The sequence below is a fragment of the Sapajus apella genome, unplaced genomic scaffold (genome assembly GCF_009761245.1).
Source record: "Sapajus apella isolate SASKATOON/1434 unplaced genomic scaffold, GSC_monkey_1.0 scaffold73, whole genome shotgun sequence".
NCBI lineage: Eukaryota > Metazoa > Chordata > Mammalia > Primates > Cebidae > Sapajus > Sapajus apella.
Window position 1 is genome coordinate 8,945,610 of NW_022437013.1, and position 72,089 is coordinate 9,017,698.

Sequence of the window (72,089 nt, forward strand, 5' to 3'; positions counted from 1 at the left end):
AGTGGGAGTTGAACAATGAGAACACATGAACACAGGGAGGGGAACAACACTCGCTGGGGCCTGTCAGGGGAGGCCGGTGGGGGAAGGGCACTAGGGAAAAGAGCTAATGCATGTGGGGCTTAATACCTAGGTGATGGGTTGTTAGGTGCAGCAAACCACCATGGCACATATTTACCTATGTAATAAACAAGCACATTGTGCATATGTACCCTGGAAATTAAAAAACAAAAACAAAAACAACAAAATAATGTTGAAAAGAAGAAAAACAAAGAAACAGTTTGCAAGGTTATTTACCGGATCTCCTTGTACCAGTTAAAAGGAACATTCTCCTACAGGGAGTCACAGCTGAGAGAATTCTGTACAAACAGTCCTTGTTATGTATTTCTTATCTTCCTTTAGCCTTCCTAGATAATTTAGTTACTTTTCCAGAATTGTCTCCTTTGGCTCAACCTAATATTAAAACACTTAGATTTTTCCACTTCTTTGGGTCTTCATTTCCTTATGCGGGCTCCTATGTCACATAAAATGTATACATGTTTTTAATGCTTTTATCCTGTTTTATCTGTTTTATATCAATTTAATTATCAGACCAACCAGAAAAACTAAAAGAAATATAAACCAAAAATAAAATTCTAAGCCCCCCCACAACGGACTGATGGACACCCCCCCAACAGGCCCTCAGTCAAGAGTATTCCAAAGGAATCTGAAAAACTAATTCAGTCTGTAATCTGGGAGGGGGAGGTTGGACATGCATCGTTATACCCTCCTGCTTTTGGAATTCAGGCAAAACTGACCAGCATTAACAAAAAAACAGAAATTTTCTTTTGTTGTTGAAAATGGCAGAATTTTCTTCTTTAGTAAAGCTAAAATTACATATACATATATATATATATTTATCACAGTTTCTTCATATATTCATTTATATTTGCTAAGTAGTAACCCCACTGATTTGTCAAATTATCTTTTCTTTTTTAAATTTAATTTAATGATAAGTTGCAGGATACATGTGCAGGACATGCAGGTTGGTTACATGGGTATGCATGTGCCATGGTGGTTTGCTGCACCTACCAGTCCATCACCTAAGTATTAACCTCCACAAGCATTAGCTATTTATCCTAATGCTCTCCCTCCCCCCACTACAAAGACACTCCCACGTTTGTGTTGTTCCCCTCCCTGTGTTCACATATTCTCAACTTTAAGCTTCCAATTATAAGTGAGAACATGCGGTGTTCGATTTTCAAAATAGAGATCCTAAGACTGACAAAACAGATTCTTTGTAACAATAAGATACCAACATGTCAGATAGCAGTCCCTGAAAGAAATTGAAGTATTTTACCCCAAAATATATTTCTTTGATATATTTTGAAATGGCCCTGTAAAGTTATCCTTTGCAGAAAAAAATCGACATTCTGTAGAGAATCCCCTTCCCTTTCCATATCTATTCCTTGATCCAGGGGAGAATTACCAATGAGTCTGGCACTGTTTTGTTTTTTTTTTTTTTTTAACTCTGATAAGAAACATTTATAATCCATTTTCTCTGAAGACTGCTACCTGGAGGCTTCACATGCATGGTAAAAAAACTTGGTCTCCATGACCCCGTGTCTTAACCCAGGTCTTTGAATAACAACTTAACTCTTTTATCCAATCACCAATCAGAAAATCTTTTAATTCACCTGTAATCTGGAGGCCTCCCCTGCTTCAAGTTGTTCTGTCTTTCTGGACCAAACCAATGTACACTTTACATGTATTGATTGATGTGCTATGTCTCCCTAAAAGGCATAAAACCCAGCTCTAGCCTGACCATATTGGGCACATGTTCTTAGGACTTCCAGAAACTGTGTCTCAGACCATGATCACCCATATTTGACTCAGAATAGATCTCTTCAAATATTTTACAGAATTTGACTGTTTATCCAGAGAAGGCAGAAATAAAATTTTACCTCCTCTGCATGATACAAATATTTTGACTATTTTGGCACCTTAGTGACACTAAAATTTTAGAATTGACTGTGTAAGTAAAAGGAACTTTTGTTAATTATTTTGATATTTATTATACAAAACAATTTACAGAGAATTTAGGTCTTCACTAAAATTCCATTCCCCCCCCCCAATAAGCAATACCCATTTGTCAGGGCAATTTGTAATAAATAATGTTAAATGAAAATAGTATAATAATTTATAAAATCATAAAATTGATTTAGACCTCCTTAGATCTTCTAAATTTTGTTTTATGTCCACCAATGAAATCAAACTGCAATTAACAAAGGATAACTAGGCTCTTCCTGCACAGGTGTTAGGCTATTTTTGGACATAGAAACAAGGGAATTGAATGAGTAACTGGTGACTCAGTTACTTACAGCTCTCCTCTTTAGTAGCTGGCAGTTTCTCTCAAGTTACAGGAGGATCATACCCAGCTTCTCTAAGAAAATAACTCAAGGCCTCAACCACACACAAACAGAAACACACTAAAAAACACAGTCATAGTGATGCTCAACCACCAACAGGCATGTTATATATGCATATACGCCATTTGTTTTGCCTGTAAATATCCTTGCAAGCTGTTTCTATGTCTGGCCATTAGAGACCATATACCAGTAGTCATAGAAACCAGAATATCACCATAACATTCAAGTTTATATTAGTTTTCCAGAGAAACTGGGAAGTGTAATTCATCTTCTCAATCAATGCAATTAATGAATAAATTAATACAATATTAGAATACATTATACTATCAATTTCCCCAAAATTACCATTGGCATGAAATAAGAGGATTTTAAAGCAATGGTTAAAGTGAAAGAAAAAAATAGTTAATTTTTATGTGTTTTCTTTCAGATACAGCAAATCTGGTCTCAGTCTCTGTCCAGGACCACTTTAAAACTTTAAATAACAGATACTTGTAATGAAACTGTCTCAAAATCCATACAGTTTCAAACGTGGCCCAAACACTCAATAGTTACTGATGATGTGGTTCATAAGATTCACATGTGCTGTCTATTACACCTTAAATTTGACCTCGGAGTCAGAGCTTTGCATCACAGCTCAGTGGTTCACATATGACTCACAATACTAAAATTAAATGAATGAATAAGGTAGAATAAAAAAGGTTAGAAACTGGATATTGAGATGCCTCTAATGAGGAAGCAAAATCTAAGTAATATGTAAGAATGAGATTTTCTCTCCACCAAGGTCTTCATTGATGATAGAGATACCTGAAACCTGACTATAGTAGTCCCCAGGAATATAATGAGGCCATGTCCAAGGACTTTTGGCGATTTTGGATCAACATGGGAAGGAGAAAATTCAGTAAATATCAACCCTCCAGATATGACATTAGGGAAACCAGCCACTGAGGAGCTGAGGTAAGGACACTGGAAACATTTTTGGACAAACAAATATTTATGAAGATGGTAGTATGAAGGAAATAATTTCAGAAAAGATACACTGACATTCAGTCCCAGGACAAAATGGTATAGACTGACTTTACTTTTACCTTCCCTCTAACTACCATGTAAACAACTCAGTACAGAATCACAAAAGGACTCTGAAGGTGTAAGGAAGAAGTTACAGGCCAAGGAACTCAAGACTTGAGGAAAGACACCATGGAGTCCCTTGACTTTCTTTTTATCTCTCATATATTCCTGCCTGGGCCCAAGAGAGTCCTATAACCAGGAAGCCACAGGCATGGAAGAAAACAAAATGAACCAAAAAAAAGCCTACTTTTTTTTTCTGGCCAAAGGCATTGAAAAAAGGCAGCCCAACAAAGACATAGTAGGGAGATTCATACTGCCCAACACCTAAAGCTGTGGTGGTTCTGTGTATCACAGTAGTATTGTCAGGAGGGCTCAGTCAGGGATGTATCCCACACTCCATGCATGGAGCAGTGGTGAGTCAGTCCACAACAGCATTAGCAATCAAGGCCCAGAGTTTCATGAATTACAACCAAATGACGTTGGGTCCATAGGTAGCACTTGCAGAGATCAAGTTGGGGACTAGCACAGCCAGAATGAAGTCAATCAGAAAAGCATCAGCCCAGGCTCTGGATACCAAATTTCCATTTGAACTAAAGTTCACAAAAGTTGACCAGTATATATCAGCTAGACCTAAGTATGGTGACTGCCTATTGAAATGTAATATTTACATACAATCAAGAATCTCCCAACATAAGTCAAAATGTCCAGGTTTGGATCAAAAATCAGTCATCATACCAAGAACTATGGAAAACAACTTGAATGACATTACACTAAGTGAAATAAACCAGACACCAAGGAAAATACTGTATCATCTCACTTGTGTGTGAATCTATAAAAGTTAAACTCATAGAAGCAGAAAATAGAATAGTAGTTACCAGGAGCTGGGGGGAAGTAAGAGATGTAGGGAGATATTGGTCAAAGGGTATAACACTTTAAGTTACAGGATGAACAGTTTCTGGGGACCTAATGTACAGCATGAATGGTGATGGATGTGTTGATTAATTTGATTGTGATAATCATTATGTGAAGCATACATATATCAGATCATGTTGTATACCTTAAATATATACAATCTTTACTTGCTAATTAAATACTTTAAAATAATAAAGTACTCCATAGTGCTTTGGTATAAGGAAACATAGGAAAGAAGATAAATTATGAGACTGCCACTTTAGGGATTATGCTGTTCCTTAGACATGGTGAAATCTATAGACTAACATGGATAATACATTTATAGGTAGGTGTTTTACATAACACTATTTTAAGATTATTTTTTAAAATAATAAAATTCAGATACATTTGATAATGATCACACAAAATTATTAAAATAGGTAGGTACACACACAGTTTCTGTAATACACAGTTATTCAGGCTAGAGAGACTGAGCTACAGTAACACACAGCTCTGCTTTCTATCAACAAGCATAGAAGGCACTCCTCTGTGGTTGGTTGAGGGACTCAAAAGCAAGAGGAACCCATCTCAAACTCCCTGAGATCCACAGCATATGTTCAGACAAGTCCAGAAATATTCCTGTATATAAAATGAGTGAATGTTTTTAACATACTTTTAATGAGGAGAAAATGGAGAAACCTAGCCACACATTCCAATCTTTACAGAAGACAACTATTGATAGTATTAAGAAATTTAGTAAATAAAATTATAGGATTTCTAGTTAAATTTGAATTTCAAATATACAACAAAATTACATAGCACATGCTTGAACTAAAAAAAGTTATGTATCTGAAATTCAAATTTAACTGAGTGTTATATGTTTTACCTGGCAATCCTCATATGGGGGTCATTTGCAACTGTGCTTTCTAATCAGGGATATCGAGAAAAACATATATTGGCTTGAATCCCAGCTCTTCCAGTCACTGTTACTTTCACTATAACTTTTCTGTTCCCTAGTCTCATAACTGCAGGACTAGCCCAAACTGACTCTACTCTGATGATAACAGAATATTGAGTTACCTTGTAGATATAACAAAGCCAAAACAGCAAGTCATATATTCTGGGTATGTGCAATGAAAAATCTTTGACCTCTAACAACTCCCAGAATCAACATTTTCTGCCCCCAGAACCAAGACTGGGATGTGACTAGAACCTGAATGCTAGAACCCTTTCAGAAGTGAAGGGTCCATTAGAGAGAAAAATTCGGTACTGAAATCTACTCCATCATACCTTACCATAAATGGTCAAATGTGAAGCCCTCCAATTGGAGCCTGCCAAGCCAACATTTCTAATACATTCTCTTGCCCTCTAACCGCTTAAAATTTGCCCCAAACTCCAAATTGGGGATACAGATGTAAGCTGTGCCTCCTGTCTCCTTGCTGGTTGATTTCTCAATAAAGCCTCTTTTTTTCTTCAAGACCTGGTGCCATAGTATTAGCTTCTGTATGTGTCAGGAAGTGAACCCATTGCTCAGAAATAGTCTCTTCTTGATTTCATTTACAGGGAGTATTTTTTGACTCCACAGAGAAACCTCTCAGTTCAGCATTCCCTTTAACAGTTCTCTTCGTAAAACTCACAATCAGCCTGTGGTTCAACAGACCAATTTTCTTTTAATTATTCTTTTTCACTTCTTCCTTTCCCTGTAACCTGAAAGCATGGAGATCTCATAATGCACCTGTAACTGTAAATGACTCAGGCATGAGGCTCAAAGCTTAGAAACCAATGGTATTTCCTCTTCCTAGAGGGCCGTCCTTATAATGAGAAATTTCTAGGTATGTGAACTGAGTGTGTGGTTCTTTCATCATCTGTCGATATCTCTCTGTTGTGCTCAAAAATAGCATTGACCATTGTCACAAGATTATCCATTGAATTGCTTTTATAACAAAACAATGAAAACAACTCAAACCCAAGTGCCATTAGAGGGGATAGAATAAGTAATCTAAGGTCTAGGCCAAAATAGATTATGCTGTCAACCAAATAACAAGATGGATCTAAATATTTTAACATGAAAAATCAGATTAGCCAACAAGGAAGAAAATGATATCATTAATGTAAAAATCTCATATGGATGGAAAACAATATTCTATATTCTTCTCTTACAGCATGAAAAAAATACATATCCATAGAAAAAGGTTTGGTGTGTGTGTGTGTGTGTGTGTGTGTGTGTGTGTGTGTGTGTGTGTTTGTTTTTGAGATGGAGTCTCGCTCTGTCTCACCCAGGCTGGAGTGCAGTGGTGTGATCTTGGCTCACTGAAGCCTCCACCTCCCAGTTTCAAGCGATTCTCCTGTCTCAGCTTCCCAAGCAGCTGGGACTACAGGTGTGTGCCACCACGCCCAGTTAATCTTTTTGTATGTTTAATAGAGATGGGGTTTCACCATGTTGGCCAGGCTTGTCTCAAACTCCTAATTTCAGGTTATCCACCTGCCTTAGCCTCCCAAAGTGCTGGAATGACAGGCATGAGCCACCACATACAGCCTGAAAAAAGTCTTGAATGGTATATAATAAACTGATAAAGTGAATTTGATCTGAAAGAAGTGATGGAAGAGAAGAATAGGCAGGTGATGGAAGTCTATTATTACAATAATATTTTAAGATACAAGTAGAATAGTGCATTTCTATTTACTTATGCACTTAAATAATGCCTTCTGAAAATGTAAAAATATATTTTCAGAAGATATTTTAACAATAAAACAATGGGCCACTATTAATACAATATTTAAAAAATTGAAAGGCAATATCCTTGAAAAGTACAGAAATATAATTTATATTGATTAAAGAAGCAATTCACCCAAATTGTAGATAGCTAGGAACATAGGTTAAATTAAAACATTTTTTAAAAAGTAATAGAATTACATGGAGATAGTTGCATACCCAATAGTAAATAATATTTATTGAAATGTGAAATATAGAAATACAGAATTTAAAAATAACAGATAGGCAGAGTGAAAAGGAAAAAAAAGTAAATGGATGATAGATAAAAAGAACTGGTTGGTCATAGTGGCTCATGCCCGTAATCCCAACACTATGGGAGGCCCAGGCTTGTGGATCACTTGAGCCCAGGAGTTCAAAACAGGCCTAGGCAACATAGTGAAACCTTGTCCCTAAAAAAAAATAAAATAAAATACAAAAAATTAGTTAGGTGTGGTGGCACGTGCCTGCAGTCCCAGCTACTCAAGAGGCTGATGTGGGAGGGTCGCTTGAGGCCAGGAGGTGGAGGTTGCAGTGAGCTGAGATCATGCCACTGAACTCCAGCCTGAGCGACTGGGTGACAGAGCAAGATCCTGTCTCAATAAATAAATAAATAAATATTTTTACTGATGAAGGCCGAGAAGCAAACATTGTATGTTCTCACTTATAAGTGGGAGCTAAACTATGTGGATGCAAAGCTGTAAGAAAGATATAATGGACTCTGGGGAATAGGGGAAAGGATGGGAGGAGAGTGAGGAGTAAAAGACTTATACACTGGGTACAGTGTACACTGCTTGGGTGATGAGTTCACCAAAATCTCAGAAATCACCACTAAAGAACTTATCCATGTAACCAGACATCACCTGTTTCCCCAAAACTATCAAAGTAATAAATAAATAAATAAATAAGCCAAAAAAAGAAAATGCAAAGAATAATATAAATTTATAGGAAATACTGCAAAGGAGAGTTGAAAGGGATTGTAGAGGAAGTAATATTTGAAAACAAAATCGCTCAAAATTTCTACAAAAATAAATCATGAGAAAAGCCATGCAGCAGATTCAAGAAGTGACTCTGAAATCCACATGCCCAGAAGAAAACTGAAAACAGCATAGGGGAAAAGATAAGAGTATAATATTAGGCAAGGTCCTTTCAGAAACACATATATATCAATCAAGATGCTGTCAGGGAAACGGAGACAACACAGATGAATAAGACTGAGGATTTAATAGAGGGAATTGTTTAAACAGATTTGGCATGTCTAAATAGACATAAAGGAAGGCTAACGTTGTGCAAGATGGAACTTCCACCCCTAGAGCGGGGCAAACCAAGGGAAGATCTAGGTGTTCTGATAACCCATAATAGGGGAGGATGAACCCTCAGAGCTAGGACTCAGACCTCTGAGGAAAGCAAACTCCCCAACTAGTGGTGGTTTCTAAAGCGACTCAAGCAGGAAAACCACCAACTAGGGAATTCTATCTCTGAGGAGGGAGTGCTGCCTGGCTTGTGCTAAGCCTCAGAATCTCAGAGGAGGACCTTGCCCTGCATACCAGTTTGGACCCAGACTTCTGAGCAAAGAGACATCACAGCAGACTGCTGCTGTGGAACTTTATGAGCAGGCATAATTGATTGCCTTGATGTTTGAGGATAAACAGTAAAATTGATATTCCTGAAGGTACTCTATTGGGACAACACTAAGCAGCATGGAAAGCAGAGCAGGGTGTACTCTCCCTCCTCCCCTTACTCTCCCTTTTCTTCCTTTTTTCCCTTCCTTATTTCTTCTTCCTCTCTCTCCCCCTTCCACTCTCTTCCTCTCTGTCTTATTCCGTCTCATTCTCTGTTATATACATATACACAGAGTTATTAATCCTAATTGATTTTATACACTAGTAACAGTAATTTGATCATTAAAGTATGATAATGAATAAAAATCAACTAATGTTCATCTATTCCAAAATCCTCAGGGTTGTTGAGTTTTAACAAGCATAAAAATAGCTCTATTTAGCTTTAACCCAAATCCATGCAAACTAGCCAGAATGGTTACATACAGGCAAATATTAAAGCTGGAAAATCCATGCTCTATATTTTTCCAGTACGTTGTCAATTCTTTTCATCCAAAGACCACCAGGAACAGACATTTAGATAAACAAGTTGGGTTTATTACTTCTTGAGGGAAAAAGAACACTAATGGGAAATATGGTAGTCTCAGTAAAAGAGTATTAGAAAGGATATACACGATTTAGGGTTTGTTTCAGTATTTTGGAGGAGGGTATAGAGGAAGCAGGGATTTCACTTCAGATGTTAGAAAGTGGGCACAATTCTGAATGGGAATTTTTGTGGATACCACAGTTACCAAGGTTTTTTTCTGTGGTTAGACAAAAATATAAAGTAGTCTTATTTTGTCTTACTATATCATGATCTCAGAGTGACCTTCTCTGAGAACTGTACTCTGTGAAATTTTTTTTATCTGATAGAAGAACATGGACTACCTGGTAGTGCCAGGTCAGCTTTCTAATGTCAGATACTGCTTTCTCTCTCTTTCTATTTCTTGCTAGTCTATATCATCAAGAAATAAAGTGAGTGGCTTATCATTTCTTTTTTTAAACATGGTAAATGTTTTTAATAAACAACAATTAACAAATATTGTTAACAAACAATCAGAGAAAGAAGGTCTTAATTAAAATGAAAAGATCCTTAGCCATAGAACGCATCTTTCCTGAAGCAGAGGCCTGGAACTTTAAGATAGATTGGATTTTAAAAAATTGAAGGAAATCCAAAATCCAAATGATGGTGACAAAAGTTAAAAAACAGAGCTTGACATGGCTTGCTTTGGAGTAAACAGAAGATGGCTTGAGGAATAATAACCTTGATAACGACACCTTCAAGTTTCACAACATTTGCAAATGCCAGTTATAGTTCATTTTTTCTCCTGTAAAATACAATGAAATATAAATACTGAAAATATCTTTAGATAGCTCCTTATTTTAAAAATACAAAACCAGCATTTTAGCTAGAAATGATCACTTCTCTGACCTCTTTACTTTCTGAAAATATCACTATCAACAATTGCAGTTATTTATCTTGCCTAAGCCAGTCTACACAAAGTGAAAAAACAATTTATCAGGTCTTGGGAACTCCTATATAATTAATAAGAAACAGACTATATATGTATATATATATTTTAATAATTTATATTCTTCTGGGTATACACCCAGTAATGGGATTTCTTGGTCAAATGGTAGTTCTGTGTTTAGCTCTTTAAAGAATTGCCACACTGCTTTGCATAATCGTTGAACAAATTTACATTCTCACCAACAATGTATATGTGTTCCCTTTACTCCACAACCTCATCAGCATCCTTTAATTTTTGGCTTTTTTATTTTTCCATAGATTATTGGGGTACAAGTTGTGTTTGGTTACATGAATAAGTTCCTTAGTGGTGACTTGTGAGATTTTGGTGCACCTATCAACTGAGAAGTATAGAATCCACCCTATTTGTAGTCTTTTATCCCTAACCGCCCTCCCACCCTTCCCACCAAGCCCCTAAAGTCCACTGTATCATTCTTATGCCTTTGCAACCTCATAGCTTAGCTCTCACATATCAGGAAGAAGATACGATGTTTGATTTTTCATTCCTTACTTGCTTCTCTTAGAATAATAGTCTTCAACTTCATCCAGGTCACCACAAATGCCATTAATTCATTCCTTTCTATGGCTGAATAGTATTCCATCATAGATATATACCACGGTTCCTTTATCCACTTGTTCATCAGTGGATATTTGTGTTGGTTCCACAATTTTGCAATTGTGAATTGTGCTGCTATAAACATACACGTGCAAGTAATTTTTTTTTTTTTTTGTATAATGACTTCGTTTCCTCTGAGTAGATACCCAGTAGTGGGATTGCTGGATCAAATGGTAGTTCTACTTTTAGTTCTTTAAGCAATCTCCACAGTGTTTTCCATGGTAGTTGTACTAGTTTACATTCCCATCAGCAGTGCAGGAGTGTTCCCTGATCACTGCATCCATGACAACATCTATTGTTTTTTGATTTATTGGTTATGGCCATTCTTGCAGGAGTAAGGTGGTATCACATTGTGGTTTTGACTTGCATTTCCCTGATCATTAGGAATATTGAGCATTTTTTCCTAAGTTTGTTGGCCATTGGTATATCTTCTTTGCAGAATTGCCTACCTATGTCCTTAGTACACTTTTTGATAAGATTGTTTGTTTTGTTTTGCTGATTTGTTTGAGTTCATTGTAGATTCTGAATTTTAGTCCTGTCATACGTATAGATTGGGAAGATTTTGTCCCATTCTGTGGGTTGTCTGCTGACTGTTCCTTTTGCCATGCAAAAGCCCTTTAGTTTAATTAAGTCACAGCTATTTATCTTTGTTTTTATTGCATTTGCTTTTGAGTTATTGGTCATTAAATACTTGCCTAAGCCAATGTCTAGAAGGGTTTTTCCAATGTTGTTGAGTTTTTAGATATTATTTTACACTAAATTTTTAATCTCCCTATTGAGTTCTGAGGTTTTTAAAATGTATTCTGGATACATGTCCTTTATCTGGTATATGATTTGAAAGTATTTTCTCCCTGTACCTTATCTTTACATATTCCTAACAATGTCTCTTGAGGAGGATAGCTTCAATTTTTATAATGTCCAGTTTATTTATTTGTTCTATTATGAATCTTGCTTTTGGTGTTACATCTAAGAAAACTTTGGCCTATCTTTTCTTCTAGATGTTGTACAGTCTTAGGTTTTACATTTAATTTGATGATGCATTTTGACAAAATGTTTCATATATGATGTGAGGTAAATATCAAAGAAGGAAAGAAAAAGGGAGATTATCTGTGCTTTCTCAGAATGTTAGTCATTTGCGATTCCTTGAGCCAGAACTAGATGGTTTTCTCTGGAGTTCTCATTTTCTGTACCACAATACTCACTTCTGGGTTTTAGAGTGCATTACATTTGAGTTGGAGGATGCCAAAACAAGAAAATATTAAACTTTCTGCCAGCTCAGGATACTTTGAATGTAGGTGTTGTTTCTCAAATTGCCTTCTCCTATTTACATTTCAGTGTCCTTACATAACTGTTCCATGCATTCTATTCAAGTTTTATAGTTGTATTCAGTAGCATAGTTGAATGAAGTGTCTTTATTTTATATTAACTGGAACCAGGACTGACATTCCAATTTCCAAACATTTCTACCACTACTTTTATCTCACAAACACACATACAACCAACAAACAAATAGCTTCTTTCCAAAAAGAATGAAATATCAGTGGTGAGCATACCCGGAAGCCAATAACCAAGGCTGGCATTAGATGACAGAAACCCTGGCAAGTAAAGATATGTAAAATATTCTCCACTGTTCAAGGAACAGTCCCAGTAATGCAATGGAAGAATTCTGTTTCTCACAAATGTGCCACATAAAACTCTCCCTTGCTTTAAAAACAAAACGCTCACATTTTATTATACTAAGTAGTTCAACCACATATTTATCAGCTGGACTGTCAATCCAGAAGCAAAATGTTTTATTTTATAACAGCCCATGCCAACAATTTATCACAAACTTTCCAAATTTAGAGAAAGGGTTTTTAAACTTCTCATTTAATACTTCTTTGCATCTTAAAATCCCAAATAAAATCGAATGTTTCCTTTTAATACAAAGGCAGATTTATATTAAATGATACGTAAATACACTTGAAGATAATTGCTTTTGAAGTGCACTTTGGGATTAGAAGTATCTCAAACTACTTGTTTCATCTTGCTAATTAAAGAACAGAACTGACAAAAGCCTTTCAAGGGAAATCCCACAGAAAGAGGAATATCCTCATATGTCCAGTAGAGTGATTTATTTTTCTCTTAATTTGTTTTTATTTACAATAACATTAAATAAAAAATAAAGCTACCATGAAAATCAAAGGAGAGAGCACAGGAAAAAAAGAATGAATTTTATATGTACTATTGGCAGCACTTTTACTTGACATTAAAACTAAAAGCCCTGCATTTTCATTTTACACTGGGCCCCAGAAATTATGTACCTGCTCTTGCTTGATGTCTCCTATTTTCTGACACTCTGGGACACACACCACCAGCCAAAGGCCCACTGGCTCTCATCTTGCCCCAGCATTTCATTCTCCTACCCCAATGTGGTTTGCCACTTTTTTTTATTATTTTGTTTTTTATTATACTTTAAGTTCTGGGGTACATGTGCAGATCATAGGTATACACATGCCATGGTGGTTTGCTGCATCCATCACCCTGTCATCTACATTAGGTATTTCTTTTATATTTCAAACTTTGTCTGAAATATCCTCAAAAGTTTCTAAAACAGAATAATCCACAGAAATTAAATTTCTCACATTTATCTTCATGTTTATTATTTACATTCATATTAAGCCCTCCTGTAAAACTCATGAGATTTAAACTAGTTTTTTTTCTTTCTGAGATTAATACAACAGAGATATGTTAAGTACTTCTTTATGTTCCCTGGGTCAGAATCAACAAAAAAATAAGACATGAGTGACAGAGAGATAGACATCAGAACGTTAGCTTTATTGCTAATAATCTGTACTCGAAATGCTTGCAAATACTTGCTCTCTGAACTAAACAGATTTACTTACCCAGTCTTTGGCATCGCTAGAAAATCACTGCTTTCACCGCCTTTCAGCAGCATAGGATAGGTCTCTTTTAAATTACGGCACAGAGAAAACCAGAATGAACCCTCCTCGCAGAAAGCCCCAAAAACAAAAGAAGGAGCTAATCCAGTCATACTTAATTTCTTCTTCCAAAGCTCACCAAGCTCTTCAATTATCCTACCTAAAGAAGGAAAGCTGGGAGAGAGATTAGGAGTGTTACTCTGAAATCAGTTTCTTTCAACAGCGAGGCAAGCAGTAAGGAAAATGGAGGATCTCCAACCCAATCTCATTCCAATGTTCCACCAGGGTTTTGTTATTGTAACACATATCTTAACCATTAATTAAGCTTTTGGTAAACCAAGAGTGTAGCTGCACCCTCCCATCACCAGATCTTATTAGAAGTACCTTTCCTTCCTATCCAGCATATTTAAACTTTCCTACTTGTCTATTGAGCCTTGTGTTTCTGGCACTACAGTCCTGAATTGACTGTGAACTTCATCTAGCCACTTGACCTCCACATTCTCAGAAGCAAGATTTCCCACATCTCTAGCAGCAGACTATCCGTTTACAAGCATAGTCTTGCTGTCCCTGTAGTCTCAGTCTCTTGCTATAAGTTTACTCCCTGTTCTACTTCCTATTCTATGTCTAGCTATGCTTCTCAATGTGGTATATTATAGGTTCTAAGATTATAAGATCACATTTATATAGACCAGTAATAAAATGGCAATAATATAGAGATGCTCCAAATTTGAAAAGAAATACTCTTTTTCCTTATGAATTTCCAATAAATAAATTCCAAAAATTAATAATATTATTCTGCTTTTGTATGAAAATAAAACTCAAAATCTTAAAGTCTTGCACTGTCTTTTCTTCTGTTTACTTTTGCCCAAAAGTCTTCCTGATACTTGGATGGTGGTGAGCTTGCTTCAGCAGCTACATTCTGAGATATGTTCTATTGGAATTGGACAGTGCTTTTAATGTCTCAGAAATCACAGGAGTTTTACTTTTTTTCCACGTATACAAGAAAGAGCAGGACTCAAGAGATTTGATTTCTATACTACACATTCATTCAATTTATTTAACAAATACTTACTGGGTACCTCTTATGACAGGCAGTGTTCAAGGTATTATTGATGGAACAGAACAATAGTAGAAATCCCTATGGTCCTGAAGCTAGTATTCTAGGAAGTTCTTCATAGGTATGAGTAAAAAACAGAAGCAACTTCCAGAGTTTAAGATGATTATCCTATACCAAATTATGTTCCGAGAACATGGTACATGGTTGTTGCCAAAGACCATAGCAGCAATTGAATGATATTTAATTAAAGGAGGATACATGGACAAAATATTGGCTTCACTATTGCCAAGTTGTTTTGATGATGAAACCTAATCAATTCAGTGTGAGATTCAACTCTAGAGTTCCAGAAAAGGTTTATCCTGACAGTTTTTGATAGCATTTTTATTGCTCCCATGGGTTGACAGATACTTAGAGTTCTCTACTCCACAATTTCAGTGACTCCAGTATATATATATGTATGTGTATATATATATATATATATATATATTTTTTTTTTTTTTGAGATAGTCTTGCTCTGCCGCCCAGGCTGTAGTGCCGTGGCACCATCTCGGCTCACTGCAACCTCCCCCTCCCAGGTTCAAGTGATTCTTCTGCCTCAGCCTCCCAAGTAGCTGGGACTGCAGGCATGTGCCACCACACCTTACTAATTTTTATATTTTTAGTCAAGACAGGGTTTTACCGTATTTGTCAGGCTGGTCTTGAACTCCTGGCCTCGCGATCTGCCTGCCTCAGCCTCCCAAAGTGCTGGGATTACAAGGGTGAGCCACTGCACTTGGCATCCAATGAACAATTTTTAAAGTTCTACATCACATTGAAATTAACATTGTAAATGTGTATAATGTACTATAATTTTTATTTGCAAATATCTTGAATGACTGTCTTCTATTAAAACATTAACTTACAAAGTGAAAGGAAAGTGGGTAATCTCCCATCCAACAGGAAACACAATATAGTCTTTATTAAGGGAGATTCTGCAAAGTGAAAGGGAAGTTAGAAAAGAGATCTTATTCTCCCCATAAATCCGGGAGAATATATCTTCAACTATCATAGTCATTACTGAGAAAAAAAAATGTGTTAATGTCATCACAGATGAGGTGCAGCTGACTTATTTTACAAAGTAAAAATGTAGGTAGGTCTGGGTTAAGACCTTAGCATTTGTTTTTGCATTCAGTTTTTAAAATAAATTAGACTTTCTGACATTTATTCTAGCAAAAATAATATTCCAAGTTAGAAAAAAAAATTCATTGGCTTTGCATTTTAACTTTTTAATTGTGTATATTTAACTACATTAAGATAATTGTCATATTTCAACAAATGAAGGCTTTTTCTGTAAGCTATTTTCAAAATTCTAGATTCTGGTCCATATACTCCTTTTAACAATTTGGAATGACTTGCTAGTCAGCATTTGTATTATTGGAACCAACTGAAACTATTCTACGAATAAGCAAGATTATAAACCTTGCTTGGTTTGTGACAAATGACTATTTGGAGCTAAAAGACTCAAAACAAAGTACTTGCTTTTTCTACAGTTTATATTAGACTATAGGAACTCTTAGGTCAGCCTGGAGTCGTAGGTCAGGAGCAGCCAGTTCATGAAATTTAGTGATGCTAACTGCCTTCCACATATGAGTAGATGACTATATTAAGGGAATTTCCCTCAGTGTCAGTGAGGAAGACAGCCAAAAAGGGCTGTCTATTTTAAGAAACAATACAATTGTTAAAGAATGGATACTCCCCAAAATGGAATTTCAGGAAAATGTGGATGAACAATCTTGCTGAAGGCTGCCAAAATGATTTATTGCATCCTGAGATTTATTCACACATATATAGACTGCATACAGATAATGCATCAACTTTATCTTTTAATTGCAGGCTGTTTTGTTGCAAAAACCATTGAGATTAGTGATAACATATAACAAAGTATCTCTGTCATTGTTTTGATATTTTAGGAATTATCTTAAAAAGAAATCTAATAGTTTATATCGATGAGGCAAAAAATTCAATTAATATTTCTGAAAAAATACACATTGAATTTTTAAAATTATTGTTGCTTACTATATGACACCAGTGCCTTTTCATGTAAAAAAATGTGAATTCCGTATTAAAATATCAAGAGTAGTTCAACGAAATGTTATAAAATAATATTTTCTTTAAAAATATTTGAGTACTTCATCCATTTTATTTAAATTATTAAATTTGTGTGCATAATGGTGTTCATAATATTTTATTATCCTTAATGACCACAGGACTAGTAGTGCTGTCTCCTTTTTTATTTCTGCTATTGGTAATTTGTGACTTTTCTTTCCCTTTATTTCTTGGTTACCCTGGCTAAGGTCGTATCAAATTTATTAATCTTTTCAAAGAAACACTTTTAGTTTTACTGATTTATTCTATTTTTTCCTGTTTTCAGCTTTGTGGATTTCTTCTCTAATATTTATTTTCTTTCTTCTGCTTTAGATTTAATCTGCTCTACTTCTCTAGATTCCTAAAATGAAAAGTTAGATTACTGATTTTAGTAGCAGGAATGGGGTGGAAATGAATACTTTGTCTTATCCAGAAACGGAAAACTTACCAATTTTCAATAGCTTTCATTTATGAATGTTTAAAATGTTATAATGCATTACTATACAGTGGTACTTAGTTATATTTTCTAAAATATATGCATCATTATTTTTCTTTTGTCTTTGCCTGAGTGTCCACAAAACAGAGCCTGATACAAGAGCTGCATGTGAGTAGTTTATTTGGCAAGTGGTTTTAGTGAGTCAGAATGAGAAAAATTAGTGGTGAAATAAAGAAAGAAGAAAATTCAAACAAGGTTGTGTTATTAAATTGGACATCACTACAGGCAGGTAATTCTCAATCTTATAGGAGAGAAGTTGTTATCCACTTTTGTTAGGATGAATAACTACTATGGGTGCAGTGCATTCAATGTGGAACCATGTAGCTAGATGGTGTCTTTGATGGAAGGTATAGAATTGAGGGCAGAGCATCAGATGTTGCTCTTGCAAAGATATATATTCAGCTGCGACAGTAGTTTGATCACCTTTGGCAAGAGCAAACCAATGCTGTTGAGCTCATGCTTAGGCTTAATCCCTGCCACCAAGACAATTCATGGATCTATGTGTCAGAAATAAGATAACTTAGGAAAGAAGTTGTTTGACATTCCTGGCATGTGTCATTAGATCCACTTGGTTGTTGAGTGCCTTCTCTATAGTCAGTTCTCTTGCATGGTCATCAATAATGAGGCACAGAGATACATATGATTTGTTTCCATTTCCATAATTCCATCTATGTGTCTCTTATCCAGATTTATTATTATTTTTTATTTCTAAACCTTCTCATTCCAAGACTCAGACACACCAGCCAAGTTGTTCTCCACAGTTCAGGAAACAACTTCAGGCCACTACTCCCTTTGTAAAGGGAAGTAGCAGATGTACTGTTCACAGCTTTGCCAACTAAGAGTTTCTCCTTCAACACTAATCTTTAGGGCTACTCCAGCTGAAGCTAAAGTGTAGAAGCAGGACATTTACAGCTATCTGCAATGCTGACATCTGTGCATTCAGCTTGATGTTTTTCTCTTCCATTAGTTGGTCATAGATAACCTCCTGCCCCATGGTCATAGAAGTGTTTTGAGAGGGGTCATTATTGCAACAATGGTCAATGTCGTGGCGGTTTTATGTAATCTGCTGATTTATTGGTGCCTTCTCACACTGGATCTCATATATGGCATTTCTATCATGAAGTGGATTGCTGTTTACCCTGTCAGACCTTATCACTTTGTGAATCTTAATGTACAGCTTATTTATGATGGGCAGCTTATGTCATATTGTCACTTGCTATCTCTTGATTAGGCACTCCATTCCTTTTATGCCTTAATAGCATATGAGGATATGTTTTTAAATGGCAAGTAGTTTACAGGAGATACGGGTTTTCTTCCGGACCTCAGAATTCTGTGTTATAGTACCCATATGATGGTTAGATACTCCATTCTTAATCACCATAGATACCTTAAACATTATGAGTTATGCTGAGTCATATGGCTTGAGTAACAGGGCAACTGGCACTGCAGATCTGCAAACTTGGTGGGGAACCATAATTTTCCACTGCAGCTGCTAACATCAGACTTTGACTTGCCAGGACACATCTTTTATTTTTGTATAAAAGAAATAATACATCAGCCAGCCAGCTATCTGTACGTCTAGCCCTAGAATACTACTATCTATAAGGCATTGTCACAGCTTCTGACATTTCTGTCTGCCAAGTTAGCCGGACTCCACTCTGACCTTGTTTTCCATTATAGTAATGATACCTACAATGCCCCTGAGGTTTTATACTGTCACCTGGGCCCTACCATTTTGGAATCTTATTATCTCCATTGCAACATAGTTTATATCCAACCATGGTTGGCAGAGGAGAGCCAACATCAAGCTTCTAAAAATGGTTAGCATTCCTTCTCATCAACACATTCCCTTTCGAAATGTCTTCTCCACCCTTTTAGGGAAAGTAGTTCAGAGATAGGTTGTCTTGTCTCACCCAATATGTCACTTCTAATATTGACACTTCATTTGACCTTCTCACCAATTCATCAGTACTCTGGCAAGAAAGTTCGAATGGGCTGTCATGGTCCAAGCTTAAAGATGACACCCCAGCAGTATATTAGGCCAGCTCCAAGTCAGTAAAATCTGAATCACAGGTGTGTGATCCCATGCCAATAAGTTCTCCCCTATGATTGCATATTCTGCTCCCTTTCCTTGCTAGTTTTACAACCTCAAAATCCATTCCAACATATGATTATCCTAGTTGATAATGTATATTAGCCAGTTCCTGTGCTTCCTTCCAAATATAAGATATTTTCCACCTGTTTAGAGATTTTACCTTGTTCCTTGTGCTGTGATAACACCTTACCTTTGGCATGGGTTGGAAGCAATTAAAAATATCAATGCTGGATATTAAAACAAGCAATTTCTTTGGAGGTAGGTGTCTTAGATGAGGTTATTGTCCTGTCTCCAGGAACAGGGAGGCTGCTCTCCAACAGGATGGGGGCTGCTTCTGCTAGGCTGAGGGTGGAGGGGATTGATTCTTATCTCAGCTATTACCAGATTCATGGTTTTATTCTTTCCTTATCAAGATATCTCTATATGTATGTATGTATGTATCTAAATCTGTAAACATTACGTTTGTGGTGTTCTTGCAGCTCTATAGACCTGGGCCAGATTAGAATCTGGGCCTGATATTCAGCAGTCTGCCTTATGACTAGAAAAGATAAGGGTTTCCTTAACCCAGTGGGTTAGGGTGGATAACAAGTCAGGCTCCCCAATCAGATACACAAAACTACATTAGAGATCCAGGTTAGGGCAATCTCAGAGTTGCCTTAACAACTGCTCAGGCTGAAAGGGATCTGAGTCCACAGTGAGTTGGAAGCCAAATTCATCCACTTTCACATCTCAAATGCAATTCAATGATTCATTCAAAGAGGAGAAAAGATGCATGCTTGAGGGATTCCTCCCTCACTTCAATATGCCCCAAGATAAATGACATCTCAAGAGGTATCAGTCTTTACCACAAACCTAACAGACGCTCAGAAACTCACAAATATGAGAAAACTTGGGCTCTGGTTTTCAAGTACAGGCAGTCAGTGCACATGTTTAATCAATATTTCTCACTATGATGATGTAGTACATCCTAGTCATCTTAGAAATTACATTTTCATCTGGGTCACAGAACTAACATCTCCTTTCTATGGCACCTGAAATCTACCCTCAGAGGAGAGCTTTAGCCACAGATCACTTGCTCTCCTGACTCAAAACACTGTGAATGAGTCAATGAGGTAATAAAGAAAATATTTGAACCAGGAGACAGCTCCACTGAGAGACCTAAAGATGGGTATTATATTGGAATAAGAGACACAATATTACTGATATGGTTTTCTGTGTCCTCACCCAAATCTCATTTTTAATTCTCATGTGTTGTGGGAGGGACCCAGGGGGAGATAACTGAATCATGGAGGGAAGTCTTCCCAATGCTGTTCTCATGATAGTGAATAAATCTAATGAGATCTGATCTTTTTATAAAAAGGAGCTCCCCTGCAGGAGTTCTCTCATTGCCCGCTGCTATCTATGCAGGAAAAAGTGGTTTCCTGGGACAGGCCCAGGGTCCTCGTGCTGTGTGCAGTGCTGGTGCCCTGTGTCCCAGCCACTCCTCCTTACTCCTCCTTGCCTTCTGCCATGATTATGAGGTTCCCCACAGCCATGTGGAACTGTAAGTCCATTAAACCTCTTTCTTTTGTAAATTGCCCAGTCTCTGGTACGTCTTTATTAGCTGTGTGAAAACAGACTACTACAGTAAATTGGTAACAGTGGAGTGGGCGCTGCTGCCGATACCTGAAAATGTGGATGCAACTTTGGAACTGGATAACAGGCAGATGTTGGAACAGTTTGGAGGGCTCAGAAGAAGAGAGGAAAATGTGGGGAAGTTTGAAACTCCCTAGACTTGTTGAATGGTTTTGACTAAAATGCTGATAATAATATGAACAATGAAATCCAGGCTGTGGTCTCAAATAGAGATGAGGAACTTGTTCAGAATTGGAGCAAAGGTTACTCTTGCTATGATTTAGCAAAGAGACTGGTGGCATTTTGCCCCTGCCCTAGAGATTTGTGGGACCTTGAACTTGAGAGGGATGATTTAGGGTGTCTGGCAGAAGAAATTTCTAACCAGCAAAGCATTCAAGATGTGACTTGGGTGCTGTTGAAGGCATTCCATTTACAAGGAAAGCAGAGCATAAAAGTTCAGAAAATTTGCCGCCAGACAATGCAATAAAAAAGAAAATTCCGTTTTCTGAGGAGAAATTCAAGCCAGTTACAGAAATTTGCATAAGTAATGAGGAGCAGAATGTTAATCCCCAAGACAACGGGGAAAATGTCTCCAGGACAAGTCAGAGGTCTTTACAGCAGCCACTCCTATCACAGGCCCAGAGGCTTAGGAGGCAAAAGTGGTTTCCTGGGCCAGGCCCAGGGTCCCCACGCTTTGTGCAGTGCTGGCGCCCTTCATCCCAGCCACTCCAGCTGTTGCTGAAAGGGGCCAACATAGCGCTCACACCATGGCTTCAGAGGATGCAAACCTCAAGCCTTGGCAGCTTCCATGTGGTGTTGAGACTGCCAATACACAGAAGTCAAGAATTAGGGTTTTGGAACCATCCCCTAGATTTCATAGGGTGTATGGAAATGCCTGGATGCCTAGGTAGAAGTTTGCTGCAGGGGTGGGGCTCTCATGGAGAACATTTGCTAGGGCAGTGCAGAAGGGAAATGTGGGGTCAGAGCCCCAACACAGAGTCCCTATTGGGGCACCACCTAGTGGAGCCATGAGAAGAAGGCCACTGTCCTCCAGACCCCAGAATGGTAGATCCACTAATAGTTTGCACCGTCCACCTGGAAAAGCTTCAGACTCTCAACCCCAGCCCATAAAAGCAACCAGGACTGTTGTTATGCGCTCCAAAGCCACAGGGGTAGAGCTGCCCAAGACCATGGGAACAAACCTCTTATATCAGCGTGACCTGGATATGAGGCATGGAGTCAGAAGAGATCATTTTGGAGTTTTAAGGTTTGACTGCCCTGCTGGATTTCAGACTTGCATGGGGCCTACCACCCTTTTTTGGGGGTCAAATTCTCCCATTTGGAATAGTTGTATTTACTCAATGCCTATACCCTATTGTATCTAGGGAGTAACTAACTTGCTTTTGATTTCATAAGCTTGTCGCGGAAGGAACTTGCCTTGTCTCAGATGAAACATTGGACTGTGGACTTTTGAGTTAATGATGAAATGAGTTGAGACTTTGGAGGACTGTTGGGAAGGCATAATTGATTTTGAAATGTAAGGGCCTGAGATTTGGGAGGGGCCAGGGGTGGAATGATATGGATTGGCTGTGTCCCAACCCAAATCTCATCTTGAATTCCCATGTGTTGTGGGAGGGACCCAGTGGGAGATAATTCAATCAATCATTGGGGGATGTGTTTCCCGTGCTGTTCTCATGATACTAAGTCTCACGAAGTCTGATCATTTTCTAAAAAGGAACTCCCCTACACGAGTTCTCTCTCTCTGCCTGCTATCATCCATGTAATATGTGACTTGCTCCTCCTTCCCTTCTGCCATAATTGTGAGGCCCCACCAAGCGATGTGGAACTTTAAGTCCATTAAACCTCTTTCTTTTGTACATTGCCCAGTCTCTGGTATATCTTTATCAGCAGTGTGAAAATGGACTAATACAATTATAGAACAAATAAAGTATGTTTTATCGAGGGTATAAAATCCGCATATAGTGTGATGATGGTTTGTTGTAAATTACGTCTTAGGGCAATGAGGAAGGTATGTGGATTGATAGAGGCTGTATGTCCAAGAATTTTTTTTTTTTTTTTTTTTTTTTTTAGCCAGGGTCCAGAGAAGGTTTTGTGGGACATGCAGCTTATAAAATGTGGTAGGCTCTCTATTAAAGTAATACAAAATCATCATTAAAGGGAATAATTATTTAGAAGATAACTTATAGCAAGTGTTAAAACAATGGTAACTACAACAATAAAAATTCCAAACAAAACATACATATGTAGACATTTTGTGTGTGTGTGTGTAATAATTCTGGAGAAACACCACTTATGTAGCTGCACAATTTCAAGTAGAATGAAGTAAAAATTTAAGGTGAGTAATATAATGCTTTTATTGAAAATCAAAACACCAAACTCCTGCAAACTTTACATAAACAGATAGCCATGTGAATGTATAACAAACCCAAGAGTGACTATTGTCTAGCAGGTAAAAATGCAGACAGCTTCACATTAAGCTCTTAGAATTTCCTTTCACAGCAAGTTTCTAAAATAAACTAACTTTTCTAACATTTATTCTCACAAAAATATATTTCAAGTTAGAATAAACAACAACTGGCTTCAGACTTTTAATTGTGTATATTTAACCGTACTAAGAAAATTATCATATTTAGCTAAATGGAGGCTTTTTCTGTGATCTATTTCCAAATTCTCAGATTCTGGTCCATCTATTCCTTGAAGCAGTTTGGAATGACTTGTCAGTTGGCATTTACATTGAAACTAATCTACAAATAAACCATTTTGATAAAGCTTGCTTGGTTTGAGACGACTATGTATTTGGAGATAAAAGACTCAGAACAAACTGCCTGCTTTTTCTACAGTTTATATCAAATGAGATGGGCACTTAAGCAGTCAGCCTGGTTTCACAGGTCTAGAGTGGCCAGGCTGTAAATACAATAAGTCTAGCTGCTTTCCATATGTGGTCAGACAGCTATATTAAGAAGATCCACTCACTGTTAGTTATGAAGATAGCCAGGAGCCTGATTTAAGGAACTATTCAGCCATTGAAGGACAGACACTCCCAAAAATGAAATTTCAGGGAAGTGTAGATTGAACAATCTTGTTCAAGGCTGCCAAAATTATTTTCTGCATGCCAAGATGTTATTCACACACATAAAGACTATATGCAGATAATCTTCATTTTTGAATTTCAAGTTGTTTTAATGCAAAAGCAAGTATAATTATAATATATAGCAAAGCAAATCTATCTTTGGTTCTATATATCAGATAACTTTTTGCAAAAATAAATAGACATGGCAAGAAAAATAATTCAACTATCTTAAGGGAAAACCCAATATTTTATACAAAATAAGCAAAGAATATAGAAATGATGTTTCTTTTAGACTTTTTCTAATTATCTTGCTTAATATCTAACACTAGTGCAATTTTAACATTAAAATATTTGTGCACAATATATTTAACAATACAGCATGGACTCAAAACTGTCATAAAACAAAATAGTACTTTCCCTTCAAAATCATTTAGGAATTATGCTTTCTAAAAATGTACGAGAAAGTAGAACTGCTGAAATGCGTTGACAAAATTAACTTTGAAGAAGCGCAAGAAAAGGAAATAAAGATGTAGTTATAATCACAGATTCTAGAAATCTCAAAAAAAAAGTGAACACATTATCCATTCTCCCATTTGCAGAAAATATGCATAAGAGAGAATTGTTCAGATATTTTTTTAAAACTAGTATCTATGAGAGCTTCCTGTCATGGTTTCAACTTTCAGCACATTTAATGAGCTTGATTTGCTGGTGGTTTTCGTCTCTTTCCATATATGATTTTTGCATCAAATAATTCTCTTTCCCTGTAGCCTAGACATGGTCCTTTTAGATACTTTGCTTCTGCTGCCTTGTAATCTAACCCATCAACAACAGAAATTGAACAAATAATTGCTTCTGGCAGAAGAACTTCTAGAATAAATTTAATTTTATCATCTTTTATCCAAGTTGGCATTCTTTGCTCTATCTGACTGTAGACTTCTTGTAAATATTTCACCACCGCATCCAACTGATCTTCATCCTCAAAGTATGTTTCAATACAGGGTGTGAACCTGCTTGCATTCAAAAATGATTTCAGCCATCTGGATCCTTTTGTGCCATTTACAATGGCCAGAAGATGGTCCTCTGTTCCCTTTTCATTCACAATGAAGTCCACTAGGTTCTTATTGGCTCGGACCCGAGCAGACTTCATCCGGTCAGGGAGAATTTTCTGGAAGGACATTTTCTTGGTCTGGGAAGTCACAGCCAACCGTTCCCTGGCATCTTCATTATGCAGCTTAGGAAATTTGTTCCTGAAAGTATCCTGTTTGATTTCTTTCCTAACTGGGTAACTAATATCAGCAGCAAAATACTCAAGCAAAGAGCCTGTGAAAGAACCACAACCTATTCTAACTCTGTAGTCACAAATCAGTGATATGCACCAATCAATACTTTCACTATAATCCTCCCTGGCTTTGTCCACTAGTGCTTGTTTCTCTTTACAATCAAATTTCTTCAATCTTCTAAAATTTACTCTAATGCCTTTCTTTTCAGAATTCATGTTTGCCTCAACAAAAAGCACACTTGCTTTCCTCTCTTTTCGTCTGATACTTTTTATCACTGCTGGCCAAAATGGATATTTCTGATATTTAAACCAGACTATCATTCCTGTTTCAAATGGACGTGTCTCATAATGTAAAATGAAGCGTGGAAGTTCTTCTTCTTCCTCCTCATCATCTAATAGAGAAAGATTAATGCGACTTGAGGCTTGACCTTCTTCCTCAAGTTCTTCAAAATCCAGTCTCTGAAAATTTATTTCACTATTCCTAAGAAGTGAATAATCCAAGACAAGGTTAGAGGCATTAAGTGAAACCTGGTATTCCCATGAAGAACTCTCGGGGCATGCTGCAGCCTCCATCTCTGATTCCACAGAAGGTTGATTCTGGCTGGTACCTAAGCATGGATTTGAGGGACCCTCTCCAGGATCCTCAATATTTTCTGAGAAGGTAGAGCATTCAGAGGGAACAGCCAGGGTCTCTCGGCAGGTATCCTGGCTCTCTTCTTTCAAAGCTTTGGGCACAGTAAGGATATCTGATGGCAAAAGTGGTACACACTTTTCATCTTTAACACGCTCACTTTCCCCTTTGACTACAGAATGCACAGACATAACTGCTGAAATATCAATCTTATCCTTGTCCTCTTTTTCATCATTATCTTCTGAAAGTGAAGAGAAAGTCTCACAGCAGCTAGAGTTTTCTAATGACTTTGTTTCCATTTCACTTGGAATAGTACTGACCATTGTGTGCTCTTGCGATTTAACATCATACAGGGAATCATCACTTTCTGAAGATGCCAACAAGCATGCTGAGTTTTCACTTTCCTCAAGACACTCTTGTAAGTTGCCTTCATCCTTCCGATATTTTTTATGAGGGGGTGAATCGGACACTTTTTGTGATACATTTTGAGACAGCATAGTGGTCTCCTCTTCATCTGAAGTGCTTGCTTTACTCAAATTTGTTCCCTCATTTAGAATATCCAGAGCCACTTTTAGTGATCTTCCATAGGCAGTTTCCTCTGTAGGTGGAGCACTGGCCTCTGACTGTAGTGCTAATGAGGTGGCAATGGCTTCAATTTGAGATTTATTTAGGATCTTTGTTTCCATGCTGTCTACATTAATTTTTTCATTTAGTGAGAGTATTTGAACTTCTAGAGAAAGTGTCTTTTTTCTCTTACTGTTTGATGAAGTTTCAGAACTGGACAAAACTTTTGCTGGCCATAACTGGTCTTTCCACTTGCACAGGACATATTCAGACTCCATTATGATTTATTTTGTGTGCCAAGGGTTATTACCAAAGGTTGAGGTGGCTGTCTGTCTTTGTCACTGCTAACGCAAGTCCTACCCAAAACAATACTCTTAACAAAGTCTCTTTTGTCTTATGACTAGAAAAGGTTTACTGCTGACCTTTTCTCCACCTCAATTTTCCAAGGATGCTTGAACACGTTGTTTGAATAGGACGATACTGGAAGATACTGAAATAGGGAAAAGGAAAAGAAGAAAAGTGTAAACAAATACAATTATCTTGCCAAAACAGGAGGTGAGCAATTACAAATGGAGAAGAAATAAAAGAAAGAATATTGCTCAGTGGGGCATGAGACAGAAGAGGAAAATGCAGCATAATATAAGGTTGGGGGGATAAAAACTGGAAAAGTTGTTTTATAATACATCAAATTCAAGAACTTTCCCTCATTATTGAACATGCTTACTAAGGAGTGAATGTACGCACATGGCAGCAGAGATGAGAGAGTTTGTGATGGGATGTCAGAAACTCTATTATGTAATTACATACTTTGGTACTTTTGTGTCCCTAATGTGATACCTATAGCAATGGGCCTCCAAACTTAACCTGTGTCAGAATCATCCAGAGGACTTACATTTCTAGGCCCCATAGTAAGAGTTTTATTCAGAAGGTTTGACGTGAGCTCCAAAGTTTGTATTTCTAAAACATTCTCAAGTGCATCTAAGGATACATGTTTATGAAGAACACTTTGAGGAGCAGTGTTCTAGTTGAAAACACACCTTTATAATTTTTAAGCTGCAAGTGCTCCACTGTTCACCTGAAGCAGGCAAACAAAGACAACAGGGTCTATATCTCCTAGACCCAGACAAAAATACAATGACCCTTCTAAAACCATAAGCTTAGAAGGCAGAGATTCAGAATGGCTGCTATGACAACTTCTTGGATAGGATAGTTAAAAAGGATTAACAGTTGCCATTGGCCTGAACCTCAGGGAGACACCTGAATAGCCTCTTTGGTGATTTCTTCATAATGGCTTAAAAAGTAAGATTCTTTCCGAAAACTAGAAGTTATGACTTTTAATTATAAAGTGTCGTGGCTACACAACAGGGAGCAAAATAAATTGTACCCCAAATTCTCAACTTAACATGATTCTAACATGAAATATGGCTTTTAATTTAAAATCCTATGATGGCTGTAGAGGAGAGGCCAAAATACATTATTGTCCAAGTTCTCAACATGTTTTTACTGTGAAATGATTTGTGAAATAGGAAAAGTCTTACCCACTGTCACGTGGATCCTGATGGGTCTGGTCCTGTGGTCCAGCTGTCTTGATTCTCACTCCAACTGCTTGTCCAGCAGGTCCTTTACCCAGCTAGGCACTTCTGGGTTGCACTGTTTTTCTGGGGCTCAGCTGGCATCACATGCAGATTGCCCAGGTCATGTGCATCTCAGATATTAACCCAGGCTGTCCAAAAGGAAGGCAGAGAATAAAACCAATGAAATGGGAAAGGTGTAAAGAATTTTCTCTACCTAAACTCTAACAGGTATGTCATTCTAAAACAGTAATGAGGCAAAAATCTCATTCCTGATGTAGATGCCATGTTTATTTTCCTTCTTCTTTTTATAATTTGAAATGCTATCGGGGATAAATTTATGCTTTTTAGTTTATGTTGAAATCATCTCTCAAGGAAAGCATGGTGGAGTGGAGATAGACAAAAAAGAAGTAACTATTGTCTTATGTCTACTGTGAGTCAGACTGTAGATTTTGTTTGAATGCTCACATCAGTTACCATGTGGAATTCTTCTTCTTTATAGATAAAATCTTTTTCAATGGAGTTGCAATTACATGCTGTCTTATAGTTTACTAATACAAAATAGTTTCGTTGCTTTGTTTGTCTACTCCATAACAATGGTTAGCCGGAGAAAATTTAGAAAATCTGTCAGGTGCCCTCTTATGATGACAACCAGAACTGCTTATGAGTTGAAGGCGACTTCACTCACTATTAGATCTTCTTTCCATCCTTATGGGATAAGGATGGAAACTACATCCAGCCAGCCAGGAGCCTTCTCAGGCATCTAGAATTTTCTATGTTAAATTTAAAGGTTTTGTTGTGTGGAATTCTAACCAGATCATAATGTCTTCAACTACAGTGTTTCTGATTATGAAAACATCCAGAAGCTTATTAAAAATTGTGAAGATGCAGAAAGATATATGCAAAAGAAAGTACAACTCTAGACAAATAATCACTATGAATATTTTCTATATATATCCCACATTTTTTACATATAAAGATGAATGTATCACATTTGAAACCAGCTTCAGATCCCACTCAAGAGCATAGCTTGAACATCATTCACATATTTTCCACGATTTGCTATAAATTACTTTAAATGAAGTTTTCTCCCAAATTTGTTGCATTTTATCTCAATATTTCCCTGAAGATGTAACTAAATCCAAATATATATTAATAATTTCCAAAAGGAGAAAATGGTAAAGCCATCTCTGTGTCTACAACTATGCAAGTAATCCTGTTAACACTTTCACAGTTACGTTTTTTCTGATTTGGTTGTAGTAACATACATAGGTATACTAACATACATATTTATTCTTAAGTGAGAACATACAGTATGTGCTATTCTATAATTTTTTTCACCTTATACTGTTTCTCAGACATTTGCCAAATGCATGGTATTTCGTTGTATAGATGTACCATGCCATGTAATATTTTCAAAACTGTGTATAGAAATAAACCAAATCTTCTGTTTCTCACTCTTAAACTTAAATGATACAGAAAATGGTTCTTCCTGCCCACACTGGTATCTGTGATGTGAAAGAATAAACTGCAGGGAGGACACATGCAGGCATGTAGTTGAGACAACAACTATGCTACCCACTTGATCAGGTCCAGGAAAATTTCTATTATTGGCAAAAGACAAGGGGGATATGGGAATGTGTCTGTGTGTATCTATGTGTGTTTACATGTTTGAAACAAAATGCGTATGCCGTTTCAGCTTCATTTTTCTTTCGTGATTATAAAAATAGTCACTGAGAAATCTACTCTGAAGATGCTGAAATAGGTTAAAAATAATATTAAAATGGTGACCTGATCACACAGAAATGCTGTTAACTTGATATATTATTTTCTTCCAGATTTTAAAAATCACATATATACATGCATATATTATGTGAAAGTAACTTCACTCAACTACATATTTGATCCCTTTTCCATGCTTATGTACATGTGACACATATAGTCTTTTAATTTATCAACTTATAGATGTATTCCCCCCATGCTGAAAAATACTTCTAAGTTATTTTTCTGTGCAAATTAATAAATGTCTGAACATCCAAACTATAACAGACTGTCTAGCAATATAAACAGGGAATGCCAAGTCAATAAATTAGCATGAACGGCCATGCTGCACTGAAGCCTTAATTTAGAGGCAGTAATCTGATCACCTCTTCTCCCACTGTGGACTTGTAAAGCATTGGAAGATACAAAAATTCCAGAGGATTAACTCCTTCAAAATGCCAGCAATTCTCAAAACCACACACCTTTCCCACCACTCTAAGACTGCCATCTCTATTTTTCTAAACTTTAGGATCCCGAAAAGTCACTAGAAAATAACTAGCTTTAAGACAGCCATTACCTTGAAGCTTCTTGTCAGCTGCAGCCTGGTAAAATGCAGCTCCTCCACTCTAAGACTGGCCAGGCATAGCTCCCTTCCTAGCGGCCCAGAGGAGGGTCCGCCCCCGGGGTGTATGAAGACCTGAAAGTCCCTGCCTGGATCAGAGGAGGAAGAATTGCCAGGAGAAACCGCTGAAGTGCTGAACTGCAGGAATGTTCCCTTTTAAAAAAACTTTTAAGTGAAATGCCAACAAGTGTGCTTAGTTTCTATTCAAACCCTTAGGGTGTGTGATTTCTTGAAGAAAAGAGGTAGTGAATCACTTTATCATATAATAAAAACCCAGTTACTAATATTCCTTACGTTATTTTTTTTTCTTGCCATCTCTGGCATCTTACCCCTGTAGGTGAATTTTTAAACCCAGCTGGTCAAACTCCATTAAAATAGACCACTAAGGATATCAATTTGGATTACACAAAAACTGTACATTATTTGAGGGAGACTTTAATTCTTTATAATTATTTATTTATTTATTTATTTATTTATTTTTTTCTGTTTTCAGGACATGGTATGTCTCTACTTGTATTCATTCTTCTCTTAAAACTTTCAGGAAAGTTGCAGAGATGTCTTCACATACATGATTATTTCTGGCTAGATGTTGAAATCATTGGCTTAACAGGAAAGCACCCATTTCATATGCCCTCGTCATTAATTGACAATTCTGTTTCTTGTGTTTTGTTGTTTTCACTTGCGTGATTCAATGAGGGGAATTAATTTCTTAAAATTTATGTCTTTATTTACATGTCTGAAATAGATTTTGCATATTCTGTTCATCAAAATTCTATGTTAAATTTAAATATAGCTTTCTGATTTAACTCAGAAAGTAAATTTTAATTATCGCTAGTGATAACTGGGGAATAAAGTATTTTTTTAGCATCTGTATCATATAATATTACTCATATATAATAATTACAATTTTAACATTCACCTTTATATAAGCATTAATATTAAAATAAAATACCAATAAATCACTGAGAGCCATCTTTAAGCTGGTGTATTACTGGGGACTCTAATAATTAGAGTATATAATGCTTTGTGCTATAAACAACCCCTAAATCTCAGAGATTCAATATCCTAAAAGTTTATTTTGCTGATATCAAGGTTCAATATAAAGCATCAGTGGCCAAAAACAGGCACGGTTCTCTGTTTTAAACAGTCATTAAGAGACCCAACCTTCTTCTATCCTGTGGCTCTACCATGTCCTTGGGTCTTGCATTCCTTCATTAAATTCTTTGCATCTAGCTAACAGCCTAAACAAGAGGGAAGATAGAGAGTCATACGGAAGGTTTTAGCAGTCATGTCTGGCAAACATCACTTCTAGTTAACAGTCCACTAGCCAGAACTTAGGCATGGAGCCCCAACAGCCATACTGGCTGGGGAATGTAATCTCCCTGTGACCCCAGGAGAAAAATAAGACAGGTTGACAAACATGTAGCATTCTCTCTGCCACAAGAAATTTTGCCTTCCAATCTTTTATAGACTTCTGTTACTGGTTTAATGTTTTTTTTTTAGTCGTATATCACATTTATAATGAATGAGACAGAAACTTCTAGTTGCTCACCCAAGATCCACTCTTTGCATTCTTTCTCATTAGCAGAACCCCAGTTGTATTGAAGGTGGCAGTTTAATCTCCTAAAATATTGCCTTTCCCAGACTCCCTCCCTGCAAGCCATGGTCATGTGATGAAATTTCTTGCCAAAGAATGCAAGCAGAAATTGCTGTGAAGATTCTAGAGATGGCATCTCTAGAGGGTGATAAGTAGCCAGGATGGTTGTTTTTTTTTGTTTGTTTGTTTGTTTGTTTTTTCACTTTCCCCCTTTCTCTTGCTTCCCAGAATTTGATCATGATAGATAAGAGTTCAGGAAGCCTTTCTGGACCACAAAGTGACTTAGGAAAAGGATGCAACTCACTAGGAATGTGAGACCCTAAACCACTCAAAAATGGGATCACCTTATTCCAATCTCTTTAAGGTAGTGGAACATTAGACTTCTATTTTACCAAAGGCTCTGTGTTTTGCAGTCTTTCTTTCTAGTTGTAGAACAAAATAATTGATCCTACAAAAATTACAATGAAAATAACATAATTCTTGTTATAGAATTAATCCTTTCAATGCCTTCAAAATACTACTATATAATCTAAATAGGATTATCAGGCCAGTGTTATATGGCTTTTTTAAATGATGAGATTTATTTCATTATATATTTTATAATGTAATATTTTTTATTCTGTTTTCATCTCACAAGTTTGTAAAAAACAAATGTACACAGTATGATAATTATGTTAAAATGATTTTTTTTTGCTTTATTTTGGATATTTTTCATATTGCATATAAATCAGGAAATGTTATACTATGGAACCATTTTCAAAATGAAATGCAAAAGAAAAGATTAATTCCATGGATAATATTTTCTATTTCAGCCATTTGTAGAAGGAGGTGGAGAAGAATGATAACCAATAATAGTAAATGCTAATACTGCACATTAATATTTTTATGATAAAGATAGATAACGTTACAGATATAATAATATCTAATACCTATAAAAGTTTTCTATATGGCAGGCAATGTTCTCAGCACTTGATATATGGTCTCATTTAATAATTAGATGGTTATTTCCTGGAAGAGAGGGCTATAATCAACTCACTCTGCATAACAGCATTAATATTATTATTAATAATGACAATAATGACAGAAGCCGAAAGTGTTTTCTTACCATGGGGATTATATAAGGGAGTGGGTTACCTAGGATGTGTTCACCACAATACTTTATGATTTCTTTTATATGACATTTTCAAAAGGACAAAAGTATAGCTATGGTGAAAAGATAAGTGTTGCCAGTGTTACAAGTTGGGAAGGGTGTGGCTATAAAGGGACAGCTCAAAGATGTTGTGAGGGTGATGAAACTTTTCTAGAGTGGTGGTAGTTATATGAATCTATTTATATGTTAAAATCCAGAGAACTGTATACAAAAAAATGGTCAAGCATAGTGTATGATACTTTAAAGTATGATTTTAATGTATAGCAATTTAAATAAAAATTTAAATGAAAAATGTAATATTAGCCATTATATAAAAAGCAAGTCTTTGCAAGTATGCTTAGAAAGCATCTGCTTCTTCCTAAAGCATACTTAATAACAAAAACCCCCCAAATATCACCCATACACATATTTTTTCAAAAGCACCAGTTTTATTCCACTTAGGATATAAAAAGCCATAAGAGAATGTGACTCACAACTTAATAATGATAAATCTCGAGATAACGTACAAAATCATAACTTTCCTTGAGCTTAGCTGGGAACTGAGTTAAAGTGAATTCCAAAGGATGACCAGCTCCTTTAAAGAAAGACAAAACATATGAACCTTTGTCCAAGCATGGAGACAGAAGTGGCTGTCATACAAGCTGAAGTTTTAACGAACTTTTAAAAGTATGGGTTAACTTTGTCAGTTTGGAATATCTGGAGCACCAAAGACTTATACACTCACTATCAAGTTCTTTTTCACAATATTTAACCAGAAGCTCAAAAAAATGTCTCAGGACAAATCAAGAGACCTAAAAGAGTCTACATCACTGGTTCTGGTATGCAGAAGGTAATGAGCAGTTGCTCGGGGACAGACAAACAACCCCACAAAACCCGTCTGTCATGAGAAGCAAAAGCCTTAAAATGCTAGAGGAGAAGCAGCAAACCCTCTCCTGAACCCAGGTAAATATCCCTTGCTTTTGGTGGAGGGGTAGAAGCAAATCTTACTTGCCTAGGGAAGGAGAGATAGGAAACCCCCTGATTTCCAGGACAAAGGTAGAGATCCATTGCTGCTCAGGGAGAAGGAGAAGGAAAAAATACCTGTTCCTGAGGAAACCTTCTCTGGCCTAGGTCCTACATGAATGAAAAGTAGTGTTTGCCTATTGTTGAGAAAGAGGCAATAAAATATCTCTCACCAAAGACCAACCACATATACAAATCCGAGCTTAGCTGCCATGGGAGAGGAAAGAATGCTGAGAAAGCCTTACCCTAAGGTCCAGTGAGATTCATAGAGCCCCGCTAAGGCTGTGGCTACACAGGACAACAGGTAATACTTCCTGCCTCACCATGAGCCTCTAGCACTTGACAATAACAACAGCCAACTGCTGTCAAGTGAACAAGAGCAGGAAGAGAGACCCTCTCCTTGTGGCACAAGTATGAAGGGACTACTAAAAATTTTGAGTAGAGAATCATTGAGAAAAATCCTGTAGGACTGACTCCCGGCTCCAACTGAAGCAAGCCAGATGACAATTAAGTGAGGAAAGGGGGAAAAACTATCCAACATATTTTATAATACCAATTTTAACCTGCTACCCAAACTACAAAATAAAGTAACAAATGAATACTTCAGATCAATATCTCTAATAAACATAGACACAGAAATCCTTAACAAAATGCTGTTAATCAAAGCTGATGATAAAGAAAAAGAATAATAAATTATGACCAAATGGGGTTTATCCTGGGAATGTATGGATGGTTCGACATTTGCAAATCAATCAATCGATCAATGTTATTCACCATATCAACAGACCAAAAAGGAGAAAAAAAATCATCTCAATTTTTACCAAAAAAGAACTAATAACATTCTACAAATAATGATAAAAGACATTCAGCATAGTAAGAGTTTAATGGATCTTTCTCTACCTAAACAAAGGCATCTACAAAAACACCAAAAACCAAAAAACCTATGATTAACATCATACGGTAAAACACAGAATGCTTTTCCCCTAAAATCCCAAACAAGGCAAAGATGTTTGCTTTCACCACTTCTATTTAACACTACATTGGAGATTCTAGCCAATACAATAAGGACTAAAAAATAAATTGCTTATGAGTTTGAAGGAAAGAAGTAAAATTCCATTTACAGACAACAAGATGATCTATCTAGAAAATCCCAATGGATCTACCAAAAAACAACTATGAAGCTTTGAGACCTAATAAGTAAGTTTAATAATAATGCCAGACATAGGGTCAATATAAAATAATTGATTTTATTTCTATACAATAAAATCTGGAATTTTAAGTTTTTAAAAGTACCATTTGTAATAGCATCAAAAACTTGGAAATAATAAGTAACGGAGGATAACTATGTGCAAGATTTGTATGCTGAAGACTTCAACACACTGATGAGATAAATGAAATAAGACATAAATAAAGAAAGAAATACACCACGTTCTTTGGCTGAATAAGTGAAATACCAATTTTAGGATGTATCTCCCCAACATTTCTGTAGAATTATTGTAATCTCAATCAAAATCCCAGTAGATTTTTCATAGAAATTGAGAAGCTAACTCCAAAATGAATATGGAAAAAGCAAGGGAACCAGAACAGCTAGACACATTTTGAAAAGAAAATACAAAAGTTAGAAGACTCATACTACCTGATTTCAAGACTATGGTAATTAAGACAGTTTGTTATTAACATAGGATTGACTTATAGATCAACAGAATGTAAATAGACCAGCAAATATGGCCAACAGATTTTGAACAAAGGTAACTAAATAACGAAATGGTGAAATGGTGGTCTTTTCAACAAATGATACTGGAAAAACTAGACAGCATATGCCAAAATATTCTTCTTGACCCCTCAGCTAAGAGCATATACAAAATTAACTCAAAATGGATTACTGACCTAAATATAAAACCAAAAATTTTAACTTGTAGAAAAAAAATACAAAATCTTTGAGATTGTGGTCTAGGCAAAGATTTATTAGGATTAAAAAGCATGGACTATAAAAAATTAATAAATTTGACTTGAAAACTTCTGCTTTTCAAAAAATAAGATGAAAAGAAAACCCAAAGTGAGAGCCAACACTTACAAAACACCTATGTATTGAAGGACTTTTATCCAAAATATATAAAGAACTCTAAAAATTCAATGATAAGATTATTATTGAATAACCCAATAAAAATAGACAAAAAAGTAAATAGACACTTTATCAGAGAAGATGTATGAATGGCAAGTGAACACAAGAAAAGATGCACAACACTATTAGTAACTGAGGATATGCAAGCAAAACCACAATGAGATACCACTAACACCTTTATAAGAATAGCTAGTATTAAAAAGAAAATGAAATTCTGACAGTATCGACTTCTAGCAATGATGTAGAGCACTGGAACTCTCATACATTGCTGGTGGAAATGCAAAACATCACAGCTACTTTAGAAAACAGTTTGGCAATTTCTAATGTAATTAAACACATACCTACCATAAAACCAAGAAATTCCACTCCGATGTATTTTCTCAACAGAAATGAAAACTTATGTACATACAAAGACCTATTCTAGAATATTTAACAAGTTTAATCATAATTGCCAAAAACTACAAATTTACTGGTGAGTGGATACTCAAATTGCAGAACATTCATATGACAGAATACCTCTCGACTATATTAAGGAATAAACTACTGGTATATGCAACAACATTGGTGAATATTTTTAAAATATGCTAAGTGAAAGAAGCCAGATGTAAAAGCTATATACTTTATGATTACATTTGAATGACATCCTGGAAAATGAAAAACTATAGGGACAGAAATCAGATCAGTGGTTGTCAGGAACTGACATAGAGATACAGACTGTCTACAATGGGGCAGGAAGGAACATTTTGGAGTTATGGAAAGGTTTGACAGCTTGTCTGTACTGGTAGTTACATGATGGTTTATGTTTCTCAAAGCTCATTAAACTGTACAGCTAAAAGAGTGAATTTAACTCTATGTAAATTATACCTCTTTAAACTTGAGTCTTAAAAAGGCATCCCATCAGAATATGACCGATATAAGACATTTGTATTTTACTGTGAGAGTAATGGGGATACATATAGGGATTTTGATTTGTATTTTGAACCAATGATTGCCAAAGAGGCTGTGGGTTTCACAAGATATGTGTAAAAATATCCTCTGTAGTGCAGAAATAATATGTTAAAAATGTAAATTACTTTGATTTCTTTTATTAATTTTTATTAACTTCTCCTTCTGAATTTGCTTTAAAGCAGGGGGCGGCAGCATCTAAGACACTTGACTTTGATGCAGTTATATAACTTTCTTTAAATACATGTCTTCACTACATAAATCTTTCATTGAGAGTTAGTTAGCACAGGACATATGTCAAGAAACCAGATGACATCAGCATTGTACAGTACATGAAATTTATCCCCATTGGCAGAGCCTTTAACCACACTGAAGTTATCACATGCCACTAAACCATATGAATGGAAATAGAGGAAGAAAGTAAGGAAATATGGAGGAAGAAAGAAGTAGAAGACAAAATGCTGCAATCTGGAAATAGTGAGCTAGTTAAGAATATGTCCCCAGTTAAAAGCAGAAACTGAGTAACATATGACAGGAAAATGGAGTGGTCATAAAGTAAATAAATATCAATATTTTAGTGAATAAGGTTCATATAACGAGTATAGATAGTCCAGTTAGAACACTCCCAAAGACCATGAGGGAGCCACAGACATTGGTAAACAAGGAATCTTAGATATTTCACAGATACTCAAAATATTCAATGACCCCAAAGGCAGAAGTACAGACAAGTAACAACTGAATCTCTCTCTAAACAAAGAGTTCAATCTTTTTAATGTCAACTGGCTGAATATCAACCCACCTGAAGAAGAAGAACATCAGGAAAACCTTACTAATAACAAGCATCCCAGGTATAGAAAAAGGTAAGTCAGATATAGTTATTCACTGCCACGATAAAAGAGTCCCCATAATTCCTGGTAAAATGTATATGAATAAAAAAGAATTACCATGCAGTGACTTAGAGTTCACAGAGGGATAAACCTGCCACATTGGAGATTTTGTACTTCCAAGGCAATGTGTAGGTTTTCCCAGGCAAAACTTACACATGCCAATGAATAAAACTATTAGAAGTCAAGACACAGGGTGATGGAATGAGAAATATTTTAAAAAGGAATAAAATAGAAACAAGTTTGATGAGGACCTCACAACCCCATCATTACAGTGCATAGACAAACAAAGCTCTACTGAACTGTGCATATGCCAGTAGACAGACTAAACTGCAGTGTCCTTTCTGGCACAAACAAGCCCTATCTGGGGTTTGCCCTGGGGAATTTTAAGATAAAAGGAGTCCTCCCCTAACCCCACCATTCTCTGAGAAATCCACAGAAAAAGAACCAGACAGGACAAAAATTATTCCTCCCACCATTCTAAATAAAGGTAATTATCAGTTCTTTAGTAAGGAGATGTGAGAGACTGTTAAAGATCCAATGTCTACACCTCAGAGTTCCTCAGGCAAGTATTATGACAAGGCTGTTACGTATTCCAAATTCACAAACAGATATAGAGACAGGGGTTTAGGACCCAGTTCTAGCCTTAATAGCGGACTAGAGAGACAACTACTGGTGCCACCAGATATCAAAACATATTACAAGTTTAGAATAATTTTTTAAAGTTCAGTGACAGTTTAAGTGTGAAGCAAGAGGTAGATATGGACATAGAAAAGAAGGCAATAAGAAAAAAAAAGGTTTCAAATAAACCATAGATCTGAATTATTATGTGGATACAGGTTAGAAATCAGTGAACTTTCAATCATCTAACAAAATTCCTTAGGTTGCTGGTCTGTGTTTTTCTGGTTTAACTAGAAAAGCAGTGGTTTTAGAGGCCTCTGTTGCCTTAGGGCTACTAAACAGTTTTCTTCTTCTGTGGCTTTTTCATGCCTCCCTGAAAACTCACAAGGAAGCTTGAGTAAGTACTTTCAAATAGACAATACTAGAGTGTATACATTAAAAGGAAAGGCAAAGAAAAAAAAGAATAAGCAAAGGGATTTCTTCTCTCAAAGGAGAAGGAAGATGGATGATGAAAATGAAAAAGACAAAAGATGAATAAAGACTGTGCATAAGACAAATAACACTGTGGTTGGGGGAAAGTATTTAAAAATCTAAGAAAAGAGGAGTAGTTCTATAATATTCCAGTTTGTAGTCCTTCTTATAGCTATTACACCTAAGGAATGAATGTATGTGTGTATGAGTGGGTGGTGGGAGATGTCCAGGGAAACTAGGGAATATGTTGGGGACATATGTTATTGAATATTTTTGTACTTTGGAGCCTCTCAAGGTTTATTCTAGTGGAATCCTCTTTAGACTCTACTAAGCTAACAGCACTTCCCTGTCTACCCAAGGGAGCCAGACACAGATACTGGAAGTCTGCATCCCGTAGACTAATCCAGACAGCGACCTTGTTAAGAGAATAAGCTTAGAAGTCAGAGATTCACAATTGGTGTCCTGGCTACCCACTGGAAAGGATTGTTTTTAAGGATTTTTAAGAGTCAGGCAGATCGCTGGGACATCCAAGTCTTCCATAATTAGACATCATTATGACTGTTTGTATACTTTTCCTACAGGAGTTTAGCATATATTTCTTTCCCAACATTAAAATTTGTGGCTTTTAACTTAAAATGTTAAAATGTTATGGCTACTGAGCCAGAGTGAAATCACTTGTATTCCATGTTCTCAACTTAGAATGTTGTTACCATGAAATGTTTTGTGAAATGGAAAAAGCCTTACCCACTGTCACATAGATACTAGTGGGTCTGGTGCTGAGATACAGCTGTCTTAATTCTTACTCCAACTGCTTGTCCGGCAGGGCCCTAACCTCCTTGGCATGTCTGTGGTTGCACTGTTTTTCTGAGGCTCAACTGGCATCACATGCAGATTTCCCATGTCAAGTGCATCTCTGATAAAGGCAGAGAATCAAACCAACGAAATGGAAGAGGCATAAATAAATTTCCCTACCTAAATTCTAACAGGCATGTTATTCTAAAACACAGGAATGAGGCGAAATTTCATCTGTGGTGCAGATGTCATCTACTTGTGCATGTTCTTACAATATGAAATGCTCTCTTTGTCAGTTACGTTATTTGGCTTATGCTAAAATAATATCGTTTAGAAAATTATAAGGTGGAGAAAGGAGAGGATGGAATGGACAATTGACTGGTGTCTACTTTGGGCCAGACTCTATGCAGCAGCATTTTTTATGATTTCTGTTTGAGTCCTCACATCAGTTCTTGGGTGGGGCTTTTTATTTTATACACATATAATTTTTTTGAGGGGAATTTGAATCACATTGTACATGCTGTCTCATAGTCTGCTAATAAAATACATTTCACAGCTTTGTTTGCTCAATTCATAAAAATAGTTGTCTGGAGAAAATTTAGGATATTTTGCAAGCGCCATCTTGTGACAAGAAGCAGAACTGTTACTACAACATCCTTGTTGGAGAATGGTGGGAACTACATCCTGCCAACAAGCAGCTTTCTCAGGCTTCTAGAATATACCATGCTCAAATTTAGTTTTGTTATGCATTATATTAAAAATGGAATCTGAATGTCTTCATCTCCAATGGTCAGATCGTGGTTACTGAAAGTTGAAAATATGAGAAAGATATATAAAAAGAAAGTATAATTATGGAAAGACATTATTATTTCCTGTATATCTTTGCATAGTTTTTCTTTACATAAACATATGAATGCACATGATTTCAAATCAGCTTTTTGTCCTGCTTAAGCTCAAGGTTTAAACATTTTTCCATACTAATAAGTATTTTCAATGTGATTTTTTAGTGAATTGCGTCAAATGAAATTTTCCCCCAACTTTGCAACATTTTACCGCAATCTTTTTTCTAATTTTGTTAAAAAAAGGGCTAAATATGTATTAATAATTAAAAAAAAAATACTGATAGTGAAGCCTGCCCTAGCTCTTCAACTACACAAATAATTCAATTAGCATGCTGGTTTATATTTTTTTCTGATTTGGTTACATGTGGATTAATGTAGTCTTTTATGTTTAAATGACTTTTACGTACACATGTATTAATGTAGTCTTTTATGTTTAAATAATATGATGCTTACCATTCTGCAGTTTGCTCTTTTTACTTCTCAGACATCTTTTCAAATCACTACAAGTTCATATTTTCATTTGTCAGCTATATAACATGCATCATACTACATAATACTTTTAAAACTGTTTATAGAAATAAACCAAATCCTCTCCATTTCTCACTCTTAAACTTAGATGATACAGAAAAGTGGTTCTGAAAAGATGGGTTACAGGAAGGACACATGCGGGGCTGTAGTTGAAACAGCAACCAGGCTACCCACTTGATCAGGTCCAGGAAAAATTCCACTATTGACAAAAGACGAGGGGGTATGGGAGCGTGTCTGTGGTGTCTATGTGTGTTTACGTATTTGAAACAAAATGGGTATACTGTTTTGGCTTTAGTTTGCTCTTCTAATTACAAAAATGAGCACGAATAAAAACAATTCTAAAAATGCTGAAACCAGTTAAAAATATATTTTTAAAAATCCTCTGTAATCTGAACACTCATAAATGAACACTCAGAGATGCTGACTGTTAACTCGGGAGTCTAGTTCTCTTCCTAAGGAAAACGAATATACATCTTTACAAGTGTTATCACTCGACGGCATATCTGAATGCCTTTCCACGTTCATGTACATTTATATTTGTGTCCCTATATTTCATTCCCTTTATATGTTTACATTTTTCTATCATTTTTGTGTAGAGTAATACGTGTTTAAGTCAAAATATAATAAAATCTGTAACAAAAATAGAAATATGGAATGCCACGTAAAAAATTAACATGAACAGCACGTCTCACCGAAGTCTTAATTTAGAAGCTGTAATCTGATAGCCCACTCCCACACGGACGACTTTAAAAATATCGGGCGAAACAAAAATTCCAGAGGATTAATTCCGTTCCAATAACAGCAATTTAAACAAAACCATATTCTATTCCCACCTCTCTCAGTCAACAATATATATTTCTTTTTTTTACTTTAACACCAATGCCCGAAGAAATTCCCAGAAAATAACTGGCTTTAAGACAGCCATTACCTTGAAGCTTCTCGTCAGCTGCAGCCTCGTGAAATGCTACCCCTCCCCCAAGACTGGCCGGGTACAGCTCCCTTCGAAGCGGCTCCGACGACGCTCCGCCCCTTCCCAGTGACGGGACTAGCAGGGGGCCTTTCCCTCAAAGGGAAGAAAGTCACCAAGTTAAACTGAAATTCCCTTAAAGCTAAAAGATTATGATTTTTAAAGCAATTGAAAGTGGAATGGCAACACGTGTCTGTTTAATTTACATTCAAACCACAAAAGTGGGTGATTTTCTGGAAAACATAGGTAGAAATGCCTTTATCATATAATAAAGACTCAGTAAAGAAAATCTTTTACATATTTTTCTTGCCTGTTTCGGCACCTAATTTCTAAAAACGATTTCAAGATCCAACTGGTCAAGCTCTATTAAAAACCCCCCAGCATCCTTATTTGTACTGAAATGAATTAATATGTTTTTTGTGGATAAATAATTCCCCGAAATTTTAATTCTTCTGGCTCTGGCACATGATGTATATCTCTCTTTTTATTCAGGTCTTCTCATTTATCTTTCAGAAAGTTTCATCGTTTCTTTCAATTAAAATCATTTCTAAATATAAAACATCAACCAAAATCTTTAAAGAGATATGTACGTATCTGAATATCCTGAAATTGTCAACAAAAATATTTTTGTTGGTAAAAACACAATAAATCAAATTTGAAAATATAAGAACAAACTTGACAAAACTGTTTTTAATGCAAACATATCGCTAAAGTAGCTCTTACATATTAATAAGAAATAAATGGTAGGGTAAAAATGGACAAAAGACATAAATAGACAATTCACAATGTTCTGGGAGAATAATTTTTCCCCACTCCTAATCTTTACTTCCTTGAGAGCAAGCTTATACAGTGCCGGCACAGGAATCTTTTTCCTTCCCTGTACAGCTACAAACCTCTACGCTATTTGGGTGGGTTTGCTTAAATTTGGAGTTCTGTTGTCAGGCTTTTAATTCCAGTACTTTGGGAGGCTGAGGTGGGCGGACCACTTGAGGTCAGTAGTTCCAGACCAGACTGGCCAACATGGTGAAACCCTGTCTCTACTAAAAATACAAAAATTACCCAGGCGGGGTGGTGGGTGCCTATAATCCCAGCTAGTTGGGGGCCTGAGGTGTGAGAATTGCTTGAATCCAAAAGGCAGAGGTTACAATGAGCCGAGACTGCGCCACTGTATCCTTAAAGAGATATGTATGTATCTGAATATCCTGAAATTGGCAACAAAATACATTCTTTTTGTTCAGAAGGCCTTACATTTATATTTGTGTCCCTATATGTCATTCCCTTTATGTTCACATTTTTCTATTATTTTTGTGTAGAATAATACTGCACTCTAGCCCGGGTGACAGAGTAAGACTCCATCTCAAAATAAAATAAGAAATAAATAAACGGGCCTATTTGATTCTCACAATAATCAATACCCTGCAACTTCCTCTTCCCCTTGTACCAATGTTGACATTTTGGCTTCCATCTGCAACTCCATTTGTTTTATATCAATTTATCTAATTGGTTCACTGAAGAAACGGAGGTTCTATTTATTGGGGCTCATCGAAACCCAAACATTCAAAACAGAAATTAAAACTGACTAATACATAAAAGATATTCACCTTCCCTAATAATCAAAGAGATGCAAATATAAAACAACAATAATATGTCATTTTTCTACCTAAATTGACTGACAAAGAGGCAAATAAATGATATAATTGGTGGAGATGCAGGAAACAAAGAAATGAGCACTCTTGCTAATGCCCATGGTCACAAAGCTAGGAAGAGGGTGATACAAAGTCACAGCCAAAGTCTGACCCCAAAACAGGAGGTATGCCCTCTATCCACGAGTATTCACTGCCTCCAGGGCTTAGAATCCTGTCTCTTTGGTAAGAACAAAGATGATATTGTTCACTTTCGAACTGTGAGGAAATTGGTGAGTGAGTGTTGCTTAGTCTCATGTCTCTGTTGGACAACATATTGGTGAACTACAACCATCTTTAGCAACAACCATACTTATTATCCTGACCTCTTTCCATTTCTAACATTCATGTACATTACCACACATATTAAAAAATATTTTCATGTACTATGCTTTTTTTTTTTTTAGATAGAATCGTGCTCTGTCGCTCATGCTGGAGTGCGGTGGCAGGATCTCAGCTCACTGCAACGTCTGTCGCTCATGCTGGAGTGCGGTGGCAGGATCTCAGCTCACTGCAACGTCTGCCTCCTGGGTTCAAGTGATTCTCCTGGCTCAGCCTCCTGAGTAGCTGGGATTACAAGCATGTGCCACAACACCAAACTCATTTTTGTTTCTTTAATAAAGACGGAGTTTTGCCATGTTGGCCAGGCTGGTCTCAAACGCCTGACTTCAGGTGATCTGTCTGCCTTGGCTTCCTAAAATGCTAGGATTACAAGGCGTGAGCCATGGCTTCCAGCCTGCACTATGCTTTTGCAATGACCATTCTGCATGACAGCATTCATTTGGCCTTAGAGCATTTAGAAGAAGTTCCTTTTGCATTGTAGGGGCCTGGAAGCAACTTCCCTTTCAGATATGGCGATTCCTGGACAGGGGCTGATAATCATTCGTTATACAGAGAAATGTCATTTTCTTTTTACCCTCATTAACAGTTGGCAATTCCTTGCTCCTGTGCTTTGCGGTTTGCAACTGCCAATTCAGTACAGGAAAGTTGTATTTTTATACTCTTTAACTGAGCTTTTTTATTCACAAAATATTCACGAAATTAAGATTTAAATTAGATTTTTATTGCCTTTAACGTTCAGGTGTTATTTCCCAGGAAGCATTAAAACCTATACATTGCCAGTGCATAATGATTCTGAGGTTCAGGTGTCTTACAATAATGTTATGCTATGTATAAAAACAAAACTTGTAAAATTAGGTGAAGTTGGTGAGGCCCTCACAACCCCATTATCACAGTGAGCAGGTAAACACATCTCCTGCTACATTCTTGCTATTCAGGTTAGAGACACAGAGCTGCATATGACATAGCTCTTCCTATAATGATCAAATGGAAAGAAAGAAAACTGTCTGCACTGGGGACTCCAAAGAAAGAAGCCATCATTCTTCCAGATACTCATAACAGAAGGGTCAGCCTGGGTCAAAATTTTCCTGGTAACCACATTTAAAATGACATAAAGAGCTCTTTGATGAGATATGGATTTCTGTCGGCAAACCCTATGTTTAACATTTACTAGTTTGTCACCGAGGCATTATGACAGGGTTATGTTTCTGAAGTTTTCAGCCAGCCAGCCAAAAATTCAGACAATGTGGGTTTGAAACCTTTATTACCTCAGTGGACAGAAAACTTTCCAATACTTGGCAACAATGCTAGGTTGTCATCTCTCATAACCTAGATAGCATAGTCAACAAGGATGCATGGGTCACCTGTATCTCTATATTAATCTAGGTTTTCCAAATATTAAATATTAATATATTTAACACTACAATAATAATAAGAGTTTTAGCTACCTAATTATCTGGAAAAGTAATTTTTTTGGTTTGGTTTTGTTTGTTTTTTCAGACACCTCATTCTATTCTTTGTCTGTTTTTTAAGAAGTCTGATTCTATTGCCCTAGGGATAGTAAATGGTTCTGGCCTGTTGTAGCCGCTTTTATCCCCCTAGACCTTTACAAAGTAGCTTGAATAAAGTATTTTCAATGGATGATAATAAGATTACATTAAAAAAACATGGCAAAGAAGAAAAGGGATCAGATAAAAAATTTAGTTTCCTAAGTAGGAAGAAGGTAAAAGATGAGAATATAGACAAGATACAAATCAGAAAAATGAGTAGTGGGTATCAGAAAGGTGGGGTTAGAGATGTGGAATGTATTTGTGGGGGTGCAGAAAAGAGAAGTATTATAACACAAACCCAATATTCCATCTTTATTTTCTCTGTTGTATAATAAAAAGGGAATTGTGTGGGAGGAGCTTTGGCAGTATCTGGAACATTATTTTTGTTCTTGGATAATTTGGGTTTTTGCAACCCTCTGAGTTATCGTAAGTGAATGCTGGGTTCTAATCTTTTCTAAGCTGCCACTCAAGGCAATCAAAGGAGAGCTCACGGACACAATGAGATTGTTAAGGCTCAGCATCAACAATCTCACTGAGAGCCCAAGGTTATGAGTCACAGATTTCTGATAGTTGCTTGGAAAGAACTAAGTTTGTTAAACCACTACAAAATATTATTTAAGAGAATACAGTCATGTGGTGCATAATGACATTTCAGTCAATGACAAACTGCATATATGACGGTGTTCCTGTAAGATTATAATAAAGCTGCAAAATTCCTGTTGCCTAGTGATGTTGGTGACAGCCATCGTAACACTGAAGCACAACTCATCACTCATGTGTTTGTGGTGATGCGGGCATAAACAACTTACTACACCGATAGTGGCATAAAAGTATAGCACATACAATTATGTACAATACCTAATAATTGATAATAAATGACAGTAGATTATATACTTCCTATACTATACTTTTTAATCTTATTTTAGTGTATTTCTTCTACTTATTAAAAGAAATTAACTGTAAAACACCCACAGAGCAGGTCTTTCAGGAGGTATTCTAGAAAAGGGCATTGTTATTTTAGGAGACAATAGCACCATGAGTGGTACTGCCGCTGAAGATCTTCCAGTGGGACGAGATGTGTAAATGGAAGACAGTGATATTGATGATCCCGACCCTGCGTAGGCTAATGTGTGTGTTGGTGATTAACAAAAAACGTTTGAAAAGAAAAAAGATAAAGATTTTTAAAAATAGAAAAAAAAGCTTATAGAACAAGGATATAAAGAAAAGTTATTTTTGTACTGCTGTACAATGTGTTTGTGTATTATGGTATTATTACAAAAGTGTTAAAAGATGTAAAAAATTAAACATTTATAAAGTAAAAAATTACCAGAAGCTAAGGTTAATTTATCATTAAGGAAAGAAAAAAAATTTTAATAAATTTGATGTCACCTAAGTATTCAAGTCTACAGTAGTGTACATAATGTTCTAGGCCTTCACATTTACACGTCACTCACTCACTGACTCACCCAAACTAACTTCCAGTCCTGCAAGCTCCATTCATAGTAACGGCCCTATGCAGGTTTACCATTTTTTGTTTTTTATGTCATATTTTTACCATAACTTTTTTATGTTTCGATATGTTTGAATATATGAATACTTACTATTGTGTTGCAACTGCCTACAGTATCAATACAGTAACATGGTATACAGGTTTGTGGTATAGGAGCAATAGGCTATACCATACAGCCCAAGCATGCAGTAGGCTATGCCATCTAAGTTTGTGCAAGTACACTCTATGATGTTCTCAGATAAAATCGCCTAATGAAGCATTTCTCAGAATATGTCCCCGTTGTTAAGCCATGCATGACTATACAGGTGATTCAAGAAGGCCGTAAGACCTTAAGCAGGTCCTAAGAAACCTTTGTAACCATGTTATCTAGTATATGGTATGACAACCAAACATAGTCATCAAGGACTAGAGAGTCAGGTAGACACCTGAATAGCCACTTGCATGATTTCTTCATAGTGATATAATATATAAGATTCTTTCCCAAAACTAGGAGTTATGAGTTTTAATTACAAACATTATAGCTGTAGAACAGGAAGCAAAATGAATTATACTCCAAATTCTCAACCTAACATGATCCTTACATAAAATGTGGCTTTTAATTTAAAATGCTATGAGGGCCAAAGAGCAGGAAGCAAAATACATTATTCTCCAAGTTCTCAACATGTTTTTGCCATGAAATGTTTTGTGAAATGGGAAGAGTATTACCCACTGTCAGGTGGATCCTGGTGGGTCTGGTCCTGTGGTCCAGCTGTCTTGATTCTCACTCCAACTGCTTGTCCAGCAGGGTCTCTATCCCGATCTTCACTTCTGTGGCTTCACTGTCTTTCCTGGGGCTTGGCTGGCAGGAAGTCAAACCAATGAAATGGAAAAGGTGTAAATAAATTTCCCTACCCAAACTCTAACAGGCATGTCATTCCAAAACACAGGAATAAGGCAAAATCTCATCCATGATATAGATGCCATCTATTTTCCTTCATGTTCTTATAATATGAAATGTTCTCTGTGTCAGTTATGTTATTTCGTTCATGCTAAAATCATCCTTCAGGAAAATTATGAAGTGGAGAAAAGAGAGAAGGGAAAGGACAATTGACTTGTGTCTACTATGGGCCAGACTCTATGTAGCAGCACTTTTTATGATTTCTGTTTGAGTCCTCATATCAGTTATTGGTGGGGATTTTTCTTCTAGATATTTACAGTATTTTTAATGGAATTTCAATCACAATCTACATGCTGTCTCATAGTCAGCTAATACAAAACATATTTCATTGCTTTGTCCACTTCATAAAAATGTTTGCCTGGACGAAGCTTAGGCAACCTGGCAAGCACCATCTTGTGACCAGAACCAGAACTGCAGGCACTCAGGCTTCTAGAAATTTTCATTCTCAATTTAAGAGTTCTATGCATGTGTTATACAAAAATGGGATCATAATGTTCTCATTTAAAATCTTTTGACTATAATATCTCTCATGAATGTTGTATATCTTTTTTTATCTTTGGATTTCCAAGGAAGAAAGCAAATCCACACAATGGTCAAAATGTAATGGTTTGCTCTATATATTTCTATATATTTTTCTATAGATACTTATCAAAGTGGGTGATTTTTGAAACTAGACCCTTTATTTTTCCAGTAATATATTTGAACATATTTCCATATTAATAATTATTTTCCATATCATCTTTTTGTGAATTGGTTTACAAAATTTTTCCCACATTTCTAAAATGTTATGTTTTTCTTATGATGACTATAATTCAGGCTTGCTCTTTACAAAATGAAATTTTTAAAATGGGGAAATGTAATATATAGAAGATTAAAATATTCTCTTTATTAATTGAAGATATGTGTGGAGATATAAGAACACTTAATCTCCAATTAATAAAGTAGCATGTATATTTCCAGATTTCTCCAACTAATAAAGTAGCATCTATGTTTCCAGAATTTTATTGCATACACCGTACTAATGCATGCACATTCTTTTTGGTAAACAAATAGGATTACATGGTACAGGCCACCAATTTGCTTATTTTTAGAATCTACCTTGGACATTTTTTGTAACCGTTGCATTTAGCGTTAGCTCATTCCTTTTATAGCTGCGCAGTACTCAACACTATGGATGTACTATCCTATACAACTATGTCATAATATGTTTAAACCATTTTATGAATTATTCCTCATGAGTATAAAGATAAATATGTTCTGCTTGAACCAGAGTCTGGACTATAGCCTCAATAGTTGAACTGCAAGAAAAGCACAAGCAATCAGGTAATGAGCCTTCTTAGACCCACAGAAAAATCCTACCGCAGCAAAAGACAATGGAATGTGTGTGTGGCTATTTGCTCAAGTGTCTGCAACATAATTGATTATTTCCTTCTCAGCTCCATTTTCATTTCCAAAAGAATCAAAAGTACATAAAATCTAAAGATGAAAATACACGTCATCAGTACTCAAACCATGAGTTGTTCACGGCTTACATTTGAGTCTAATCTTTTTGATGTTTTCCTCATCACATATATATTTGAATATGCTATTTGAAATTACATTTATTTAGCCACATATTTGAACACCTTTCCATGTTTATATAAGTTTTCCCTATTTTGGGGAAAGTGGCTTTCCCCCCATGATTTTAAGTTCTCATCTCAGTTTTTATGCTGACATAGGAACTACATGCTAAGTAAAATGTGGAAGAAAGAAATGGAAATTTTCCTCCTTTTTCCCCTGACATCCTTTTTTATCAGGCATCCTTCATTACTAGGCATACTGTTTGTTGTGTTTTATTATATTAAGATATACCTGTTACTGTTATGGTCTTTAGATTTTTTTTCTATTGCAGTACAAATAGAAATATACAATTCTCTTGACAGATAGAAATACAAAGATCATATTTTGCACATTATTTAAAAAGCTATTATAATAAGTCATTATGTATCCCTTGACAAATAACCAGACTGCTAATTCTCAGAGATACTCGAATTTGCAGTTATGCATTACTTTAGATTACTAACATAGTCCACCAAAATAGGAAGATTTGTTAGAAACACAATCAACACATTCAAAGTAATATAAAAAAAACCAACATCCCCAACTAACAACTTAATTTTTCATTTAAGATTATCATAACCTTTTTCAAAATAAGGAAGATTAATCTCCCAACTTTTGTTTCATCATTTATCTCAGCCACCACTGCCTTTTGCTAGAAACACAAAATGCTCTGTTAAAAAGTTAGCTTTTGCTACCTCTTGAAGAATATTTTTTCGCAGGTGTAATGTTCATTACCACCTCCCCGACTGTGGACTTTTAAAATAATCTAACAGAACACAAAACCCAGATATTAATTCCCTCCCAGAAACGACTCTCACAAAACGACAGTCCTTTCCCGTAATTCCTAAGCAGCACTCTCTTCTTTTCTAACCTTTATTCCAAATCTTCGAGAACTCCTTGAAAATAACTAGCATTTACTAGCATTTACGACAGCCATTACCTCCAAGCTTTTCCGCGGAAGCCTTGGAAGCCTGTGTGTAGTGCAGCTCCTCCCAGAAGACTGGCTGGGCGCAGCTTGCTTCCAAGCTCCTAAAAGATGCTCCGCCCCCTCTCCGTGATAGGAAAAGCACGAGGCTCTTCATTTAGGGAAGAATGACCAAGTTAAACCGAAATACAGCTAAAGAGAAGAAATGTTCCTCTGAGGTAACTTTAAAGTGTAATGGTAACCTGTGTCTGTTCAATTTCCATTCAACCATCTAGGATAGGTGATTTCGTAGAAAAAAAGAAGCAGCAGCAAATCTCTTTTTCACCTAATAAAAGATGTGGTTAAGTTGTTCCTTACATATATTTCTTCTGACCCTCTTTTGTACTTTATTTCTGGCAAATTTAAGACCTACTGGCTACGTTTCACAAGAAAAACATACGCTAAGTATTTTGATTTGGATTATAGTGAATTACTACTTTATTTTAGGTAGAATTAATTATTTACAATTTTGAGTCTGAAACTGGGACATAATATATCTCTCCTTTTATTCAAATTTATTACACTTCTCTCCTTAGGTCATTTCCAAAGAAAAATCCTCAAACAAAATCTGATTATACCGAAATTGAAAAAAAAAAAAATGTGTTAATAGTAAAGTCACCATAGACAAAAGATCAGCCACAAACTTAGGAGTGCTCTTCAAGTGCTTTTATCTATCCATATGATTCTATAAACAAAAATATACCTAAGCTGGTTCTTATATTTCAATAAGAAAGAAATGAACAACAAAATAGAGAAAGGGGTAAATAACACAAGCAGAGAATTCACAACATTCTTCCCTACTTCTGATATTTCCCTGTGAAGAAAGCTTAAAGCAGTGTAACTTGAGGGCTCTCTATGTCTTCTAGACTGGAGAAATACGCTTTTAGGCTGTTGGATAGTTTTCCTTAAGTCAAGAGTTCTGTTAGTCTTTTTTCACTCTCAAAAGTCCTGCAATTTATCTTCCCCTCCTAATAAAGCTGACAATTTTGGTTTCATCAGCTATTCAATTTCTTTTTACCACAATTTCTTCATTATTTTTAAGATAGGACAATTGTAAACTTTTTGTACCCTTGAAATTACCTCAAAATGTATAATAATGCAAAAATGGGTAGAAATATATTATTGGGCAAGTAAGAAAAATTTGATTAACTCTTACAGAAGTAATGATTTAATATATGTGTACTCTGTGAAATGATTACCACAATCAAGTCAATTAACCTATCCATCACCTCACATAGTTTGTGTGAGATGAAAATCCTTTGGATCTATTTCCTGGCAAATTTCAGATATACACTATATATTATTAACTACCATCAACTTTTCATGTACCTTTTGACCATTTGTATGTTTTCTTTGGAAAAATAACTACCCAGGTCCTTTGCTCGTTTTTAAAATCAGGTTACTTGTTAGTTTTTTCTTGACATTGAATTTTGTAAGTTTCTTATATATTTTGGGTATTAACTCTTTATTGGATGCATGGTTTGCAAATATTTTCTCCCATTCCATGGGTTGCCTTTTCATTCTGTTGAGTATTTCCTTTGTTGTGTAGAAACTTTTTAGGTTAATGTAGTCCCACTTGTTTATTCATACGATTTCTAATAGCAAGTCATCTCAAGAGCACTGATATAATTTCAAAGCTCAAAGCTTCTCAGTATTGCAACTCTATAAAAACTGCTTCTGTTCATGAAATATTTTCCAAAATTGCAAGACAAGTTCTGTTAATATGTAACAAGAACATAATACCAAGAATAATTGTTCATTGAAATATAACAACATCAAGAACAGAGAACTGATCAACTGTGTTCTTTAAAGTCACAAGACCTTGAGAAACATTGCTATTCAGAATGAAAAGGCTCTGCTCTAAAGGATTGGTTTTTTATTATTGTTGACATTAGTTTTATTTTCTTTAGTATTAAAAAGTACTCTTAAAAACCAGTGGTTGTAGAACATAAACATACCAAAATATAAAATATTGAAAATACCAAATATTAGTGAGGATGAGGAGCAAATTGGAAGGTTCATAAACTCTTTACAGAAATGTAAATTAGAACTCACATTTTGTGAACTGTTTTGGCACTATTTACCTAAACTGAATATTATAGAGGTTAAGAGAGAGCTATTTAGTGTTTTAAGTAGCAGACTGGAATGTCTAAATTGGTAATATAGAAACGGTCTCCACAGAAACCAATGCATACCCAGATGACCCAGTGGGACATAGAAAGTAAATGTTTAAAATTCAATTTCTTCCATTTTGATTGATTTTATAAGCTTCTACTTGTAAATATGTTAAATTCACATAATAAATACCATAATGTATCATATATTTTATAAAAATATCAAATAATTGGGAGTTGTCAATTTTTTTTTTACAGTGGTGATAAAAATGTATGTGAAAATCTCTTCTTTATTTTACTCTCACCCCACATAGCCCTCCCACTTGTCCTTTCCCAAGCCATTTGCATGGTTTGGGATTACTTTCTCATAAAAAGACTCATTAATCTGAACTTGCTAAATTTCCTATATACTGATTTCACTGCTCAGGTCGGCTAACGTTACTCTCATTAAATGTTTAAGATAATAATGAGAAACTGGATTATAATAAGTCATCTTTTTGCAAAATGATTGCTTCTTGCAAACTTCAGATAAAACCGCAAATATGTGGGTATATAGTAATTCTATTTGGACTATGTAAGTGTTTTCACTGTAATATTATAAAGGCAAAAATATTTGTTTTATTTTATTTTAAGTTCAGGGTTACATGTGCAGGATATGCTGGTTTGTTACATAAGTAAACATGTACCATGGTTGTTTGCTACACCTAGCAACCATCATCTAGATATTAAGCCCGGCTTGCATAAAACCAAAATTCTAATACCGACAGTGATTGTATTTTTCTTTAATGTCAACCTAAATTTAATTTCTAAGCTCTCTAGTTGATTTTGAGACCTTGAAAATAATGAGTGATTTTTTTTGGATATCTGGACAATTCCTAAGAAAATCAGAATTCATAAACACAAAGCATCAAACATACCAAATTCCAATGCAACAATTTTTAGATTCTTAATTATATATGAAAGTATTTTTATAAAGCCTTTTTTATAAACCTCAAAATAAAATAGTAAAATCAATATTGTATCTGTATCATCTACTAATATGTTGAGAGGTTAATTATATTTTAAAGCTCAATTTATACCTTTCTATGATATGTATTTATGTGTGCATATTTGGGTCTGTGTTTAGATATACACATATAATTGTACACTAATTTAAATAAGAGTGGTTTCGGAACAATAGAGAGGATTAAATAATTACAATGAAAAGTGATCTTAGAATATGTAATTTGACCTCATAATGGGATTATATGAACTTATTATTTAATTAATTTTTTTATTGAGACAGAATTTCCCTCTGTCGCCCAGGATGGAGTGCAATGGAGCCATCTCAGCGCACTGCAACCTCTGCTTCCGTGGCTCAAGTGATTCTTGTGCCTTAGCCTCCTGAGTAGCTGGGATTACAGGCAGGCACCATCATGCCCAGCTAGTGTTTGTATTTTCAGTAGAGACGGGGTTTTGCCATGTTGTCCCGGCTGGTCTATAAGTCCTGACCTGTAGTGATCCACCTGCCTTGGCCTCCCAAAGTGCAGGGATGGCAGACTTGAGCCACCACGCCCGGCCTAAACTTATTATTTATATTTCACATATCCTATTATGATAGCAGAAGATTTAATATGCCTCACTTTCATCTACATTTTCAATCCACACAAGGTTATTCATATCCTTCTGTGCTACCTCTTGTGCTCACAGACTGTTCATTTCAGGAAGAGCTAAATTTATATTTATAATTGTGCTTCTTTCTGTTATGTTTATTTTGCTCTTAGGTTTGCTCTTATATTTATTTTGCTCTTAGATGTCTATTTTCTAATTTTAAGCAGCTGATTTCCTCTAGTAGCCTCTTTTGTTATTATCTTCCCCCAAATTTGACCCTAAAATAATTAACTAATTAATTATAAACATATTTTTTGTAGAGATGGTGTCTCACTGTCAGCCAGGCTGGTCTCAGACTCCTGGCCTCAGGCAATCCTCCCTACTCAGCCTCCCAAAGAGCTGGGATTAGAGGCATGAGCCACTACGCCTGAGCTAACCCTAAGCTTAGAATAATAAAACTGTCCCATTGTGTTATACACCCAAGTCATCTTTGACAGTTTTCAGATGGCTAGAAAATAATACAAAAGGCATACTCCCTCACCTAATAAAAGAAGGGATGAAAATATACTTAGGTATACTTGGCATGCTATTTTATAAGTAGATTCAGTGTTAGAAGAACTACTCTTTTCCTAGATACATATTTTGGAAAAACTGCCAAATCAGAAAATCAACCTCTGCTAGATTAATTTTGTATAGGTAAAGGGCTATTGATATAAAAGTTTTACTGACTGTATCTTTTTCAGATAGATATAAGCATGCTCTTATTAATGTGTACATGCTTACACAGTAACATTTTACAAATTAATGTACATTAACAAATTAATGTACATTACAAGATTTCATTCCTAGGTTCTTATTCCTTCCTGTTTAGTGATAATTGTGGTCCACACTTTATAGGAAGGTTTACAGAGCCCTAGAGATTTGCCAATCGCAGTACATAAAACATAGACTGACCGGCTTACACTTACTTATGGTAATTATCACCTAAGTTCTTAAGAAAAGGTCATGGTTTGGTCCATATATGTATTATACCCAATAGGGAAATCCATGCTTCTCCATCTGATATATTCAATCACTCTAATAAATTAGCCCAAATCTGTCAGTCTTGCATCTCCTCCACTGTCACAAGGGCATGTGTCACAAACTATAGGTCAAAGATCGGGTATTATGAAAGACAGGTCCAAGAAAGTTAGCCTTAAAGTCATAATGAAATGTATTGTAGAAAGGACCCAAGATTCAAAATTTCCCAGACTATGTCAGCCCAGAAGCAGGGGACTTCAGGAGGTAGACAGTGATTCCAAAACAAATGAAACAAGGATTTGCTACATGAGACTAAGAGAGGGCTGAATGTAAGGAGGAAAAAAATCTAATTATGATTATTTGCATGGGGATGTTTTAGACATTGTGTTTATAGGTATTCTCTATTCTGACAGTCTTATGTCACAGTGTTTTTCTCTTTCTCCCTCTCCTTTTCCTTCTCTTTCTCCTTCTCCTCCACTTCTTTTTATATTTTAAATCTCCAAATCACAGCATACCAGAAATATCTCACTCTTTAAGGTAAATTTCCTGGTCTTTACTCCCTAACTTTGGAGGAAGTAAGTTCATAAAATTGGTAAGAACATTTCTGGAGTAAAAGGGACTTTTTAAAATAGAGGTTTGGATTTTTTCACAATCTTCAGATAAATAGTTATCAGGGCTTGGTAGTTTCTCACCATGAAAGGGTTGGTAACAATATAATAAGGAGGTGTGGGTGAGTTCAGTAACACTCAATGCACTTATGTAAATATATCAAGATATGTAAACCAAATACTGTAAAAGCCCAGATGAATGGACAAAATTAATTTGTTACCATTAAGATTGATTTACTTGGTTATTTTATTTAGAAATTGTTCCTAGATGTTGGAAACTGAGTTAAATGATTCATATAAATAAGTACATTTCCTTGCTGATAATCATGGTTCTAACAACAGTGTGTAAAGTAAGCCTATGTCTAAGTTTCACTATATTAAAAAATTACAGCAAACAATTAATCAAACAATATGTTAAAATGTGAATGATTATTGCTTTTTGGGAGAGAAGACCAAAAAAATATATAGTCAAAAGGAAAAAAAAATATTGCCAAACTCAGAAATGGGCAAACTATATATTCTACATATTTATTTTCAGATTGAAAGAAAATCACTGGCAATAATTTGCTTTTTGGTGCTCTGCTTCCGATCTCTATTGATCTGATTTTATGCCTCCTTGTTAGATGTCCTTATTCCACACTGTTGCTGGAGGATGAAAGCTTTTAATCTCAAGCAGATAAATTCTGAACATTTGCTGCTTAAATACAAGATTTTTTTTGTTTTGTTTCCTGACCGATAGCATGTACTGAAGGTGCTTTTTATTTTCTGACTGATAGTCAGCATGTACTGTACTGCCACAAGCTTCCTTTGTAACAACTGGAAAGGACATTATATCTTAAGACTTTATGAAAGGACACCTTCTTCATTATTATGAAAACCTACCTGTTCATGTAGGCATTCTTAGTTCCCAAATTTTTAATCATTTCATTTCAACACCTATTCTCACCTGGCACACTCTCTTTTAAATGTTTCTGTTGTTTTGCTGGTTGCCTTGCTGGTAAGTTAACAAAATTTGACACATGGTAGAGATAAATTTGTCTAAAGCAAATTTGTATCAGTATGATATCCAAAGTATGTAACAACTCCCAAGGCTTAAACCTTGACCAGTATCTAACACTGGCTATGGACAAACAATATGTAAGAATGCCTACTGGCTGAATGTCAGGCCACCTTAAGCATAAGAGCAAGAAAATTTACTGGAGTTGAGCTGCTGAATACTGAGAAAGGCATACTAGTCAATCATTGCTAGGGCCCAAGGAGCCTGAAAAATCTCTGGGCAAATGTGTGGGAACATGGTGGAGAGGGAAAAAGTGCTTCCTAGAGAGATGAGCTCCCACAAAGAATCTGCTGACACATGGCCCACAGAAATATAAGTTTGAGTTTGCCATATTTGGGAATTTTTGTGTTTGAGTCAATATGTAAAACCTGCACATTGCCAATGGCTAATAATGATATGGGTTAGACAGCTTAGGTTAATGTTATACTAAGATTTTAAAATAAAATGCTGAGGTTTCTGAAGATCTGACAACTGCATCATCATGGTGTACACATAATAACAAACAAACCAACAAGCAAAAAATTCTAACTCTTGCCACATTCTGAAATCACATGTTAGAGAGACAGGGCTTCAGTGAGACACAACTCTTCTTGAGATTGACAAGCAAAGAGCAGGACTTTCTGCGATCAATCTTGGGGATTCTAAAGCAAAAAGAGTCATCTTATTACCTAGGGGATCCATAAAAGAAGGGCCAGCTTGGACCAGAATTATTTCTGTATCTACTCTGCATGAAGGTCATTATCATTTTCTAGTGAGGATATTTGGAGACTATTCAGAAGGTGAGCTGTTTAGCCTTAATAAATTGTCAGGGATGCGTATACCCAGATGGTTACATTTTTTATTCCTCAGTATTACAGGCAGTCTGATAGATACAAATTTATTTCCCAGCTCTACCACTCATCATGTCATCTTAAGTAAGTTTCTTAATTTCTATGTACCTCAGTTTCCTCATCTATAAAATGTGAGTAATTTTAGTATCTAACTCTAGAGTTGACAGAAGTAATCAAAACAATACTGTAGTTTACCTGAAATAAAAACATGGGAATTTCCAGGAAACTTTTGAGAATAAGTGTAAGTAGGGAAAACTAACACTGCCATACATAAAGTCATATAAGTGAAATTACAATAATTGAAAGTGTTTAGTACCACTAACCTACCTACGCATGGAGCAACCAGCTAATGAAGACATAGTGAGAATGGGAGAAAGGGAAAAAGAAATCCAAGTGAATCATGGATCATCTGAAGATACACATGGTCTTTTGTTGTATATTCATGCATTTCTCAATGACAAGAATGCATCCTGAGAAATGCATCATTAGGCAATTTCTTAGTTGTGCGAATATCATAAAGCGTACTTACACAAACTTAGATGGTATGGCCTACTAAAATCCTATGCTGTAAACCTGTACAACATGTTACCGTATAATATAGGCAGTTGTAACATAATGGTAGGTATTTGTGTATGTAAACATAACTAAACATATAAAAGGTACTTTTAAATACAGTATAAAAGATAAAATATGGTATACCTATATAGGGCATGTACAGTGAATGGAGCTTTCAGGACTGGAAGTTGTTCTGGGTGAGTCAGTAAGTGAGTGGTAAAGGACTCTGAAGACCTAGGACATTATTGTACACTACTGTAGATTTTATAAACACTGGACACCTAAACTACACTAAATTAATTAAAATTATTTTTTCCTCAGTAACAAATTAACCTTAGCTTACTATAACTGTTCTACTTTACAAACTTTAATTTTTTAACTTTTGATGATTTTATAACATTTAGCTTAAAACACACATTGTATAGTTGTACAAAAATATTTTCTTCTTTTATATTCTCATGCTATAAGTGCTTCCCTATTTTTAAAACCTTTAACTTTTTTTTTTTACTTTTAAAACTTAAAAACAAAACTAAAACACACACACATTATCCTAGGCCCTGTGCAGGGTCAAGATCATCAATATTACTGTCTTCCATCTCCACATCTTATTTCATTGGAAGGTCTTCAGGGCCGATAACAGGCATGGAACGGTCATCTCCTATGATAACAAGCCTTATTCTGGAATACCTCCTGAAGGAACTGCCTGAGGATGTTTTACAGTTAACTTTTAAAAATAAGTAGAAGAAATAACACTCCAAAATAACAAGATAATGTATAGCACAGTAACTCCATAAATGAGTAACAGTCATTAATTATTGCTATCAAATATGTACTGCACATAATTGTATGTGTTAAATTGTGCTTTTATACAATTGGCAGTGCAGTAGGTTTGTTTGCACAAGTGGATGAATAATGTACTGCTCTAGATGTTGCAACAACTATGATGGACTTCACTAGGTCATGGGAACTTTTTAGCTCCATTATAATCTATGAGACAGCTGTTGAATATGCTGTTTGTTGTCGACCAAACCACCATTGTTCAGTGCATGAATTTACGTAAACATAGACTAGAATTCTAACATAAATTATTTACATCCTGGAATAATCCTTGGGACATTAGCATGTTTTAAATTCCTGGTTCTCTACTAATGCAAGACTTTTAATACGGCTCTTTTGTTTTAGGACCACTAATTGATATCACCTTTGGTGCCCTCATCTTTTCCTCCTAAAACTCCAAAGGGGTTTACGCACTTGTTTTGAGTAGGTGACACTTGAAGATACGGGATTAAGTAAAAGAAGAAAAGGAGAATCAGAAAAGAAAAAAAGTCCCATATCAGGAAAGTAATCTTGTCAATGAAGATGCAATAGAGATATGAGAACAAAAAGAGTGGGGATCGTACAGAGAAGATCTCATACATGGAATATATGTTTAAAAAAGAACTATAAGAGTGCTATCATAATACCCTAAGACCTATATATTCTCATTATTGTTCACTTATTTTAAGTTGTGAGTATATTTGTACTCATGTGTGTGACAGCAACACTGATGTTACAGAAGCCCACATGCTCAAAGTCACCTGCCACTTTTGTCTTCGGAGCCAAAGCCCATGCGTGCCCTGAAGCTATAAAGATCAAAGTATGTAAGTGCTGTGTTTCCAAGCCTGCTAGAACTCCCACTGCCTCTGTCAGAGCCAGAGCCAGAGGAACACTGCTGCCTAGGCTGCCAGAGCATCTTTGATACCATAGCCAGGACCATTCTGCCTGAGCAGGAACCCAGGAGACTACGTTTCTACTGGGAAACCCACACTCCTACTGAGGAGTCTGTCACCCCACTCCTACTGCTACAGTTATTGGAAACTTATATTGCCAAAAAGCGTGGGGGGGGGGGGGAGGAGAGAGAGAGAGACAGAGAGACAGACAGAGAGAGAGAGAGAAACAATGGCTTTTCTCTTAATCCCACCTTCCAATCTCCTACCAGTTTCTCCCATTGACATAATCTAATAGATATCAAGGTTGCAAGGGAGTCTGGGCGAAGTAATCTGTGGGCTTCCATTACTTATACAGGAGAATAGAAAAAGAACTGAGAGAATCAGATACAATAGGATTATAATGTCTTTATTGTCAATATTTCTCTGTAAAATAATTATAAATGCTCGTAGAAAATGCAAAAATACAAGATATATAAGGAAGATAGTGTAACACGCCAGAGATGCTTACAGTTAATATTTGTGATTTTCATCCTTCATAAATTTTCACACATATATATCTCAATATTATTGGATACTATGGTTTTTAAATTCAACACCATATTTAAATATTTTTAAATCAAAAGTATTTTTTCATCATTTAAAAGATTATTTTGAATAAGACATTCTTTATGTTTTTAAAATATCTCATTTTTCTGGCAGCAAAACTAATGTAAATTTTTAAAGAAAAATTGAACCAGGAGAATGTTATAATATAGATGTTGATATAATCCTATATCTCCATCACCCCAGTCCCTGCCTGCCTATCCAGATATGCTCTATTAATTATTGGCAGATGTTTTCTATATTTTTTTACATATTGTTCAAACATATGTATTCTGCTTCGAAAATGGGGCCATATCATACATTCCATTCTGCATTTTGCCTTTTAAAAAACATAACATGACGTTTCCATATCGCTACGTATATAGCAACTTCATTGTTTTTAGAAGCGACATATTGTAAAATCTTATGGATAGGCTGTCTACTATGGTTTGAAAGTATGTTCCTCCAGAATTCATATGTTGGAACCTAAACCCTAAGGTGATGGTGTTAAGAGGTGGGGCTTTCAGGGAAGTGATTCAGAAGTGCTCTGCCCTTGTGAATGGGATTGATGCCCTTAAAAAAGAGACTTCGGGGAACTGCCTGGCCCTTCCATATCTTCTGCCATGTGAGGACACTGTTTCTCCCTTTTGCCCCTTCTGCCGTGTGAAGATGCAGCAAGAAGGTGCAAGCCCTCTTCAGACACTGAGTCTGCTGGCATCTTGATCTTGGACTTCCTAGCCTCCAGAACTGTGAGAAATATTTATATTATTTATAAATTATCCAGTCTACGGAGTTTCTGCTATAGCAGCAGGAAAGGACTAAGACACCTTACTTACTGTTTAATAACCTGCTTTTTCTTTAAACTGCTTTATTGAGGTATAATTGACCTAAAATAAACCACATGTATTTAAAGTACATAATATGTTTTGATATATATATATAAACTGTTAAACTATCACCACAATCATCATAGCAGCTCTTCCTTGCACCACTTTTTAATCACCCCCCACTCAATCCTTATCCCTAGTCACTTATCTGCTTTCTGTCACTATAGATTTATTTGTTTTTCTAGAATTTTATATGCATACACTTGTACAGTGAGTCACCTTCTTTATCAGCTTCTTTTACTCAGAAGAATTATTTTGAGATTCATTCTTCTTGTTATATGTATCAATAGTTTACTCCTTTTTATTGCTGATTAGTAGTCCATTGAATTTACATACAACAGTTTGTTTAGCCACTCACCTATGAATGGGCATTTTTATTGCTTCCAGTTTGGGGCTGTTACAAATAAAGCTGCTACAAAATTTATGTAAAAACTTTGTGTCATCATACTTTTTTTCTTTTGCATAAATACCTAATGGTAGAATGACTGGATCATATAGATGTATGCTTAACATTTTAAGAAACTGCCAAATTTTTCCAAGGCATCATTTTACATTCCCATCCAAAATATATGAGAGTTCAGTTCTCCACATTTTCACCAACACTTGGTGTACACAATTTTTAACTGCTATATTAAGTGTGTGCAGTTGCTTCCTTATTAATTATGATGTTGAACATCCTTCATGTGATTATTTGCCATTCATATATCTTCCTAGTGAAATGTTGATTCAAATATTTTCCCTATTTTTATTGGGCCATTTTTCCTTGTTATTTAATTTTAAGGATTCTGTATACATTCTGTATAGAAGTCCTTCATCAGATATATTCTTTTAAAATTTTTCTTGCAGTTTAGGAAGGGTTTTCATCCTCATAACACTTCAAACAGCACAATTTTTACATTTTGATGAATCTGACTTATTTCATTCCCTTAAGGATTATGATATGCCGTCGTATATAAGAAATCTGTGCCTAAACTGAAAGCCATAAAGGTTTTCTTCTATATGTTTTCAATGTTTTATGGTTTTAGATTTCACATTTAGTTCTATGATTTATTTTTAAATTTTTGAACAAAATGTGAATTTTTACATTTATATTCAATTGTTCCTGGGTCACTTGTTGAAAAGAATATGTTTCTTCCTCTGAATTGTCTTTGCATCTTTGTAAAATATCAAATGTCCATATATGTGTAATGTATTTCTGACATCTCTCTTCTATTTCATTGTTCTATTTGTTTATTTTTACAATAGCACTACATTATCTTGATTAATGTACCTTCAAAAGAAGTCAGGAAGCATGTCCTCCAACTTTGTTCTTTATCAAAGTTGTTTTGGCTGTTCAACCTTCTTTGCATTTTCATTTGAATTTTAGAATCTCCTAGTTAATTTCTACAAAAAGACTTCTAGGATATTGATTGGAATTGTAGTGACTCTATTGATCAATTTAAGTGGAATTGAGACCCTAACAATTGAGTGCCCAATCCATGAATATTATGTCTCTAAAATCTGTATTGTTGTATATCAATATAGTCATTCGAGCTTCCTTTTGATTAGTGTTGTCATGGTATATTGTTTCCATCCTTTCACTTTACTTCTTGGTGTGTCTTAATAACTACAGTGGGTTTCTTTCTAGCAGCCTATAGTTTAGTCTTGATTTTTAACCCAACCTTACTAAAGTCTCTGGTTTTGGGTTGTTTAGACCATTTACATTAAATATGGTTGTTGATATGATTGGGTTTAAACCTACCATCTTGCTAATTTTTTAAAAACATTTACTTTAAGTTCTGGGATGCATGTGCAGAACTTGAAGATTTGTTACATAGGTATACATGTGCTGTGGTGGTTTGGTGCATTTATAAACCTGTCATCTAGGTTTTAAGCCACGCATGCATTAGGTATTTGTTCTAATGTTCTCCCTCCCCTTGGCCCCCACCCCGCAACAGGCCCCAGTGTATGATGTTCCTCTCCCTGCGTTCATGTGTTCTCATTGTTTAATTCCCACTTAGGAGTGAGAACATGTGGTGTTTGCTTTTCTGTTTCTATGTTAGCTTGCTGAGAATGATGGCATCCAGCTTTATCCATCTTCCTGTGAAGGACATAAACTCATTCTTTTTTATGGCTGCATGGTATTCTATGGTGTAAATGTGCCACATTTTTTTTACCCAGTCTATCATTGATGGACATTTGGGTTGGTTCCAAGTCTTTGCTATTGTAAATAGTGCTGTAATAAACATATGTGTGCATGTGTCTTTATAGTAGAATGATTTATAATCCTTTGCATATATACCCAGTAGTGGGATTGCTGGGCCAAACGATATTTTTGGTTCTAGATCCTTGAGGAATCACCAAACTGTCTTCCACAATAGTTGAACTAATTTATACTCCCACCAACAGTGTAAAAGCATTCATAGTTCTCCACAGACTTGTCAGCATCTGTTGTTTCCTGACTTTTTAATAATTGCCATTCTGACTGGCATGAGGTAGTATATCATTGTGGTTTTATTTGCATTTCTCTAATGACCAGTGATGATGAGTTTTTTTTCATATGTTTGTTGGCCACATAAATGTCTTCTTTTGAGAAGTGTCTGCTCATATCCTTTGCCCGCTTTTAAATGGGGTTGTTTTTTTTTCTTGTAAATATGTTTAAATTCTTTGTAGATTCTGGATATTAGGCCTTTGTCAGATGGGTAGCTTGCAAAAATTTTCTCCCATTTTGTAGGTTGCCTGTTCACCCTGATGATAATTTCTTTTGCTGTGCAGAAGCTCTTTAATTTTATTAGACCCCATTTGTCAATTTTGGCCTTCGTTGCAATTGTTTTTTTGTGTTTTAGTCATGAAGTCTTTGTCCATACCCATGTCCTGAATGGTATTGCCTAGATTTTCTCTAGGGTTGTTATGATTCTGGGTTTTACATTTAAGTCGTCAATCCATCTTGAGTTAATTTGTGCATAAGGTGTAAGGAACAGGTCCAGTTTCTCTTTTCTTCGTATGACTAGCTAGTTTTCCCAGCACCATTTATTAAATAGGGAATCTTTTCCTCATTGCTTGTTTTTGTCTGGTTTGTTGAATATCAGATGGTTGTAAATGTGTGGTGTTATTTCTGAGGTCTCTGTTCTGTTCCATTGGTCTATATATATGTTTTGGTACCAATTCCATGCTGTTTTGGTTACTGTAACCTTGTAGTATAGTTTGACGTCAGGTAGCATTGTGCCTTCAGCTTTGTTCTTTTTTGCTTAGAATTGTCTCAGCTTTACAGGCTCCTTTTCCGTTACATGAAATTTAACGTAGTTTTTTTCTAATTCTGTGAAGAAAGTCACTAATAGCTTGATGGGAATAACACTGAATCTGTAAATTACTTTGGGCATTATAGCCATTTTCATGATATTGAGTCTTCCTATCCACAAGCATAGAATGTTTTTCCATTTGTTTGTGTCCTCTCTTATCTCCTTGAGCAGTGGTTTGTAGTTCTTGAAGAGGTCCTTCACATCCTTCGTAAGTTGTAGTCCTAGGTATTTAATTCTCTTTGAATTCTCTTTGTAGCAATTGTGAATAGGAGTCCACTCATGATTTGGCTCTCTGCTTGTTTATTGTTGGTGTATAGGACTGTTTGCGATTTTTGCACATTGACTTTGTATCCTGAGACTTTGCTGAAGTTGTTTATTAGCTTAAGGAATTTTTGGGCTGAGACTAAAGGATGCCTTCTCTCGCCACTCCTATACAAAACAGTATTGTAAGTTCTGGCCAGGGTAATCACGCAAAAGAAAGAAATAAAGGGTATTCAAATAGTAAGAGAGGAATTCAAATTGTCTCTGTTTGCAGACGACATGATTCTATGTTTTGTTAATTGTTTTCTATTTGTCTCATCTTCTCTTTGTTCCTCTTTTCCTCTTGTTCTGCCTTCTTTTGAATTAATTGGGTATGATTCATGATTCCATTTTAAATGTCTTTAACTTATGACAGTGTATCTTCAAGTTATATTACACAATTTCATGCCTTGATTTTTATTAACTACTGAATAATGCTACCAGGATGCTAAAAATGATGATGTTAACCCATTCCAGTACAGTATTGTTTTAAAATGAAAAAGTATTTAAAACCAAGAACTCTGCCTTTATGATGCTAAGCTGATACTATTTTTTGTCTTATCTCTCTTTTAAGCCCATCATCCTCTTTTTGCTTTGTTGCTATCACCTTCCATTCTCTTCTCATTGCCTCCCAGGCAAGTAGCTGGTCAGTCATTGTTCAGTGTCCAGCTTCCAAAGCCTAGACAACCTTGCTGTAGCCTAAAACTAATTGTCTTTGCTCCAAATAACTCTCTTTCCTTGAGCTGTTGTGAGCTTTGAGGCAGGTGGCTCAAGCTAGAGATAAAACAGAACCTTCTGGGCAGTCCCCTGTTAATTATTTTCAGCCCAGGCTTTTGCTAGATGGAATGGAAAAGTAACTTCATTTGACACAAAGCTTTTAAATCAGGTAAATTGTCAGGGGAGAGAGTTAGCATGTATGGATGTAAGGATGAGGGAAATGAAGCAAGAGGAAGCTCTTGCCATGATGAGACATGCAGCTGCCTACCTAACGAGGACTTCAAGCCCCACCACACAGCATGCTTTCTTTCTCTCCTGGCTTGGGGTAAGAAGTGGCTGTGGAGCTTGGCAACGCTAATCTCAATGTCATAACATATAGTTTAGGCTGACGATAAAGAAGAAAGATTTTAAGTTTGTAGTAAAAGTGGTCTCTGCTGGGGAAGGGATTTTTTTTTTCTTTAATAACAAGGAGATTTCTTAGTTCATATATCAAGAAGCCTTGAAGTTGGGTGTTTACAGAATTGGTAAATACAGCAACTCATATAGAATTTTGATGATTCCATGAGCTGCTCATCAAAATTATTTCCTCTTTCTGCTCTGCCATCTTCAGGATATTATTGGTTGCTCCCCTCATAGTAGTAAGATGTCTGTGGCGTTTCCGAACATCCAAAAAAAGAAAGAATTTTAGGAGGTGGAGTAGGGTCAAACATAAAATATATATACATATGTGCATTGTTTAGAACATTAAACTATTTCACTCAGAGTACTTCCCTCCCAAAGAGGGATGTTTGAAAGAACTCTGAAGGAGAGAAGGAATTAATTGGGTTGCTAATTTCCTCTCCACTGCTGGACATGACATGGAGAGGCTGTGGGACAGGATCTGTAGGCAGCTTCTAAGAGAGAACTTCACATAGGAAGGGATCTGAGAACACATTGCCAGGGGCTTGAGAAGGTTACTGAGTGAGTTATTGGGAGTCTTAATAAAATAAGTTAGATGTTAGGTCCATTCATTAATTAGTTCCAGTTTCTCGTTGAAATGACTAAAAGCTAGAAGGCTTCCCCCCACATTGTTGTGCCCCTTCATTCATTTTTTTTTTTTTTTTTGGCTCTGTTAACATCTACGCTAATGTATAGAACTGCCTGGGGGGCAAGGTTAGCAATCTCTTCACTACCCTGATTCTAGATTCCTGGCTCTACCCTGTCTGTCCCTTTTCTCTTAGCAGATCTTTCTCTTCCCTGAACGTTTTCTTCTTTCCCTGGACAGGCAGCCTCCTGTGTGTATATTCAGAGGCGGTGATGACTTGCTGTCCAGGCAGCTCCATCCTGCTGACAGAATGCTCAGGGTCAGTGAACCACTGCTTCTCTTTTGAAAGTACAGCTAGCTGCCACTTTCACATGGTCTCCAGAGTGTCTCCACCTACACCCTGTGCTCCCCTGCCACACTGATGGCTCAAGACAAGGCTGGCAAACCCTCCCAGAAACATCTCTGGCCCAGAGAGCCACTCTCATGAGGCATTGCCAAGCCAAGCGCTCACGTTGAATCAGTGAACCAGCCACAGAGCAAAAGAGCGTTTGTTTTCAGTCCCCTCTGTCTGGGTCAGAACCAGAGATCAGGTTGAATGCCCCCTGCTTGCTCGGTAAGGATGCTCCACCTGAGTCAGTGCTCTCAACTGGCAGTGCAATACTTGTAGAAGTAGGAGAAAACAGTCCCCATTGGGAAGAAGCAAGGGTAAGAACCCAAGTGCCTCACCTTGAAATGAGGCCCTGTTCCCTGGAGTCAGGGTGGACTGCAAAGCTTTGGCTGAGACTTGGGATTTGAAATACCATAAACGCTGCTGAACAGAGCGTCTGTTCAGCAAACTAACCAGCATTCCCCACGGCCTAGAGCAGACAATAGTATAAAAGTCTGGAAAAAAACAAAAACAGTACATCAGTGTTTTCAGAACCTTGGACGACTCCTGTCCCTTTACCTTAGTCATCAAAGCAGAAGCCTGGTTTTGCTCTAGCAAGATTGAAAATGTACACTACCGAACACGCAGTACACTGTTGAGCCCCAGTGGTGGAAGGGAGGAGGGCCTTTCTTCCTATGCTAATTGCATAGAGGCTACAGGGGTTAGCCTGGACTAAAGGCATCCTTGTCTTTTGAGCTATTCACCTCAGGAGAAAAGAATCTAAGGGAAGATCACTGTAGTTTAGATCTGTTGACCTGTGACCCCCTGGAAATGTCTAATTTCATAGGTCATCAGATGCCTGTTTGATAATATATGAACAATAAAAACAACTTTCACTTATTCCTATTGTAAAAAAATAAAAAAGAATCTTTCCACAGTACACTTTTATTTCTCCATCCCCAAACTTTGTGCTATTGTTGTCATACATTTTACTTATACATACGTTTTAAAATCCACAGTATCTTCATATCATTTAAATAGTTAATTCTGAAGACACTTAAATAATAGGAAAATATCTGTTTGATTTATTTATGTGGTTACCATCTCCAGTACACTTATATTACTTTGTATAGCCAAATTTTATCTGAAATCATATTCCACTTCCCTGAAGGACTTCCTGTGGCATATCTTGTAGTAGAATTGTGCTGGTGACAACGACTTTCAGCTTTGCATGTCTGAAAACCTATGTATTTCTCATTTCATTTTGAAAGTTATTTTCACTGAATTAGATATTCAGGTTAATTTTTTCTTAATTAATTTAAAGATGTAGTTACACTGTCATCTAACTTGCATTGTTTCCAATGAGAAATTGAAGATCATCACTTCCTTGGTACTCTGCACACAATGTGCTTTTTCTCTTGCTTTTTAAATTTACTCCGTCACTAGTTTTGAGCAATTTGATTATGACATAACTTGCTAAATTATCCCTCAATCCATTAGCAGTCCTTTTCCTCCTTTTTTTTTTTTGTCTCTTTGTTCATTTTGGATAAATAGTTCTATTGCTCTGTTATCAAGCTCACTAATCATTTCATCTTTACTGTGTAATCTGCTATTAATCCCATCCAATGTATTTTCAATCCCATAAACTGTAGTTTTCATATATTGAAGTTGGATTTGGACCTTTTTATATAATTCATGAGTCTCCTTGACAGATCCAATTGTTTCTCTAGTTTTTGGCACATCTCAATCCATGTTCCAGCACTTAGAATACTTGAAACTTATAATTTATAAAGAAAAGGAATTTATTTCCTGCAGTTCTAGGGGCTGAGAAGTGCAACATTGAGGGGCTGCATCTGGCAAAAGTTTTCTTGCTGGTAGGGACTCTTCACAGTCCCAAGGTGGTACAGAGCATCACATACTAAGCATGCTAACAGGGTAGCTAGGTCTTTCTGTTCTGAAATTGATCTTTTTAGGTGCTCAGTATTTGAATTGCTATACATATTCTTGTGGCTTGTTCTGAAATGTGGTTACAGTTTTTGAAAAGAGTTTGATCCTCTCAGGTCCTTTTTTAAAACTCTTCTTTAAAATTGGAATAAAAGCAGCCTTTAGTCTAGAACTAACTTGCCCTACACAGGTAAAACTTTCTGAGTATTCTTACTTGATGCCTGTAAATTGTGAAGTTTCTCACTCTAATTCATGGGAACAGAAAACGTTCCTTGTCCTGTTTGAGCTGTGGGAACATATCTTTTCCTTCCTTCCTTCCTTCCTTCCTTCTTTCCTTCCTTCCTTCCTTCCTTGCTTCCTTCCTTCCTCCCTCCCTCCCTTCCTTCCTTCCTCCCTCCCTCCCTTCCTGCCCTCCCTCTCTCCCTCCCTTCCTTCCTTCCCTCCTTCCTCCCCTCCCTCCCTCCCTCCCTTCCTGCCCTCCCTGTCTCCCTCCTTTCCCTCCTTCCTTCCCTCCTTCCTTCCTTCCCTCTCTCCCTCCCTCCCTTCCTTCCTTCTATTTTTGTCTCACTCTTTTCCAGGCTGGAGTGCAGTCACAAGATCATGGGTCACTGTAGCCTCAACTTCCCAGGCTCAAGCGATCCTCTCACCTCAGCCTCCAGAATAGCTGGAACTATAGGCACACACCACCAAAGCTGGCTAATCGTTTTGTATTTTTTTTTTTTTTTTTTTTTGGTAGAAGGAGAGTTTCACCCAGGCTGGTCTCAAGTAATCTGCCCACCTCAGCCTCCCAAAGTGCCGGGATTATAGGCATGAGCCACTATGCCTGGCCCCCTGCAATCATTTCATTCTTTTTTTTTTTCTGTAGAAAACTGTAAATATTACATTTATTTTTAATATTTACATTTGGTTCTGTAAACAAAGTTGGTAAAAAAATTCCCAAGAATTTCCATACATACTTATAAAAATTTCAAGAATATGATCCTTATGACTTCTGAAAAGTATGCATTTTTTAAAGTCTAAAAGCCAGTAAATGTAGAAGTTGAAGGGGAAGAGAAAAACATTGTCAACAGATTATTTGAATTTTCCTTTTCCCAAATATCTAAAACATTGCATATACCACTGTTTTCAGTGTAGCTTGTGAAACTCAATTCTGATTTCTCTTCATTAGTCTGAAACAAGCCTAGTAAAGACTGTACCAGTGAACTACAAATTCTGTTTTCTTCTTGTGTAATAAATTCAGTTGTTTTATCAAATTCAAATTTGGTTTCAGATATTATTTTCTATTTCATCAAAGTAATATTTTCACTTTTCAATGTATTTTACCAGAAGGTAAACTATTCATATTCTCAATAACACATTCATTGGGCTCCTCAGAAGTGTGTGATGGAGCCTTTGCCTGAACAGTTAGGTGCTCTTGTGAACTGTTTATTGTTATCAGACCAGAATCATGAGCAAATATTGAATGAAGGTCCTTTTCCTTGAGATCCTTTACTGGAAAACGCACAGTATCTGACTTTTGTTTTGGTTGAGATGCACTATTATCTGTATTGAAATCAGAAACATTTACAGATGCCTGTATGTTACAACAATGGTGATCTACCTTTAGTAATTCTAAGTCATTTTCATTTAATGTGTGTTCAGAAATGTCAAGAATGCATTCCTGTTTGATTTTATGTAGAGGTAGGTGTATAAAATTCTGTCTTATGTCATTTTCAGCTGTATTTAACATGGAACATTTATTAATTGTTTTCTTATTAAGTCCTCTCAATTTATTTGAAGGGTGGGTTTGGGCTCTGAAATAAACACAAGCTTTTTTTCAATTTCCTGGGTGTCTTTATACAAGAAATTCTGCTCCATTGCCTGTATATCATCTTTCCAGCAATCTTTCTGAGAAATATATTGCAATTCCACTTTTTCTTTCTGTTCTGTCTTTGTCAGGGCATTTGCAGAAACAGGAGAAAGAGATTCAACATTGTATTTTATTCTTTTCTTTTTAGGTGTGTCCTTTTCATATTCCACAAAGTCAAAAACTAACTTAGATACAATATCATCAACAACTTGATACTGGTTACTCTGTTCAAGGTTTCTGTGTTGCTCACTTAGAAGGTGCTCAAATCCCAACACCTGCTTTCACTAATTTTCCTTCTTTGTGGCAACCAATGAACATATTTTCCATTTTTTAGCCTCGAAATTTTCTGAGCACCAAATTAAACATCTATTCCAGATTGTTTTGTTGCTATACCAGCAAAGTAAAACTTCAGGACCAACAGTTTCTATATCTTCATATTTCTGCCAGCAACATTCACAATATCCTTTTCTCTTCTCTT

The 72,089-nt window shown here is 36.1% G+C and overlaps 1 protein-coding gene and 2 pseudogenes across 4 annotated transcripts in view; 1 reads left to right on the top strand and 2 right to left on the bottom strand.

Moving 5' to 3' along the window:
* Positions 1–23,516: 23,516 nt before the first annotated feature.
* PWWP3B (PWWP domain containing 3B) lies at positions 23,517–51,218 on the bottom strand. Of its 2 annotated transcripts, XM_032250925.1 has the most exons (5): positions 51,088–51,218; positions 48,386–48,518; positions 42,561–42,689; positions 28,263–28,447; positions 23,517–27,214 (listed from the first exon to the last, which is right to left on the bottom strand). In XM_032250925.1, the coding sequence occupies exon 5, from the start codon at positions 27,000–27,002 to the stop codon at positions 24,939–24,941; it is 2,064 nt and encodes a 687-aa protein (XP_032106816.1). In that variant the 5' UTR covers positions 27,003–27,214; positions 28,263–28,447; positions 42,561–42,689; positions 48,386–48,518; positions 51,088–51,218; the 3' UTR covers positions 23,517–24,938. The 2 variants fall into 2 exon arrangements, with proteins under 2 accessions (XP_032106816.1, XP_032106818.1); XM_032250927.1 differs by lacking the exon at positions 42,561–42,689.
* Positions 51,219–66,130: 14,912 nt separating this feature from the next.
* On the top strand, positions 66,131–68,232 carry LOC116531901 (annotated as a pseudogene). Its single transcript, XR_004260635.1, has one exon. The product of XR_004260635.1 is annotated as an uncharacterized LOC116531901 (transcript).
* A 2,393-nt stretch (positions 68,233–70,625) lies between these two features.
* The window catches only part of LOC116531902, a 1,758-nt pseudogene continuing 294 nt past the window's right edge, over positions 70,626–72,089 (bottom strand). The window contains exons 2-3 of the transcript XR_004260636.1: positions 72,031–72,089; positions 70,626–71,871 (exon numbers count right to left, since the gene is read on the bottom strand). The exon at positions 72,031–72,089 is cut by the window's right edge and continues 125 nt beyond it. The product of XR_004260636.1 is annotated as a protein DBF4 homolog A-like (transcript). The remainder of the gene's footprint in view (positions 71,872–72,030) is intronic.

Excerpts from the sequence above, each read along its gene's own strand:
- PWWP3B (XM_032250927.1), bottom strand. The coding sequence starts at position 27,002 with ATGGAGTCTGAATATGTCCTGTGCAAGTGGAAAGACCAGTTATGGCCA.